The following is a 72,089-nucleotide window of genomic DNA, read 5'->3' on the forward strand; positions in this document are numbered from 1 at the left end:
TCTCGAGCTGTGTGGAGAACAAGTAGGGAAATTATTTTGATCTGGCAGCAGTTTCACAAATTTTATCAACATTGGGATGTGTAAATGAAAAATTACTATAATGTCATTTTTATCCCATAGCTTTCATTTTCACAAGGTATTAAAGGAGAAAACACATGCCAGAGTTTGTTAAACAGTTGCTTCTGAACACGGCAATACCCCATATGGGGTTGTAATATGCTGTATGGGTACATGGTAAGGCTCAGGATGGAAAGAGCGCTATTTGGTGTTTAGAGGGAAGATTTTGCTGGAATAGTCTTCAGGTGCCATGTCACATTTGCAGGGCCTCTAGAGTACCATCACAATGGAAACCCCCAAACAGTGAGCACATTTTGGAAACTACACCCCTTATATAATTTATCAAGGGGTATAGTGAGCATTTTCATGCCACAGCTGTTTCACAGGTTTTATTAAAAATTGAGGCGTAAAAAAATGAAAAATTATTTTTTCCAATAGAACATCCATTTAGTTCCAATTTTTTCATTTTTACAAAGGGTTAATGAAGAAAAAACACACCACAGTTTATTAAACAATTTCTCCTGAACGCGGTAAAACCCCCATATATTTGCTCGTAAGCTGCTGTATGGGTACCTGGTGGATCTCAGAATGGAAAAAGCCCTATTTGGCTTTTGATAGGCAGATTTTGCTGGAATAATTTTCAGGTACCATGTCACCTTTACAGAGCCCCTCACGTACCATCACAATAGAACCTCTCCAAAAGTGATCCAGTTTTAGAAACTACACCACTCAAGGAATTTCTCAAAAGGTATTATCATTTTGAGCCCAAGAGTGCTTCCCAAAAATTATTGTACAAAATGAAAATTTAAATTTTTATAGAAAAATTTGTTGTGCCCACTTTGTGCTATCAGTGACACGCACTCCTAAAACTATGCCGTGTACAAAAAAGTTGTATATAAGGATATAAACTGCTAAGCACACAGAAGACAATGAGCAGTGCACTTTTTACATCAAAAAGTTTTATTACAGGTTTTCAAAAAAAAAAAAACTAAACAACCAAAACATAAAGGTATAAACATGGAAAAGAGGGGAGAACCCCCAAATAACAACTGTTAACAGAGGATAGTGGTTAAGGGAGAAGCTCCTGATACAGAAGGATGATATACACCAAAAGTTTGGACACTCCTAGGTTCTTCAAAGTAGCCCCCTTTTGCTTTGATTACTGCTTTGCATACTATTGGCATTCTCTTGATGAGCTTCAAGAGGTAGTCACCGGAAATGGCCTTCCAACAGTCTTGAAGAAGTTTCCAGAGATGCTTAGCACTTGTTGGCCCTTTTGCCTTCACTCTGCGGTCCAGCTCTCCTCAAACCATCTAGATTGGGTTCAGGTTAGTGACTTTGGAGGCCAGGCCATCTGGCGTAGCACCCCATCACTCTCCTTCTTGGTCAAATAGCCCTTACACAGCCTAGAGGTGTGTTTGGGGTGATTGTCCTGTTGAAAAATAAATGATGGTCCAACTAAATGCAAACCGGATGGAATAGCATGCCGCTGCAAGATGCTGTGGTAGCCATGCTAATTCAGTATGCCTTCAATTTTGAATGAATCCCCAACAGTGTCACCAGCAAAGCACCCCACACCTCCTCCTCCATGCTTCACGGTGGGAACCAGGCATGTAGAGTCCATCCGTTCACCTTTTCTGCGTGACACAAAGACATAGTGGTTGGAACCAAAGATCTCAAATTTAGACTCGTCAGACCAAAGCACAGATTTCCACTGGTCTAATGTCCATTCCTTGTGTTCTTTAGCCCAAACAAGTCTCTTTTGCTTGTGTCTGTCCTTAGCAGTGGTTTTCTAGCAGCTATTTTACCATTAAGGCCTGCTGCTCAAAGTCTCCTCTTAACATTTGTTATAGAGATGTGTCTGCTGCTAGAACTCTGTGTGGCATTGACCTGGTCTCTAATCTGAGCTGCTGTTAACCTGCGATTTCTAAGGCTGGTGACTTGGATGAACTTATCCTCCGCCGCAGAGGTGACTCTTGGTCTTCCTTTCCTGGGTTGGTCCTCATGTGAGCCAGTTTCTTTGTAGCGCTTGATGGTTTTTGCAACTGCACTTGGGGACACTTTCAAAGTTTTCCCAATTTTTCGGACTGACTGACCTTCATTTCTTAAAGTAATGATGGCCACTAATTTTTCTTTACTTAGCTGCTTTTTTCTTGCCATAATACAAATTCTAACAGTCTATTCAGTAGGACTATCAGCTGTGTATCCACCTGACTTCTGCACAACACAACTGATGGTCCCAACCCCATTTATAAGGCAAGAAATCCCACTTATTAAACCTGACAGGGCACACCTGTGAAGTGAAGACCATTTCCAGTGACTACCTCTTGAAGCTCATCAAGAGAATACCAAGAGTGTGCAAAGCAGGAATCAAAGCAAAAGGTGGCTACTCTGAAGAACCTAGAATATAAGACATATTTTCTGTTGTTTCACACTTTTTTGTTAAGTATATAATTCCATATGTGTTAATTCATAGTTTTGGTGCCTTCAGTGTGAATCTACAATTTTCATAGTCATGAAAATACAGAAAACTTTGAATGAGAAGGTGTGTCCAAACTTTTGGTCTGTACTGTAAATGCATGGAAGGGTAAGCATATCATTGCTCAGGATAATAAATGCAGTAAAGATGAACAACATACTCCCTCGTCTACTACATTTATTTCAGATAATTCTTTGTACCCCCCCCCCTCCCCCCAAGTGCTTCCTTACCTAGCTCTCTACACTACTAACTAAATTTGTTTGGCCAAGAATTGCTGAGCATGTCTTCTGTATTACATGGCAACAGTAGCTGCACAGCTTCTTGACTGCTTCCTGGATTACACACCATCACCTGAACACTGGGACAGACAGATTATTTACAGAAGACGCTCACTTTACAAATCCATTCAAGTGAATGGGTTTGAAAACTGACCGCCGGGTTTCCGTCTCCGGTCCAGTTTCTCTTGACAGAAGTAAACCCGAAAGCGGAGACTAGGCGCAAGTGTGCCCTTCACCCTTTTCATATACATAGATATATGATTACCCGGACAATGCCTTTAAAGGTATCCTATCATTAAAATGCATTTTTTTCTGACTAACATGTAGAAACAGCCTTCAACGGAGTAAAGGAGCATACTGCGCATGCTCGCGTAAGTGGCCACAAAAAAATGGCTGTCCACACGTGCAGTCGACTCTGTCCGAGGCCCGACGACAGAGCCGACTTGCGCATACGTAGAAGTTTGACCCCCAGCTCTGAAAGAATATGCGTGAAGACATCGTTCCACAAGAAGATAGAGGCGTCGCTGGAGAGTTCTCTCGCAGCATTGGAGACGCCCCCAGTGCTGTTTGAGAGCTGGGGACCGCCTCCAGTGCTGCGAGAGAACTAATTTGCATATTGAAGAAAACCTGGATTTCTTCTGAACGGCGGTGTGGAGAAGACATCTAAAGGTAGAAGAATAGCCTTTCTTAACTCTATACCTAAAAATTGCATTTTAGTCATAGGATCCCTTTAAGGCTGAGGCCCCATGTTGTGGAAATGCAGCTGTTCTTGCTGAAGATTTTGATGCCGTTTTTTGAGTCAAAGCCAAGAGTGTCTTGAGCAGAAGTGTAAGTACTTACTGTATATTTCCCATTCCTTTTGTAGGCAATCTTGGCTATGGCCCAAAACACCGACCACCCCACTCTCTCCCCTCCCCCCATACTTATTATAAAGTTTCAGAACACTGAAAATCAGTAAACTCTGTCCATGTTATAGCATACGCATATATGGCGCCAATAGGTGGTGAGTAGTGATGGACCCAGGCAGATGCCAGTGCCCGCACCTCGCAGAGCAGCTGTACGAGCACCGGCCACAGAACACAAGCTGCTGAGGTAAATGACCGCAGCACTACTTCCAATGGCTGCTGCACAACTTTTCCTTCCATCCAGCTGTGCCTTCACTTTCTTTTACCGAGGAGCCAATGGCGAGGTGGCGGGCGTGGTAAGCGGCGGGCCGTCCCTCAGTGCAGCTGCTGACAGGGAGCGCTCATCCTCCAGCCCCATACACGGCTATTATTAACAATGGATGTGTACGGTGCGCGGCGATCAGCAGTAGGCATATGATGCAGCAGCACGGTACCGTAAAGCGAGGAAGGGGATGCGGCGGCGACTACTACAGTGCTCCGGTGTTATCAGCCGGGATGCTAAATGGAGAGTGAATGGAGCCTGGCAGCATGAAGCGGCAGCTGCTGTAGGGAGGACGCTGGAGACAGCACCCTAGATCCCGCTGCCTGAGGGAGAGGGGATCGCAGGTCAGTACCTTCCCTTCCCGCACAATAGCTGCATTCCTATTCCAGCTTTGCCATTGACACCCCCTCTTTTAACCCTTCATGTGCGCGCCTCTCCCGCAGCTAGTCATTCATTCTGTATCTGTAGCACTGGTGATCTATGTGCTCAGCTGCAGGAGATACAGGGTTAATATTCTGCTCCCACTGCCTATGTACAGATGACAGGATTCCTCCCCTGTTCTGTGCCATAGACCTGAGGATCCTATCATAAGATAATAGCAATTGATGGGCATCTTCATCCCTAACCCTGGTGCTGTCAGTATACCAAGGTGGTCCCTACTGTTTATATCACAATACGCTTGTTGCGATGTATCCGATAAAGAGAACAATTGGAACTGTGTATTTTTCCAAAAGGGTCCATTGACTAATTTGGGTCATCTTTATGTGTATTATGTTTAATGTATAGTTGGAACACTCTGTATTTATCCCGTATAAAATAAAAATATATTATAATGGCAAAATTGTGTTCAGAAACATGGTCTTGTTACATAGAATGGTGAGATATGGCCTCATGTCTTGCAGAATTGTCTTTAGTTACCAGATATTCCATGCAAGTTTGTGCTGCCATCTGGTATAAGATCACATTGAGTGGACAGCATTGCTGTTGAGCCTCAAGGCTCTATCTAAGGCTAGGTTCACATTTGTAGGAGAATTCGTCTAAAATTGGTGGAGAGAAAAGTCCTGCATGAAGGACTCTCCTCTCCACTGGTTTCAGTATAAAACCTGAAGAAATCTGGTGGACCATTACAGTTTATGGGGTTCTCCGTGTTTCAGGTCCCCATGTGGATCCAAACGATGGAGAGGCTGAACTCTTGTGTGAACCTAGCATAAGATCTTCAATGAGACTGTACGGTGGAAGAACTTGAACCCTTACTCACCGAGAAGGCTCCGACTCTTTAGGTTACATATTGTTCATTGAAAGTCTTTTGATTGTATGACCGAGAGACTCCTAAGTGGGTTCCTATGTGCCATCTATATTACTGTTTCCTAGGGCATTCTGGACAACAGATATATCAGTACATTGAAGTCTGGTTATTGGCTATCCAGCTGCTGTGACCAGAGCTGTGAAGTCAGTAGGCCAAACCACGGTACCAACTCTTTTATTTTTTCACAAGTCCTACTTTGACCGCAATTTTAACTTTTTTCCAACTTCAACCAAAACTGGCCCTGACTCCGACTCCAAAGCCCTGGCTGTAATTTCCATCAGTGATGGATCTGTGGTTTAGGATTCAGATCCTGCACCTCCGTTGCTGTATCAACTTCCACATTCTCACAAGGCTTTGCTATTTCCTAATATGGCGGCATCTTTAGAGGAGTGGCTGTCAGTGTTGACAGGATCCATGGAGACTATAAAGACGAGGGGTACCCTGATATCATAGTGTCCCTATGAACACCCATTTTATTTAACCCAATATTATAGTCACCAATATACTGCTCTATGTACCATATACCACTATGTACATTTATTTATTTTATAGGGTTCACAATCTACATTCCCTATCAGTATGACTTTGGAGTCCCCATATTATTATGCTCCAGTGTACAACCCAATATCATAGTGATTCAATATACAGGATCCTGCTAAGTTTTACACTGAGTACGATAAGGACAAAAAAAATCGTCATTGAGATAAAATTGTGACTCTGGTTTAGGTTAGAATTGCTCCGCCTTAGTTGGAATTTCACTATAAGGGTAAGTTCACACAGGGTTTTTTAGACGGGAACTTGAGGTGGAGGCCGCCTCAGGTTCTGGTCCCAAATATGGGTAGTTGCGACTGAATGCTGATGCACTGCATCAGCATCTAGTCGCGCACTCCGCTCCGGATTAGGCCCAATGAATGGGCCTAGTCTGGAGGAGGGAGTGTCTTCAGGCCAAATCACAAGGCGAATCGGGCCGGAAGAATGAGCATCTGGCTTCTTTTTCCAGGAGCCATAACAAGCAGGCTCCCGGAAAAAACACCTAACCGGCTCCCATTGAAATCAAGTCTTTTTGGTCAGATTTTTGAGGCAGATATTGTGTTCATAACACAAGTGCAGAAATGGATCTATAAAACTGGACTTTTTTGTTGCAAACAGTTCTGAGAATTTTTCATACCCAGAGACAATGCCCCAGAACCAGTTTAATTCAGATGCTCCTTCTGAATACACAGCCATTATTACTATTTTTTTTTTTTGCTTTATAGAAGAGGTCCCCAACCTCTGCTGACATCAGGGACTGGCATCTTCCAAATTGTGGGGCACATGTGCTGAATGCCAGCATCGCGATTAAAGAAACAGAAAATTAAATTATACACTTGATAAAGAAGTGTTGTACCTTGAAACACGTAGTGTATTTGACCGCAATAAAAAAGTTGATTTTCCATATTCTGTTGGCAAACACCAATCTTCTTTCCAAATATTTGGATTGGTCCTTCCTTGGAGCATCGTGATTAAGTAACTTCTGGCTGCACCAATATCATGCACTGTAGGTCATTTTTGGACACTGGCACAGGAGAGGGGGCCATTAAAGGCCCTGCAAATAAAACCTAGCAAAGACAGACAACATGTAAGATTGCAAGAATCAGGTTGACTTTCTCTACAGAACAGCTCTGAAACTCCATCTATTCCAGCATTCAAATGGGCTCTTCACACCTTCGACCTCTATAGAGTGCCATCCTAGCCTTTTGGGACAACTGCCAACTATCGTTGTACAAGAAGATGCATATTTCATTTGAAACAAAAATTTATTTTCTCTGGTGGCTGGATACAGAGAATCTATCTGCAGGAGTTCTTTGGACAGTAAAATATCATGTTCTCCTAACCACAGATACAAGCTTGTGAGCTTGGGGAGCCCTGTTGAGGGAAAATTTCTGGCAAGGGAGAAAAGCCACATCAAACTACAAGTAATTGATGACTATCAGATTAGCCTTTCTAAATGCTTAAAACTTATTTCAGAAAGAGGACTGCTGTGAGAAAGTGAAGGGTGTGGTGTGGGAGGACAGGTATGTTCCAGCCAGGCAGCTAAAGGGTGTTTGGTAAAGACCCACACCAGGGAGGTCAGCTGACTAATTAAGGCTTAATATTAGGTTGTGTGTCAGAACTAGGAAGTGTGCCACCACACTAACAAAGCTGAGGGTTCCTGTGTGAACTGAACCTACAAACCAGGTACTGTGCCTTCGTTTGATGTACCAAGAGCGAGAGTCTGGCAGCCAGGCTCCTCTATAGTCAGGGAACAATTTCTGTTATAGTTAGTTCTCAGCCGAGAAGGCTTTTGTTTTGTTTGCTTATGCCTTTACAAAGGCAGTTTATGCACTACAAGTGAAATAAACGCTGAACTTGTGTGCAAGCCAGTCTCTGTGTCCCCGTTTCTTGCAGTGCTACCAAGCATCTACCTGAGCGGTTCCCCACAGTGCGTACAACAGACCTCTTTGCATCAAGACAGAACAGCCAATGCATTCATTTCTTTTCTCTGAACTACCAGAATCATTGGGCCTGGTACTTCTATCTCCAATCAATGTTCATATCTCCTCCTTGGACTCTCCCTCTCAAAAGCAATCTTCTACATCATCTTCTGTACATCACAGATCTAGAGGCTCCGACTTCCAGAATGGAATTTCAGAGGGGGATTCTTAGTAGGAGAGGGCTCTCAGAGGAAGTGGTTTCCACCCTGTTGTCAAGTAGAAAGGAGGTGACCTCAAAAATCTACTTTCATATCTGGCAGACTTTTCCAACATCTACAGGTCTCAATTTAGAACTTTTAAGGAACCCAAATATTTCCTGGATCTTAAATCTTCTTCAGGCAGGCCTAGAAAAGAATCTCTGAACCAGTACCTTTAAGCTAAGGCCCCACATGGCATCCTGCAGGAAAAAAAGCGCTGTGGGAAAAGCTGTGGCAGCAATGCATTGCGGTTCTTCCCGCAGAGTTTTCCTCTGCAAATTTTCTGCTTCAATTATACCTATAGGGAAACTAGCGGTGTTTCTGTATAGGTATAATTGAAATGCTACGATTTCTAAAACCGCAATGATTTTGGAAATCGTCATTTGTCCACAGTGAATATTTTATCGCAAAGTAGAAATGGATTCGCCATGTTTACACCACGTGGGGCCTGGCCTTAAGGTACAGGTAGCGGCCCTTAACTCCTTTTATGTTGTCAGACGAACCAAACATCCCTGGATTAAGGCGTTTTTCATAGCCTCCTCTCATATCTCTCCTAAATTAAGGTAAACTCTACCTCCATGACATCTGAATAAGGTGTTAAGAACTCTCATTGGTCCTAGGAGATACAAAAGTGAGACGCTACATCTAATATTTGGATAAAAATATATACATAAATCTTTATTAGTGACTTGGATACATGGGTATTAAAAAGAAGTTTCAAGTTATAATGTCAAAAATTCATCATAATATGAGGCAATATTAATATCAAATAAGTTGTTGATGATTAAAAGTAGCCAGGTTGAGAGCAATTTCGTTAATCAAGTAACGTGAGTGTATCACTTGGTAAGTGTCCCATATAAGGCCGGGGCCCCATGTGGCGGAAAATAGGAAATCCCTTCCAAACATTGTGGAAAAATACCATGGCGGTTTTGGAAATTGCAGCATGAATATAATTGAAGCAGAAAGTCTTTCTATGAAAAGCTCTGTGGATAAAACCGTGATGCGTTGTCACCGCAGTTTTTCCCGCAGCACTTTTTTGCTGCGATCCTCTACATGGGGCCTTATAAGTGTATAAGGCACATGGATTGAGCAAACAGACATGTGCTCACTAATTATCCCTAATTCTGTCCTTATATGGAAATATGACATAAACAAATATAATAACAAATAGGAAAAATGCAAGAGAAGCCAGTGATGAGTTGTACCAATAAACTGCCAATGGGGTAAAGAAAGGACCATGTGCCAAGAAGTACTTAGCTTAACATTATGCCGACAGAATTACTAACTGCTCTCAACCTGGCTACTTTTATTCATCAACAATTTATTTAGGCTTTAATCTGGCCTCTTATTATGATGAATTTTTGTCATTATAACTTTAGAATTCTCCCAGGGTTTTTGGCAAATTGGCCTCGCTTGGATCTGGTCAGTGGGACAAGAAAGGTTGGGGACCGCCGCTTTACAGGACAGAGATAGTATAGTAGGCAAGATGAAACTCTTTAGTTTGAAATTATTTCATAGGATTATACTGAAATCCTAACACATTGCATTTTGGGACCTTAAGGGTGAATTCACACTGAGTAAACGCTAGCTTATTCTGAACGTAAAACACGTTCAGAATAAGCGGCGTCTAAAGCAGCTCCATTCATTTCTATGGGAGCGGGGATACGAGCGCTCCCCATAGAAATGAATGGGCTGCTTCTTTCACTCCGTGCAGTCCCATTGAAGTGAATGGGGAGTGCCGGCGTGTACGCTCCGGCATGAGCAGAGCTTGCCGTATACGCCGGCACTCCCCATTCACTTCAATGGGACTGCACGGAGTGAAAGAAGCAGACCATTCATTTCTATGGGGAGCGCTCGTATCCCCGCTCCCATAGAAATGAATGGAGCTGCTTTAGACGCCGCTTATTCTGAACGTGTTTTACGTTCAGAATAAGCTAGCGTTTACTCAGTGTGAATTCACCCTAAGGGAGCCTGCACACGGAGTTACGCTCCGCTCATTCTTAACGTAAAACTCATTCAGAATGAGCACGTAAAAACAAGATCCCATTGATTTCTATGGGTGCTGGCATACGTGCGTTAGCCATTCAAATCAATGGGAGGCTTTTTTCCCCTATTGCTTTCAATGTGATACGCGTGTATGCTGGCACCCATAGAAATCAATGGGATCTGGTCTTTACGCACTCAATCTGAACGAGTTTTAAGTTCAGAATGAGCAGAGTGTAACTCCGTGTGCAGGCTCCCTAATACTCATAACCAATTTAGACAATGTTCACATCACCTTTGTGATGTATGTTTAGCATATATGCCAAGAAAGCTTCTTACGTACATCCTCCTTGAGTCGTTATGTTACCATGAGGGAGACTAAAATTGTCCCTTAACCCTCTTTACATAAGTATAACTTACACTAAAAGAAGGTAAGTTATAGCATAGTATAGTATTCTATTCCATACCGTGGGAAAAGAAAAAATGAACCAGTAAAAACATGTAACTATAACTATAAACTTTTTTGTTTTTTTACCGTAAGACACGTTTGGTAAAAGATGTCAATGTGTGGCATCTGTGTAAGTTATCCTTTAAAGACATACATCTGGACGTTTATGTTAGAGACATAAACATGATCCTTAAGGCATATATCTCATGGCTTATTTTCATCCTGGATTGCTTGAGCCAAAATATTTGCGAAATCCTCATGGATTCTGCCTTCCTTTGTTTTTACTGATAAATTGCCCCTCAGTTCATATCTGCATCAGGGAAAGAGTTGATAGGTGATAAGTATTTGACTTGGAATATCTCCTGTAAGGTTTCAATCACACATAGTTTTATCATGGTGTCCATGCTGTTTATCTCGAACAATAGTTCTTATCCCTATCCCTGATAAGGAGGAGAAGTGCACAGAGCAGTGAGGTGCTTACCTAATTGCTTTTCCCCCACTGCTTGGAATCTTTATTAGGATGTCTACCCTTTAAGCTAAGGCCCTATTGTTCTCTGTTATCAGCCATCATCAAAAGACAGAGCACACATGACCCATATTGACTAATAGAACCTCGCAGGTCCTTCATTCTTAATAGCCTAACTGGCCGCATTATCAGAGGATTGCATTCAGCATACATCCCAACTTTCAAAGGATAGAAAGAGGGACAAAATATTTGTCACTCTGTGCGCAGGGTGGCAAATTTAGCCCCGCCACTTTGATTCCTCCCATTCTTTGTGTCCTCCTTTCGCCACAGTCACCCTAACATGAAATGTCCCCATACTATAATGTCCAATTTCTCCCAAAGTTTAATGTCTCTCTTCAGGTGCACCCACAGTATAATGTCCCTCTCCAGTTGACCTCACCTTATTATGTCACTCTCCTGATACTAAACACACATACCCCCCCCCCCCACACACACACACAAATTCACACTTTATTCCATTCCCTGCTGTTGTGTTCTGCGGTTTCTGGTTCCAGAGGCTTCAGGACTGGTGTAAGAGATGTCGCCACATCGTATGTAATACTCATGGACCTGAGAGAGGTGCAGAATAGTGAAGTAGAGAGCGGAAGACTCTCTGCTTCACCATTGTATGCAACTCATCTGTGTCCTCCCAGGAGCAGATGAGTTAAAACAGCATACCACCCAGTGACTGAGCCAGCGGGACAGCACCTGGAATCTTGGACAGTCTCACTGAATCTGGGGTAGTTGGGAAGTATTCACGTACTATTGTTCTCTGTTATCAACCATAATCACAAGACAGCAATCAAATAACCCGTACACACACGCTGCTAGACTTTATCAGAAGATTATATCCAGAGGAGAGATTTATTAATTTATAGTCAATATTGCAACAAGCATTTCCTATATTATACCAGTAGAAAATCGGCCTTCATCTGATGCAGCCTCTAGAATTTACTAGTTTTTACTTTTTACCTCGTTTTCTCACAATAACAAGTTGTGTACTTTACTACATAATGCTACGTGGGAAGATACAGGGGAGTGGTTGTCTATTCCAGCCAGTCAGATTAATACTTTAATTTACAAAGGGGCTTTAGACAGATGGCAGCTGTCACCAGACTGCCTACCATTGATTTCAAAGGGTTTTTCAAGGCGGAATCCACCTGAAGATAGGTCACGTCACTTTTTTTTTCCTCTAGTTGAAAAAATCGGGAAAAAAACAGCTTCTAACTCCTGTTGAAATTAATGGGAGGCGTTTTTTGAGGTGGATTTTGCCTTAACGAGGTATTCCCAACTCGCCTGTTCACCAACCTCTAGGCTTTGTGCTCTGTTCACTTCCTGGTTTGCTCGGTGAATTGGTGGGTGGGGTTTCACTTGCTCTGCTTAACTGTCTTTATAGCGGTACATGTTCGCAGTCAGTAATGAGGGATGGTTGTAAATAAATTAGCATAGTATCACTGGAAGATGTACAATATGAAGCTGATGTAGCAGAGCTGTATTTGATAGGTGATGAGAATTCCAAAATGACATGCTACAGGAACAAGAGTCAGCTTGCAATAAACTCAGTTTTAGGTCTCCCTTTCTCAGCCCTTATCAGCAAAATTCAATTAGCCGACCTGATAACTGGAAGAGCAGGAGATAAACAGCTCAGAAATACAAGTTGCTCAGAGAACTCCGCTCCCCCTCTACTCCTGAGGCGGAGGGGAACGGAGTGCTCCCCCTGTCCTGGGCGGAGAGAGTGTGCAGCGCACACTCAGCTCTGCTACATCTCCGGTGTAGCAGAGCTCAGCACACGGCCAGCTCTGCTTCATTTTCGGTGTAGCAGTGCTGGCTATGCGCTCAGCTCGGCTGCATCTCTGGTGTAGTAGTACTGGCCATGCGCTCAGCTTAGCTGCATCTCCGGTGTAGCAGTGCTGAGCACACGGCCAACACTGCTACATCTCGGCATAGGAATGCATTGACCAGCGTTGATTGGCCGAATGCCATACAGAGTACAGCATTCGGCCAATCAACGCTGGTTCTGCCGGAGGAGGCGGAGTCTAAGATCAGTCCACAGCAGTCTCCATTCTGGTCTGATATTAGACTCCGCCTCCTCACAGACGAACCTCCTGCAGAACCAGCGTTGATTGGCTGAATGCTGTACTCTGTATGGCATTCGGCCAATCAACGCTGGTCAATGCATTCCTATGGGAAAAAGTCAGCTCATGCATATCGCAAGCTGACAGGGATCCCGACCAGATAGAGCCCCAAAGAGCTGTGTGAGTGACATTCCCACCTAAATAAAGGTAATTCCTAGCTAACCCTGCCTGTACATCTATCTCTGTCTCACAGTCACATAGTTCACAGTCTCATATGAACCGGATATTAAATCCACTATTCGTATATATTGGAGGTCACCTGATTTAGCCAGCCAATTACTTTTTCCGATTTTTTTTTTTGATGCCTCCATTGTCGTAGTTCCTGTCCCACCTCCCCTGTGCAGTTATTGGTGCAAAAAAAGCGCCAGGGAAGGTGGGAGGGGAATCGAATTTTTGAGTTTGTGAGTTGTGAGTTTGTCAACTGGTGTTCGACTCGAATCGAACATCTCGAACAGCCTGATATCCGATCGAACATGTACTCGATCGAATGCTATTCGCTTATCTCTAGTAAAGTCCTATCAGTAGGATATATTTAGGTCACTGCTCAGACCCAACTGATCCTTGGAACGCAAGAAGCATCAAAGAGATCTGAGCCTTTCTTTCCCTTTTTATTGGCAAGGCACACAGATATCAGATGTCCACCAATCATAATATTGTACTATGGAAATGTGTCTTTAATCCTTTGTATATTGCGATCAGTGATGGACCACTGATACAATTTCATTTTGTTTCTGACCCTGCTGAGCTTGTTGGTATGTGTTTGGTGCTCCCTTAGCAGCTGTTTCCTTTACCTCATCAATAGATGATCCAAAGGGGTTAGAGACTTGTCCCTAGATTTATTGATTGAGCAACTTTTTTTACTATGTTTTTAACGTTAAAGTCTGCATCAAATTATGAAGAAGTATAAATACATAGAGTTCTTGTTCTTTTGTTGTTTTTCCTATAGCCCTCCCTATAGGACTTCTAAAACATTTCACATTTTCAAGTTGTTAGAAGCTTGAGATAGGCAGTCTGAAAATGTGCCAGGTTTATCACAGTTGTTTTTCTTGGAAGACAAATCTGACCATCCCATCTGGGAAAAATGATGTGTCTGCGGACCGTGTTTTCTGGTCTGAACTCGGCTGTATGAATTGAACTGACTGCCTCATAGTGAGTTCGATGCCGTAATCTTCCGAACACCAAAGCACTACTGTAATACTTCAAGCTTTGTCAGTTGGGTACAGCAGTGATCCAGCCATTTGGGAACTCGCTGCGTCTTAACTCACTGTGATGCAATAAGTTCCTTTCACACACCAAGTTCTTTTTTTTTTTTTTTTTTTTTGTTTAATCATATTCACACACCAAGTTCAAGCTTGCAAATGACCTACATGTGAATCCGGCCTTAGAAAGAATATTGCCCCTCTTCCCATATACGTCATAATGTCAAATAAAAAAAGAAAATAAGAAAGCTAGGCTGCACTCACCACTATGTGAAGTATTCCCTATTGGCAGAACTTAGGAGGGCACAACTGGGAGGTCAGTACACTAGACAATGGACTGTTTCATGGAGATGCGTTTTCTTGGATCTGAAGCTCATCTTCACGAAACAATCCATTGTTTAGTGCATTGGCCTCCCTGTTGTCCTGCCAGCAAAGAATACTTCACAGATTGAAGAGTGCCACCTGGCTTTTTTTTCTTCTCAGATTGGAATAGTTAACAACTGAGGTCATCTGAACATCTCAAGTGTTGCAGTAAAGTTACAGTGCTCAACTTTCACCCCCTCTTCTGTGTGCCGAGGACTTGCGTTGAGATGTCACATATTTACTCATGAGCAGTGCCTGGGATGTTTCCCTTTTCTTCTATAATTTTATATCATGGTGGCGGAAAAGAGATATTGATAGGGCTCAGGAGCTGAAGATTCTCATATATGGCAGGTGCCGGCTATATTATGTCAGTATTGATATAAACTGTTAACCACTTAGATGCCACTGTCATTTTTAACTGCACCATCTAAGCCGTTCTTGCGAATGGATGCCGACATATTGGATTTGAGCAGCACCTCCTTCATGGTTGTAAGGCAGCACCAAATGCTTGCCATGGAAGCCAGAAACTTATCAAAGACTCAGGTCTGTTATCATAGAACTTTTATTACACCCTGCCGCATTACCAAACCTGTTGCCAATTTTATGATTAGTTTGGGAATTGTCTCTTAAGATTTTGATCTATGGTGACAGAGTACCAGCACATGGCTGCTATCAAATTTATCTGCTGTTCTACGACATCAAGGGGGTCTGCTGAATTTAAATTTGTTCACTAAGGAGGACCTTACAGTTCATTTATTTTATTGTGGTGTTTATGAAACCAGCAGTAATGAGAATAGCAAGACCCAGGGAGGCAAGGGGGTTCAGGACTTTAACACTTGCAGCATTATAGTCCTGCGTCTAAATCCAACCAATCAGGATCTCAGGTCTCCTCCTACACTCCAAAACCCAATGATGGGTTGAAAGGCTTGAAACTGGCCCTACTATGTGTGTTTTTGCAATGAAAGTGACTGATGCAAGGGAAAGGGACTGATGTGAGGGATGACAATCTCTGTAGAGTGCTGCTCAATATGTTGGTTTTCTATAAGCTACTGAGAATAAATAAAACAGGCTGAGTGTCTGGTATTGATAGACCTAATATGTGCTATAATTATATCACACTCTCTAAACACTTGTCACTGTGTCGCTCAGATCATAATTCTTCTCCATTCTGACTTCACCGAAAAAAGATGAATTCCTCTGTTCAAAAAAAACAAACAAAAAACAAATCACTGAATAAAAAGGAATAGATAAAACTTAATTGTAGTAAAAATTTAGAAAAATATGCTAAATCTACGCACTGTCTGAATTTCCAAATAACAGTATACCACAATAAGCTGGGTATAAACAGAGAAATCAATGTGTTTATTTCTCTTATAATAGCCCTAGTAAGATATGGACATAAGTAGCATCTTTTTGACTCTGTAATTGATGAAAACAGGGTCTCAAGAACCACAGGTTAGCTTACTGCATTGATCTAGGTGCTAAGAATAACTCGCTGAACGCTGATGTGGTGAATCAAAATATCCTGATTATCCAGTATGTACTGCAGAGAGGGACCAGTCTGCTGGTCGTAGTAAAGTGGATAAAGTACGGTATACCAACAGCGTGGAACTAAATGATGGAGATAAAAATTTCTAGGCTACGGGCCTAAAGCCACACCAGTAGATTCAACCTCCTAACTACTTAGGGTAAGGCCCCACATTGCGGAAAGGAAGTTTTGGGGGTTTTTTGTTGCAGATTTTGCAGGTGCTTTTTGGGGACCAAAGCCAAGATTGGCTACAAAATATAAAATATAATGTTGAAATAAACTAGAAATGTTCACTGAATGGGAAAGTGTAAACTAGCAAGAAGGATGGAAGTTATCAGACACTAGTAATGAATAAAGGTACATGGGAAAAAACGCTCACGGAAAAAGGAAACAAACGGCTCCCACTGATTTCAATGAGAGGCAGCAGCAAACACAGGGAGAACATACAAACTCCTTGCAGATGTTGTTCCTGGCGGGATTCAAACCCAGGACTATAGTGCTGCAAGGCTGCAGTGCTAACCACTGGGCCACTGTGTTGCCGGGAGGAGGCAGGATTTTGACACGACCTCCGCATCAAAATTCTGACCATTTTGCACCGTGTGAACTAGCCCTCACAATTTGAAGAGCATTTTTAGCCAAGAAAGGGTGCAATATTCGTAGTAATGTAAATAAATAACATGTAGGCATACGTAATGTTAAAATGTCATGTGGGCAATGCATATCAAGTTCTAAGCCTCAGAACAGAAGATTGACACTGACACTGTTTCACAATTCTTAACTTTTGTGGGGGAGGAAGCTCAGTAGCAGCAAAGGTGTGGACTCAAACAGTCAGAGACAGGGACACGAAATATGCAGAAAACAGGTTTATTTAGAAAAAAAAATGAAAATAAATAAACCTTCACTTCAGGCACAAAATGAGCAAAATAAAATACAGCCTTAACTTCAGGCAAAAACAAAATAAATACCTGCTCATCTGAGTGATTAGCTAAACAGAAAAGATGACCTAACTATACGCGTAGCTTGCTACCAGCCACACAAACAAAACAGGAGCAAAATATTGTCTCACCGGACTCATGGTTACAGGACAGACCCAGACACTTCCTTTCACTCCCTGGATCTGCACTGAATTGCGAATCTGCAGCTTTTTTTCTGGCACAGAAATGAGCCAAGGACTCGCACCTGGAGTTGAGGCCTACTCCAGACCCGCACTGGACCACAGATAAGTTAAAAACCTGGGGGAGATATAGCGAGATTCCAACACTCTGCCTTATAGAGAGCAGTAGGAGTCAGGTGCTCAGCCTACTCTACTGCTTCTGCTCTCTGTGACTCCCACTGACTTCACTCTACTCCAGTTACTTTTACATAGAGCAGCACTAAGTTGGTCATGTGATGGAGGGTCAGAACATCAGCAGGGGAGGCAGAAAAACAAGATGTCCACCTCCTTTTTCTGTCTCCAATTAGCCCCTTTTATCCAATAGGAAAGTTCAGCCATTAGTTAATAAAATTGAGGCGAGGATGTGCAATAGGGAATTGCATTCTGAAGTGGGTGTGCAGAGTTACAGAGCAGGACATAGGAAGCCGCAGCAGTCATACTATACAGTCCCAGCTGCATGCCAGCATTTACAGTGACATGTATTGATTACAGCTACTGTTAACCTGTTCCCTGCCATTGGTAGGGAACAGGTTAATAGAAGCTGTATCAACTAATGTAACTGAAAACAATGGTGTGCGGCTGCAGTAGCATCCTGAGCCATGCTCTCCCTCACCTTATCTCTCCTGAGACCTGGAGTCTACCTGGTGCTGTGTTATATCTGACTGAACCTCGATATGCGCCAAATAGATGAATGGGTCTCTGCCCAGTCTCTGGTGTTTCAGACTACTGTGATTGGGATGGTCACAGGTGTCCTCTCTAAGCAGAGGCACCATCTAGTGAGTGCTGAATGCACTTTGAGGGGGAAAAGCGATACTTGTATTTCAGCATGGTGGCACCATTGGATAGCCAAGCCTTCTAAGTACAGGAAAAAGTCTTATGTATTAAGACAACGTGACTTGCTTTTACTCCTAAACTTGCTTTTATGGGTGTTATTACGACCTCTTTTTTCAGCTGTATGACTCTTTTCAGTAATTGTATGTATATTAAGAGATTCTAGAGCATTTCATATACCTATCGTCTTGTACGTTACTTGCTTAATTGTCAGAACCTATAGAATACGCAGGTTCCTAATACTATTCCTTTCAGTAGCATACTTGTCAGTGTGATTAGATGGAGCTGACCTTTCACAGAAGTCAAAGGAACTTCTATTAGGCTGTCATTGCCAAGAAGACTGTGACCGATACGGCCAATTATCACTTTAGATGACAAGTTTTCAGAACATATTGCAAAACCAATTAACACATTCCAAGATATACAATCTATCTTAGACTTTCAGCGCTTTGGAAATAGAAGGAGATACGGGCTTTGAGCTTTATCTTTCATGATCTTTCAGTGAATATGTGTATTAGTATGGTAGCACACGAAGCATGGGCCATGTTACCTAGAAATAAATCATTGAGAGTCGGACAGGCAGTATGACAGGGAAGTTATGTTTCAGCATTGGTGTACATTTCTAAAGCAGCTGTATATTTCACAACATGGGGTGCTAGTGAAAAAATGCCACTTTTTATAAATGTGTTCCACTGTGTCCAAATTTACACTAGCATTAGAAATCTGTATTAGCAATGGGCTGCACAAAATCACAGGCTTGCATGGTAGATCCAGAAACCAGTGCATAAGCAGTATGGGCATAGTAATATTTCATTCATTCATTCATTTATTTATTTTACCACTAGCCTCTGCCCCCGACTTCGTCTGCGTGTTGTTGGTGTCGATGATCCACCTATATTCAGGAAATTGCTGTCGTCGATGGTTTGCCTGCTCCGGCATTTCGGCAGCTCTCAAGCTATCCTGCTGCTGAACTGGCTCCTCACGCTGTGCCTGTGATTGTTCTGGCATCTCAGCAGCTCGCTACGACGCCATATAGTGAGCGTGTTGTTGGCGGTGATGATTCACCTGCTTCGGCATTTCGGCAGCTGTCAAGCTGACCTGCCGCTGAACTCGTTCCTCATGCTGTGCCTGTGATTGTTCTGGCATCTCAGCAGCTCGCTGGGAAGCCAAATAATGAGCGTGTTGTTGGCTCTCAAGCTGGCCTGCTGCTGAACTTGTTCCATGCACCGTGTCTGTTATTGTTCCGGCATCTCAGCAGCCCGCTGGGACGCCATATAATGAGTGTGCTATTGTTGTCGATGATCCCCCCTGAGTTCCGCTTGAGGAGAAATCTGTTGACTTCTGGCTACCTTCATAGCTCTCGTTATTTTAGAATTTTGCAACAAATTATATTTTCTGTTTCTCGAAATGTTTAGATTGAAATTGTTTTCCCATCCAGTGTGTCAGCACTGCTTAGAGCAGATCAGATAATATGCAGATGCATGTACACAATGGACTCAGTGTTAGCTGTGTGTTTACATAGAGAGATAACAGACGTGGCTTTATCAGCCTGCTGCCAAAAGCAGTTTAATATGGTATGTGAACATAAATTCATAACAGTCATGAAGCCATGTAGTTTACTGGGATAAAAAGTAGCCTATGTGTTACTTGAGGTAACAATCTATCCATGTATTTCATCTAAATCCGTTCAGCCATTTTTGCGTTAAAGAGTAACAAACATCAAAACCAAAAAAAACACAAAAAGTTTCATATTTATAATATTAGTAGGATATCTGTGAGAATAAATGGGGAAAGCCAATGACCCAAAAGTGAGCACAAAACCGACGCATACTCAAAACAAAATTGTGTCATGATTGTCCGGTCAGACATTGCTTCAGAATGATAAACCGAGCAGCTTTGTTTCCTGTTTACTTTTATCATTCATTTCTAGGTTTAGTGTCCCTTTAAAAAAACAAAACAAAACCCTGCACTTGATAGTGGGGGGTCCTTGAGATCAGGAAGCGCTCTATCAGGCAAAGCAGTGAATCACTTCAAAGTGCAGTTTTCCCCATGTAGGGACCATTGCTTCAGGTAGCTCCAGGAACAGGTGCAGATTTTAATTTTTTTTAATTAAATTTACAACAATCCTTCAACCTCTCCCCCACCCAACTCTCCAAATCATCCCTGTTGATTGCTTCTGATCCTGGACCACCACTCTAAATGTTTGTTTCAATGGTCACTGGAAGCAAAGGATATTTCGAATGGAGTATATTGGAATATTATTGACTGCTGAGAATGTCTGATCACTTTTACTTGCACTCATTTTAATAACTATCCTTGCTTGTTTAAAAGTATGTAAGAAATTATGTAAACTAATTCAGGAAATGTGTGGGCGAATCTGCAAGCAGTTTGTGTGTCTACACTTTTGCGAAAATTCCTACAGTTAAAGTGCAACTACAGTTATAAACTCCTCCTATTATAAATTAATACCGTATTTTCCGGACTATACGGCACACATAAAAACCTACGATTTCCTCAGAAATCGTAAGTGCGGCTTATAGTCCGGTGCGCCTTATATATGGATGGAAGCGGCGGCAAAGTCTGCGTGCCGCTTCCATACATACATAGAAGGCACCGTAAGGTTGCATTCACACTATGGAACGCCGGCGTGTATCACAGCCGTACACGCCGGCGTTACAGCAGGGCTGCCGGACACTTCCTATTCATTTCTATGGGAGCCGGCATGCGAGCGCTCCCCATAGAAATGAATGGAAAAAAGCAGTCCATTCATTTGTATGGGGAGCGCTCGCATGCCGGCTCCCATAGAAATGAATGGGAAGTGTCCGGCAGCCCTGCTGTCACGCCGGCGTGAAACAGAATGTGAAACTTACCGAGCGGTGCAGGGCGGGCGAGCGGTGCAGGGCGAGCGGTGCAGGGCGGGCATGCAGGCCTCCTCTTCCTCCGATGTCCTGACCACTTCCTCCGGCGCTCGCGAACTGATAATGGCCTGGGCGCATGCGCAATATCATAATGCTTCTACTACGGCTACTGCGCATGCGCCCAGGCCATTATCAGTTAGCGAGCGCCGGAGGAAGAGGAGGCCTGAATGCCCGCCCGCCCTGCACCGCTTGGGAAGTTTCACATTCTGTTTCAGGGTTTTATTTTAAAACGGGGGGGGGGCTGTAGTTTAATATAAGTTTTATGGTTGGGCTCTATCAGCATGATTTTGCTGATAGAGCCCCTCCTCGCCTGCCGAGCGCTTCCAATAGAAGCGGCTGGCACGCGGGGGGTTAAGCGGCCGCTGGCAAAGTCTGCCTGCCGCCGCTTTCAATAACATATAATGCGCACCGGACTGCGGCTTATAGTCCGGTGCGCCTTATATATGAACCGAGACGGACTATAAGGCGCTCATGGGCAATGCGCCTTATAGTCCAGTGCGCCTTATAGTCCGTAAAATACGGTAGTACATGTGAAAATAAGAAACTTTGTAATATATCTTAAGGATATCTGTTTACTTCAGTTCTCTGTATCTTCAATTTGACTACTTGTTTACATTAATATCACATGTAGAGCTCTATGAAGAAGGAGGGGTAGAGTAGAATTCTCCTGCTGACTAATTAATTGATTTATGGCCTCATTCTGTGCACTAGAAGCCTCTTATCTACAAACTAGCAGTGTTATAAAAAAAAAAAGACAAGGAGTGTAACAGCAGCAGTTATTGGAGTGTCTTTTCTAATCTCCCTTCCTTTCTTCATAGACTAATGTGGAGAATTTAACTTCTTTCTTTAATAAGATATATTACAAAGTTTCTTATATTAACCTGTACTATTCATTTATGAAAAGGTGCTTTTAACTGGAGTTATGCTTTAATGTTTATTGCTGTTTGTGCAGAGAAATAGTCACAATAAGAGTCATCAAGAATGAGGGCATGCAGGGACATTAACCTGGGACAGCCCTTCACGGAATGGCTTTTTCAAGGGTTGTTACATTTGTACCCAATATAAATCCGTTACATACTGTTTTGTGGCAGTCATGTAATAAAATGTTTTAATATGTTTTAGTCATTTCCAATGAAGTACCGTATGTATGTGTATATATTTTAGAAACACATTTTTTGTTACCCATCACCTTTTCATGATCTTTGAGCTAACATATCAGATATGAGCTAGTTATGGGGTTAACCAGGTTTTTAAATTGATGGCCTATCCTTAGCATAGTCCATCAACATAAGGTAGGTAACAGTTCAACTCCAGGCACCTCTGCCAATTAGCTACTTGGAAAGGCTACAGGGCTTGTGCCAGCACTCACATTGGTCTGTACATTACTACATTGGTCTGGACCTAAGGCTACGTCATCTTGCAATAACTCATTTAAAGTCGGAATAGCCTTAAGGAACGCTATTCTTCCCCTACCTTTAGATGTCTTCTCCGTGCCGCCGTTACTTAGATATCCCAGTTTTTGTCAATATGCTAATTCGTTTTTTCACAACACTGGGGGCGGTCCCCAGTACTCAAACAGCACTGGGGGAGCCCCAGTGCTGCGAGAAAACTATCCTGCGCCGCCTACTTCTTATTCACCGCCTCCCCCACTTCTTCCTTTTCCCATCACGCCTTTTTCAAAAAGCGCCGACTGTGCATGTCCGTCGCCATTTTCCTATGGCTGAATGGGTGAGGCCACAGGAAAATGGACGACGAACATGCACAGTGGGTGCAGTCAGCCATTTTCCTGTGGCTGAACAGGAAAGAAGAGGCGGAGGTGACAAACAGAAGAAGGCGGCGCTGAATAGTTTTCTCACAGCACTGGGGGCACCTCCAGTGCTATTTGCGCACTGGAGACTGCCCCCAGTGCTCCGAGAAAACTAATTAGCATGTGGATGAAAACCAGGGAATCTAAGGAACGGCGGCACAGAGAAGACATCTAAAGGTATGGGAAGAATAGCCTTTCTTAAGGCTATTCCTACGTGGGTTTAGCTGAAAACGGGATTCTAATGATAGAATCCCTTTGATTAATTTTTCGGTTTACTGCAGAAAAACTCAATACAAAGTATACATGATGCAGCAGCTGTATAGTTACAGTATGTTTATAGAAAGCCATGCAGAAGCTGCAGAGACAGCCAATTCAGATGTATGTAATTAATTCTTCAGTAGAGAAGAATACTAAAACCTTAGGCCTTAATCACACGTCCACATTCACATGCTTATGGTGTCTGCATTTTTCGCAGACACCATACGTACCCATTTATGACACAGATTTTTGTGGATTGTAGGTCTGAAAGAAAACAACAGAAGCACATCCTTTTTTCCCTCTCTGATGCTGATTCATTACATCAATTAAAATATAGAGGTCCGTGAAAAATAATTAATGACATCCGTGAAAAGCGTATTAACCGTGGATAGCACACCATCTACAAATCAGCAGGATAGGGTGATGTGAATATGGCCTCATACTAGCACATTAGATCTATATCTACCATACGTGTGAATTTCAATGGGACCACTTAATGTGTATGAGGGCCTTCCTGACTCTTCCCTTGTGGCAGATGTTTTAGCCATGTATGAAAAAAATGGAAAATGTTTCCGGTCCTGAATCACGGAAAGTAGCCTGGCACTGAAGTGGTTAAAGAGGGCCTCCTCCTCCTCCAACACCAGCTCTTTTCATCATTTAATAAGACCTGATCCACTGATTCTGGTGCAGTTAGAATTTTTTTCTATAGACCACACTAGTCCCAAGCCGTAAGTGCTGTAAGTTTTTAAGTTTTTTTGCGTGATGTTATTTAGTCCCTGTGTTGTCATGTTGGTGTTATCAGACAGGAACAGTGAAGGAGTGTGATTATTAGCACTGACACTGTCCACCTCTGATCAGAGCTCCATGCGCCTCTCCCTCTACACAGATAATGTTGTTGATAGGTCATTGGTACCCAACATGTGACTTCTGAGGCCATTGATTGGCAGAAGTGGTCACCTGACACTTTAGGGGGTATTCACATGGAGGAAGTTGGCGCTGATTCTGGCATGATAACTCACGTAAGAGACAGCGGCGGAAAAAAAAGACTCCCATTGACTTCAATGGGTTCTGTTTTCCGTGCGGAACCATTGAAATGAATGGGAAAAAACGCCTCCCATTGATTTCAATGGGTTCTGCGCGGAAATCGTAACCCATTGAAGTCAATGGGAGTCTTTTTTTCAGCACTGATTTTTACGCAAGTTATCGTGCCAGTATCAGTGCTAACTTCCTCCATGTGAATGCCCTCTTACAGGGGATGTGCCGTCTGTCCTGAGGACCAAGGTGGGTGAGTATAATTTATTTTCTTGTTTTCCATTACACAAAAATAGAAGGTTTCTTCTATCTGGTTTCTTTTGATAGGAGAAATAAGTGGTAGACTGCAGACGTTGTGTTTTTTTCTTTTGAAGACTTGAACCAGATGAGAGGGAACCTTCCGACCCAAATATAAGCCGAGGCCCCTAATTTTACCACAAAAAACTCGGAAAACTTATTGACTCGAGTATAAGCCGAGGGGAGGGGGGAATGCAGCAGCTACTGGAAAATGTAAAAAATTAAAGTGGTCGGAGTTTTTGGGTGCAGTAGATGCTGGGGAAGGGGAGGGGGTGTTTTGGTTGTCTGTCTTCCCCTTCCCTGAGCTTGAGGACTGTTTTTTTTTTTTCCCACTTGGAATTCAGCCTGGCTGAATATAGGGTATCTGCAGTGCTCCTATTAACCCCTTCCCGACGGAACAGACTGCAGATCCCCTATATTCAGTAGACCGGGCACTTTCAGACACAGGGATACCTAGTGTGTATGTGTTTCAGTCATTTTCTACTTTTACATTTTATATGTATTCTAGGGAAAGGAGTGATTTAGAATTTTTATTTATTTTATTTTTTATCATATTTTTTTAAAGCTTCTTTTTTTTTCACTATTTTATGACAAATTCTATACATTACTATTGCGCCTGGTCATACACCCCTCCCCCCCAATAAAAAAAAATTGCTGAAAAACTCGGCTTATAATCGAGTATATACGGTAAAAGTCTGTTTTTAGCATTTTTATAAGGGTGTTAGCTGCATATGTTTGTAAAATATTGAATTGCAGCATTAGACTCCTACTGAGTTTTTTGCAAGCTGAAAAAATCTGCTTCTGGAATTAGGAAACAGTTTTTTGACGTATTTTTTTTACATGATGCTTTTTTGTTGCATTTTTGACTTATTTTTCATCACTTTTTTTTCTTTTTGCTTCAGAACATTGTATGTACCTGGAAACTGCATAAAACTGTGCCAAAAGACTCTAGCGGTTTTTCCACCTCCCATTGATCTCAATGGATATTTCAAGGCGGAAACCGCCTGAAGATAGGTCATGAAAAAAACTGCTACTGATTCCCATTGTAATGAGTGGGAGGTGGATTTGGAGGCAGATTCCGCCTTAAAATCAGCCTGCAAAAACTCCATGTGAATATACCCTTATAGTCTATGGGGTTAGTGGATTTCCGCGGGTAACCGCATTTTTAAGTGGATTAGGTTTCCATTCTTGGGGTTCCCAAGTGAACACCCGAGCGGAAATCCAAACACAGGTGTGAACCTAGCGTTAGTAAGGTTTACACACACAGATCTCTGCTTCTTGTCACTATGTTTTATAAAATTGTACCCTTTGCTTATTTGGATGCCTTGTAAGCAAAACTATTAAGCTGCGCTATTTGTGTTGACATTATCTATGACATCCAGATTTTACAAAATGTAATGAAATGGTGATAAAAGCAGCGACTGTGCGATTATACCTGTAGAGCTGGAAATGCGTGCAGTCAATATCTTTCTCACCATTGGTAAAATAGTTGATTTAGTCTGTAAGATTCCATTTAAATACAAGCCGGGTGTTTAGAAACTGAAGTGATTATGTAGACGTGATGCACAAATGCGTGTGGGCTTTATCTAGTTTGTCTTGGCTCATTTTTACAGGAATCTGTGAATATACAGACAACCTTATCAGTGCTTTTTATTTATGAGTCCTGTAGTTATTTTCAGTGTGAAAAGAGGATTTTAAAAGCCTGTCTATTCTGTTCAGGATGCTGGAAATGGTTTAAAACTATACTTAGCTAAATCTCTTTTCTTGAACCAGGGCTTTTTCTTTGTATCCCCATCAAATAACACACTGTCAGGAATAGTGTGGGAAGGTGATAACAGCTTTAAGGTATATACTACTATATTATCTGTACAGACCATACAGACGACTGAGAGCCGGACTGTTAAAACACCAGATAACTGTGGACCCCATAGCAGAACGTTTTTCTCCGCCAATCTTTGGCGGTTTCTCTAGTGGAGTCTCCAATGGAGACGCAGATGTGAACTTAGCCTTATCTGTTCTTTGCAGTATCACTGGTTACTGACTTTGGCTTGTAATCCTGGTTGTTATTTCTTCCTGATTTGGCTTTATCTGTGAACTCTTGGACTTGACTGTTTGATACAATTATTCTTCAACTATCTATTTGGATCGGCTGTTCTGTGTCCTACTCCTGTCTATGAGAGTACAGTAAGGTGTGACCAGGGCATATGTTACCTAGGTTATAAACTATTTACAAACACTGTGATTTTATTACATCGTACTTTGTATGTTATGACACTTTGTTATGCTAATGACGTTGACTACTGTGAGGCATCTGTTTTTTCCTGCTTTGTAAATGTATGGGTGAGTTCACACTACTGTTGCCGCGGAGGAAACCTCCATGAACTTTCTGTTCCAAGCGCTGCAGGAAGAGCCCCGATGCGTTCCCGCCTTTGCTTTAGCACGGCGTTTCCGGCCCTTGGGGTCTTAGCATAAAGAAAGCTGTCAGGCCTGTCATAGGAATAAAGCCATTGAAGCTGGTCTATGACCAGCATCACCAGCTATGTAGCTATTTAGACTGTCTATGGGACAATCAAGTTCAACCCCCTAGAGAGCCAATAAAATGGTTAAAAAAAAAGTGTTTACATTTTATGATATGTCATGTGGGTTTCACAATGAACATAGTAAAACACGAAGTCCGAAAGAAAGTCATACAAATAGTTTTTCTCCAGTTCCAGCCCATTCAGACTTTTTTCAGGCTGTCAAGTACATTGAGTGGAGAATAAAATTGCACCACTACAAAGTAGAATTTTTCCAGCAAAATTTAAGTTCTCATATGGCTTTGCGAACAATAAATAGGGTATGGCCCATAAAAGACAGGGAGTCCAAAACAAAAATTGAAAAATGGCTATGGCGTGAAGAGGTTAAAGATGGCAAACTGTAACAGAAGTGAATGGGTGTCTCAATATACTGCAATAAATTAGTACTGTAGTATATTGTAGTTGTAATTAGACTCCCTAGTGTTCAAGTCCCAATGGGGGGCTAAAAGAAAATATATTTAAAAAATTACAAAAAAGATTTACCGTAATATAAAATTTTACTTTTATATCACCCTTCTTTACCTAGATCTCAAATAAAAGTACAAACATAAACATACCCCTTGGTCTTAAAATGCTCAAACTACAAGCATAAATGATACTTCCATTACAGTGAACACTGAAGCTGGATAAAAAAAAAATCAAAATGGCAGAACTGCTGTTTAGTCACTGTTTCGATAACTCAAAAAAAGAAAAAAAAAAAGCAAGCAAATATCAGGTATTCCTCAAAATGTTATCAATAAATAATACAACTGCAAAAAATACACCTTCTGTAACCTCATGTACAGAAATATAAAAAGGTTATGGGTGTCAGAATTTGGCTACTTCAATAATTTTTTTGGATGTTTGTTAAATGGTACCTGACTTTTCATGAAAAGTTGAAATATCTTGTATGGATGAATAAGCCTTCAGGGTCTTCTATAACTGTAAAAGCCTTTATACATGATGTCCTAACAGGTTTTTTGTGATGCAGACATCCCGATTATGGCTTATAGCAGATTTTACATTTGTCCCTGAGGTTATGGCACTGTACAGTAAGAAGCAGTCCTATCCAATATATCCAATATAACTAATTTGGTTTGTGTACTTGTAATTCTAATTGTGCTAGGAGTGACTGTTGAATAGCAAACAAATAGATGAAGAGCTAAGAGTCCAAGTGAACATGTTATAGGAGATCTGGGAACATTGAGCTGCAAATACAGGGAAAATACATGCAGGCATGATACAAGATCCCTGACATAGGAAAGAGCAATCTATGAGCACTGTTTTCTGTCTATGACTAACATCCCACAAGCAACCAGAATAGATACAACTACATAGAAAACTTTTCTCAGATTGTAAGTTGTGAGAAGTACAGAATGGTCAGTCCGGTGCGCAGAAAAAGCGATTTACAGATGTGTACGACGCCTGTGAGGAGAATTAGCCCCTCCCCTCTTCATTCACTCTGTGAAGAGAGAACAGTTACTACTCCTTCCACTCACTGTGAATCTGTGGATGGGATTTCCCTGGTAACAAGGAGTAAACAGCAAATAAACTAGAATAACCTCATTTAAGTGGTTAAAACATAACAACTATATAAATTTTGCTGTAACCACAATGACTCACAAAATATAGATAAAATGTAAATTAGAGAAAAAAATTTAAAACAGAGTTCTAGTCTCCCTCTCCGTTACAGCCATTTTTACGGGTTAACACTTATTGTTGTGGGGCTAGAACCTGTGACATGGAAATTTTTCTTTCTTTTTGTTTCCTGTCATTTTATTTTATTTTTCTATACATTGTGACCCCACCCCCATAAGGTCATAATAGTCTTGTGGGGAGACATTTTATTTTTGATTTATTTTTTTAACCTGATTTCTCCTGTAACTGGGGCTGATACTTTGGCACCAGTTACAGGAGTTGCAGTCTACTATACTACAGAGCTGTGTACACGGTGCAACTGTACTGTGCTGGGAAGGCAGGGACGGTAATGAACCATGTCTGCCTTCCCTACAGGAGTTCCACTTTAGTAACAGCTGACTCCCTGCTTCTGCAGCTGCAGGCAACTGCTTCAAGAGTGGACCGCTTGAACATATATAGTCTACAGGTGGTCCGAAGCGGTGAAGGGAGTCTGTCAGTAGGAAAATTGGTATTAAACTGATGTCAGTAGCTTGTAGGGCTGCTTCTTTACTTTCCAAATATGCCTTTCTTATTTTACATTGCAGGAACATTTTCATTAAAATTAAGTTGATATTATTGGCTACATACCAATTTTTCCTGCTGACAGACTCCCTTTACCTACAAAAACCATAGTTCTTCATCTCATTAAGAAATGTTGAATTGTTCAGGAGTTTGGTTAATATCTGAAGTGAACATGGCACATGAATATTATGCTGTAAGGGTGCATGCACACTACGTAACGCCGGGCGTGTATGAGAGCCGTACACGCCGGCGTTACAGCAGACTGCCGAACACTTCCCATTCACTTCAATGGGAGCGCTCGTAAACGCCGCTGTTACGAGCGCTCCCATTGAAGTGAATGGGAAGTGTTCGGCAGCCCTGCTGTAACGCCGGCGTGTACGGCTCTCATACACGCCCGGCGTTACTCAGTGTGCATGCACCCTAAGGGTGCGTTCACATGATGTAAAATAGAGCGCAAGCTGGCACGTATACGCGTGTCAGCATTTTGCGCGCTCAAAAAGATCCCATTGATTTCTACGGGAGTTACGAGCGTATACGCCACAAAATTACGGAGGCAAAATGACGCGGCGTATATGCTCGTAACTCCCATTGAAATCAATGGGATCTTTTTGAGAGCGTAAAATGCTGACACGCGTATACGTGCGCTCCATTTTACATCATGTGAACGCACCTTAAGGGCCCCTTCACATGTCGTAAGCGCTTGACTCATTCCGAGCAGTACACGCGAGCGCTTCTAAACACTTCCCATTCACTTTAATGGGAGCGCTCGTAAAGCCAGCTTTACGCGCGCTCCCATTGAAGTGAATGGGAAGTGTTTCGAAGCGCTCGCGTGTACCGCTCGGAATGAGCCGAGCGCTTATGCCATGTGAAGGGGCCCTCAAATGTACTTTAGTTTGCCATTCATCAGACTACTTTATCCAAACATACCAATAGTGAACAATAAAGCAGGAGCAGTAATACTTATACCCCGCGAGAGTAATACACTAGAGGAAATCGCGTTGTCAACAAATTAGACCGGTGTTTACCCCCCTGTGAGGCTAGAGCGGCCAAAGGAGACCAACTGTTCTCCTCCACAAGTCCAGCAAACTTCTTATTGTGCGTCCTGCCTCAGCCATGCTTGTGCCCACATTTTGCTTGGTTTATTCTGCTGGTGCCCCGGTTATCTTGATTAATTGTCCTTATTGCAGTGTTCTCTGTTGGCTTTCTACTCTGTTTATCTCTCTTGCCCTTAGTGTTCAATTATCTATGGGGATTGCATTCATCGGCAGAATGTTTGCAACAGCTTTCGACTTGAAAAAAATGTACAAATGCCTTTTCTCTTAATCTTTGATATATTTTTTCTGTTGGGCATCTATTACAGCTAGAAATGACTGGAATTTAGGATACTTCTGCCAGATGGATTATATGGTTGCCATGGAGACGGTGGGGCCATAAATGAGGCCCCAGCTGAGGTGTCTCTATCATTTCCAAGAGCTCTTTGAAGCTTAACCCTTTGCAGAAAATTCTGATGTACATAACATTATAAGGTTGGGTGCAATTTATTTGATTATATAGACAGGATTTGCTAGTCACTAATACAATTGCAATTGATACTGACGTTAAACCACTTCCCGTCGCAGCCATTTTTCATTATTACATTTTCTGCCTACTAAAAGTGATGACTTTTTTATGTTTCTAGTTATGAAATTTTATAAGGCACTGGTAAGGTAGAAAAATATCAGAATGTGTGGACTTAGAAAAAAAAAATACACTTGAGCCATTTTCTTTTTCACAGCAAAAATGGCATGTTACCTAGATTTTGCAGGTCGGTATGGTGATACCAGATTTCTGTAATTTTTTTAATGTTCTAATACTTTTAAAAAAATCTAAATTTGGGGGAAAAAACAATATGCAGAGCAGTGTATGAGTATTTCTGTATTTTTGCAGGGCAAAATTGTAGTTTCTATATACAGTATATCATTTTGGGGATTGTGTGACATTTTGATTGCTTTTTATTCCTTTTGTATTGGGAGGTGAAATGTCAGTTTGATTATTTTGTATTCACTGCATGGGTAAATCTTTTTACAGTTCTCGCATGTGTTTATACTTGTTTTCATTTAATTTTGTATGTAAGCAGTTGATCTGAAATATTATATTTTTTTAGCTTTTATTTTTAAAGCCCCTAGGGGAATTGAACGTCAGGGGGTCTGATCACTAACACAATATACCGCAATACCAATATCTTGCAGTATATTGCAAAATCTAGGGACTTCTGTTACAGGCTGTCTATTGCAGCCTGTAATAGAAGCTCATTAATGACAACCTAGGAGCATTCGGTAGGCTTCCAGCTGTCAGAGCAATAGATTGCCCCCCACTGACTACACCCTGGGGATTCTGAGGCAACGTGGCAGTCCTCACATGCTTCTTCCACACATACAGATGTGTGAGTAACATTTGACCAAGGCATCGGAAAAGTTAATGCCTAACTCAGATAGGATCCTAAGGTACCAACATCCGTCTTACATAGGTTAATCTAAATAAGTTATCTGTTCATATTTAGAGTTATGTAAGTAGACTTTCATGTCTGCAACGGAAGCAGGATTCTTACGCCTGGCAAAATAACGGTCACTATAGCTTTCTTTATGTTCCTCTATTCCTGAGATGGACTAGAAGAACGAAAAGACCAATGCATATGTGAATGTGGCCATTCCCTAACCTGTATGGATACAAAAGGAATGGGAAATGTATAGGAAACTCTCTTATTTCTCCCTTCTGCTCAATCCACTCCTGACTTTGGCTCAAAAAACCAAAGCAAAATCTGCAATCAAAATCTGAAAAAAGCTGCATTTCTGCAACGTGGGCCTTAGCCTAAAGAGGACTTTTCATGTCCTTGCAGGTCAGCAGTATTATATGCCTCATTTATGTTGAATATAGCGCACACTAAGATCCATCCACTGTCAGAAAAGCGGTCCTTACTGTTCAGCGTCTTCACTGGACTTTGAGGAACGCACCCTCTAACAGTGAGAGGCTATGGAAGAGTACTGTGGGGGGCCATTCCTCACAGCCTAGTGATGACGCTGAGCAGTTAGGACCGCCCTTCTGACAACAACGAACGACTCTGATATTTCCAGCACCCAGGCGCACACCGGCAAAGGCCCTACATTGTAGGAAAGAATTTTGTTGTTGTTGCAAATTTTGCTGCATATTTTTTCATGTTTTTTAGCCTATCGATGAATTAGAGGATCTTTACTGGTTCTGAATGACCATGGCTGTCATTTTATGATGGAGTTGGAGTCAAGATGTGGAAAAAAGAGTTGGAATCTGTGGTTTGGCACATGTGACAAATGTCAACAAATTTTTATATTGATGTTTCTAACTGGTTCCGATGCCATAAGCTGTGAAAATCATTATAGATAGCCAGCTTACACATTATATGTGTGCTGTAAGGACTCAAGCTTAACTGAATGTGCCATTAAAATGTGTGCTTTTCTGTTTCTTTTCAGCTTGCAGAAGATACGTTGTGAATTGACAATGGATCTATTTTTACTTCACGGTTTCCCATGGAATAAGACTCATGGAAGGCGACAATTCTCCAGAACTGACATACATTGATTCATCTGGACCGAAGAATTATGGTTTTCTCAGCAATGCTTACACCTGCTCATCCCGTGACATCGTATAGTACACACATCATATATGTAAATGGATATACAAACTTAACAACCCCTCAGCCTTCATTTCGCGGCAACTTGGATCTTCCACCAAAATATAGTCCAGTTGCCATGACCACAGCTGGTACCTTACCGGTGAACACAACTGTCTCTACCACACAAGCAACAAAAGATCTTTCCGAGACCTTGAATTTACCCCTTCAAATAATACTTTCTGCCATAATGATTATTATTCTTTTGCTATCATTCCTTGGAAATTTTGTGGTTTGTCTCATGGTCTACCAAAAAGCTGCCATGCGATCTGCGATTAACATTCTTTTAGCAAGCCTGGCATTTGCTGACCTACTGCTTTCCATGCTCAACATGCCCTTTGCTTTGATAACTATCATTATAACGGAGTGGATTTTTGGAGAAGTGTTCTGTAGAGTATCTGCCATGTTTTTTTGGCTGTTTGTAATAGAAGGTGTTGCTATCCTGCTTATAATAAGCATAGACAGATTTCTCATTATTGTACAGAAGCAAGACAAACTAAATCCCTACCGGGCAAAGATTCTTATTGTGATTTCATGGGCAACTTCTTTTTGCATAGCTTTTCCTCTGGCTGTTGGAAACCCACACTTACAAGTACCATCTAGAGCTCCTCAGTGTGTGTTTGGCTACACTACAAATGCTGGTTATAAAGCATATGTGATTCTTGTGGTACTGATTTTCTTTTTTATTCCTTTTCTGGTGATGCTTTATGCGTTTATGGGCATATTGAACACTGTGCGGCACAATGCGGTCCGTATACACAGCCACCCGGACAGCATATGCCTTAGCCAGGCAAGCAAACTAGGCCTCATGAGCCTTCAAAGGCCTTTCCAAATGAATATAGACATCAGCTTTAAAACTCGTGCCTTCACTACCATATTGATTTTATTCATTGTCTTTGTAGTTTGCTGGTCACCATTCGCTACTTATAGCCTTGTTGCCACATTTAACAGTGACTTTTACAACAAAAGCAACTTTTTTGAGATAAGCACGTGGCTTCTTTGGCTATGCTACCTCAAATCTGCACTAAACCCCATAATCTACTACTGGAGGATTAAAAAATTCCGTGATGCTTGTTTAGATCTAATGCCCAAGTACTTCAAATTTTTACCCCAGTTACCTGGACACACAAGAAGAAGAATTCGGCCTAGCGCCATATATGTGTGCGGGGAACACAGATCTGTAGTGTGACTTTTTCTTAGAGTGACTGCCATAAAATATTTTGTTATTTTGTTTTCCCTCGTGCAAAAAGTGATGCATTTTGTTCTCTGCCAGGAAGCAATGTACATGAAAAAACATGTTACCTCTAAGATTTATGGTAAATCCATATGTGAGAAGTACTCTGTCAGGTTAATGCTTACCAGGCCTGCAGTCGGTGTTATTGCGGGCACCTTGTATGCTGCTACAATCAGTGGATGTGTCATTTTCCTGAAACAATTGTTGCTGCTTTTGCTATTAGATTTGAGCCAAAAATGTTCTGTAGCTGAACTTTGCAGGATCTCTTTAGTTCTTGGAAAATCAGTTTTTCCAATATCAGTTGTGTATATGAATATCTTCACCCATTTCCTTTAAAGATATTGCTGTATGAGGGGCAGACTGAGTCGTACCCTTACAGAGTGATGAAAACGTTTGTGCACTTTATCAGACTTTCTCTCACCCCTCTGTCCTTTTGGTGTTTAGCAGTGGAAATATTCAGACAGTAAATATTTTTTTGTAACAGAATATACGAACTTTTAATGTACAGTGCCTGAACAACTAGGTAGGTCTTCAGTCATAATGGTAAACTTAATATTATAATCAGGGCTGAAATATTGTAATGTGGAATAACATATGGACAGCTACGTGTAGAAATGATGACTTGAACAGAATATGTTTTTTCCCATATATAATGAATGTTATGATAACAGAGACCCAATTCCACATAAGTAGAGCTCTTACCCTGGACATACTGTACATGTACATGCTAAGTACATTTAGCCAATCCCATAGACTATGAATGGTGGAAGTGACAGTACACATTGTCAATCACTACTCCATTCAAACGGGGAAGCCTGTGACTCTCGTTGTGGGAATTAGTGGGGGTCCCAGCAGTCAAGCCTTTACCATTCTTGCATTTGTCTGTGATCTAGTGGAGAAGAGATTACTTGTTATTGCCTGAATACTCCTTTAATTTTGATCTATGAAAATATATACATAGATAAAATGAGAACTCATCAAAATAACTTTATACTGGACTTTCATATGTAAACATACACATTCCTCCACCCCTACAGCCACAGCACCAAGATCAGCACTTGGGCACTACATTTTAAGGGGCCGTTCAAACTTGTGCCCCTGTGCACTTTTGTCAGTCCACCAGGTTTCTGTCCTAAATCCCGGACATGTAGGACTTTGTGCCTGGCCCCAAAAAAATAATGGTTTCCCTGCAAAGAGGCTGAATATGGACACCGGCAGTTTGCTTTTAAGACCTATTCAAATGAATGGGTTTTAAAACTGACCGCCAGTTAGCCGTCCCCTATGCAGTTTGTCCGGGGCTTAGGACGGAAATCTGGCGCACTCACACAGGGCGCACAGGGACATAAGTGTGAACTCACCCTTAGGCAGCCTGTATATATATTTCTGCAGGCATTTTTTTTTTATTGCTGTAACGCATCAAAAAAAACCAAACCCCGAAACAAGACTGTGCAAATAGTCTTTGTTAATAAAAAAAAATGCAAACCTCTTACCTCCATGCTTACAAACTACCAACAAACCCCAGTAATCTGAGCCCTTTCTGTCTGCATCTTATTGCAAATTTACAGACAGTATAAGAGCAAGCAAACAAATGACTGCTTAATAAGGCCCGGTTCACATCAGAGTTGGGGTTTCTACTCGGGAAGTCCTCTTGGGGACCCTCTGAACAGAAATCTATATGCATTAAAAAGCAGTTACCTAAGGAAACCCGTGGACCTTGTGGTTTCTGCACAAAACATGCGGAGAGAAAAGTGCTGCTTGCAGGACTTCTCTGTCAGTATGTTTCGTGCGGAAACCACATGGAACTCATTATAGTCTATGGAGTCCGCAGGTTTCCTTAGGTAACCGCTTTTTAATAAGTGTAGGTTCCCATTAGGAGGCAATGGAAATCCAAACGTAGATGCAGACCAGGCCTACGACTGTACACATGGGTTGTTTATGCTGTGGTCTCTAACCATGGAGACTCATAAGTCTGCATAGATGCTGATGCAAAAAGAGGCTTATTACTATTTCTAATATTGCATTATTTATGTTAATGTAGATGCATTAGAGCAATAAAAATGTGGGTGCAAAGTGTACATACCCTTATAGACTCACCTGTACTGCATAATATTTAAGACAAGGTAAAAGTGATCAGGTATCTCTTCTAAATACCACTCAAAAAATACATATATCAAAGAGATACAGACAGAATGATCAGTATAAAACTACAAAGGAGTGATTATGCAACTCATTGGAATAGAACGAAAACCATAACAAATGTTCTAAAATAACAAAAAAAAAAAAAAACCAGTTGCTACTTCATTCCCATACCAGTTCTGTACAGACCCTCTCATGGTCCCTGACGGTCTATGTTTACAAGCTGCCATCATTTTTTCTGATGGGTGGCTTGCCATATTACTGGCATTAGGGTCCATTCACATGGATGAAACTGGTGAGGATTTTGGTGTGGAATTTTCCACGCTGAAAATAAAGCCTCCCATTGACTTCAATGGGTTCTGCTTGCTTTTTTTTTCCGCTAGTGGGAAAAAAAGCTTGCAGCACCCATTGAAGTCAATGAGAGGCTTTATTTTCAGCGTGGAAATTTCCACACCAAATTCCTCACCAGTTTCCTCCGTGTGAATGGACCCTTACAGTTCGGTGATGCCACTGAGTGACTGCAGGGTCACATAGCACAATCACTGGCAGCTCCTAAACAAAGACTGGAGATTAAAAAAAAAGCGGTGTCTGCACTGGATCGACAGGGGATTGAAAGGTAAGGGCTAGTTCACACAGGGATTCCGCGTGTGCACATTCCATTGCGGCTGTCGCAACAGGATGCGGGTGCAGTGCACGGCATCCCGTCACGGCTTTACATTCTGGATTAGGCTCAAATGAATGGGCCTAGTCCGGAGGGTACTGTCGCGACACAGACACCACAGCTGAATCAGCCGTGGAATCCGCCTGAAGAAAGGGCAGCTCACTTTCTTTTTTCGGCTGGCGGGAACAAACCGCTAGCGGAAAAAAGAACGCTAGCGGTCTACATAGACCTCTATTCTGAGGGGGCAGATTTTTAGGAGGATTCCACGCCAAAATCCTCCCCCTCTTGCCCCGTGTGAATTAGCGCTAAGTGTAGGTTTTTTAGTTATGAAGCATTTTTAAAGCAAACAGTCTAGAAAATGGGAGAAATATATGAGCTATTTTATTGGCGTTCTCAGGAACAAGATAGGTTGGATTATGGGATTTTGTGCCCTGATTATAATCTTATCTTTTAACAAATACATAGTATGTTGGACAAAGTATATCTGGTGGTTTTCATACCATATATGATACAAACCACAAGTGTGATGTATTAGTATTTGCCGTTTGATTTCTAGTGAAGTAATGCCACTTTTACTTCTGGATTATGACTAACCGCTTGTATTGGCCAAGCATGAGGCTCTTCTAGCGCCATGGACATTGCGACAATAGATTTATAGATCTTGGTTGGTGCTGAGCTTTGGATTTGTAAGCAGAACCACTGTTATTACAAATCTGTTATTTCTTGTTAAAGCACAACTCTTTCCTGACATATGTTGGCTTGTACTTTGAAGCCAGTACTGGCCACATCTGTATATTCTGCATATTTTCTGTATGACGTGTGGATGATTGTCTTCGCACATACACTATAGATTACTTGATTGCACTGTTCACTTTGTCAGACCAGTGTGCATTGGAATTGACTTGCAAAAACTCAAGCCAGTTATCTCAGGATATCTCATTTTCCATTAGGGGACATTTTACAATTGAAAATGAAGTCATTAAATCTGTGTACGGCTTTAAGTGCAGTAGCTTCAGTATAAATTCAGGAAGACCTAATATGTTCTTTTACAATCTAAAGTGGGTGATAAGCCATTGATGACTGAAGTACAATGCATATTGTATGTCAAAAGCCTTATGCATTAAGAACTAATATGGTGGGTTCTCTATTATGGAATAATTTTAGAACTTTGCGGTCCCCTATAGATGTTAGCTTTTAAAACAGAATGTTTCTCTTGTTGGATATGAAAACTGGTAATACATGAGGTTGACTGTATTTAATACTTTGTCCCAAGCCTGTCAATCACTCACAGAAGACAAGGAACCCATACCTGCAGCAAGTCCAATGCAATTTGACATTAGTATTGTTTTTCCTGGAGGATAAAGTGTATGCTCACCTTTCAGATGCAATTTTAAATGATATAAAGCATTACTACATACATGTAAGGAGGAGCTTCCATCAACTCCAGTTCTTGCCATTTGTTAATAGGCTCTTTTCCACTGATTCTAGGACTGTTGGACTTTTGTTCCTGAGCAGTCAGTGCAGTTGGTTTTGGTGCCTGGAACAGAGGCAGGCGTTGCCAGAGGTCAAAATCACACTCCTTGTTGGGGCAACATGGTGGCTCAGTGGTTAGCACTGTAGCCTTGCAGCGCTGGAGTCCTGGGTTCCAATTCCGCCAGGAACAACATCTGCAAGGGGTTTGTATGTTCTACCTGTGTTTGTGTGCATTTCCTCTCATTCTATAAAGACATACTGATAGGAAAAATTGTACATTGTGATCCCTATATGGGGCTCACAATCTACATTAAAAAAAAATCACACTCCTTAACACTGCCACTTTACAGGACAGAGACTAAATAACATATTGGGCACCAAACCTAATGGAACTTATGGCTTGAGAACAGTAGGGTCTAACGAAAAAATTCCAGCTGTGCCAGAATCAGTGGAGCAGTGCCTATTAAGTGCTGTGAAAACTGGACTTGGCGGAGGTGGTGAAAGGTCCTCTTTAAGTAAACTTAGCAAATGCATTACCTATCTTTTATGCATCCTAAGCTATAGAGTGCCAGAGTCCAGAGCTGTGTTTATAGTTCTAGTTCTCAGAGCTGAAATCTCCCAGCAATTCTTGCAAGTTCTGATGCTTCACCTTTCATGCCCTTATCAATGTGCAGTTTTATATACTGCTAGAAAGCTGACTGTGCACTGAATTCAACTGGCTTTCCCAGTATGTGCCCCGTTGTTAGAGATATCAGTGAACCAGCACACATATATCGAGCAGCGGTGTGATTCTTAGAATGCCAGGATACACTGATATGCAGCAGATAATACAAAATCTTACTAAAGGAACTGTTGCAACATATAAAACTTAACATTTAATAAATATTTTTTTTAAAAAGCAGATCCCTACAGAGATACCTTCAATAATAATTGTCACCACAGCCGGTATAGAAATAGGTAGTATAGTAAGTAGAAAATGGAACGATCTCACCAATATCTGTAGGCGGGATTCCCACAGTGAGTGTGCATCATAAAGGAGAACAGAGGTCCCTATATTCACCCTCCAATGCTCACCCTCAAACCCCAAAAGTGCTCCCGCCCTTACGAGGGCAGTACCAAATTGACCCTCCAAAGTGACCCTAAGGCTGCTTTCACATGGAGTAAACACTCCGCTCATTCTGACACGTAAACACGTGTCAGAGTGCGCGATGTAAAACAGAATCCCATTGAGTTCAATGGGTTCGGTCTTACGCGTGCTACCCTTTGAACTCAATGGGAGGCTTTTTTAACTATTGCTTTCAATGTGATACATGCTTCACGTCACTTTGGAGGGTCAGTTTGGTACTTCCCTTGTAACGTTGCAACAGTGCCTTTAGTTGGAGATATCAGTGACATTATTGTACTGTCAGCGGGGGAGGAACGCACCACCGCTGATAGTACAAGGCTATGTTAGAATACAGTTGGAGGTGGACGGCTGCATACCTCATAGCCTAGCAATGATGCTAGCCGCCCTTCTGACAGTAGAGATATCGAGGCTGAAATGAACAGTACCGATATCGCGAGCAGCGGCGCACATGCCATGATTTCAGCACACTATCTGCTTTCTAGAGGTATATAAAACCACATATTGATGAGGATATGAACAGTCCTGTTTAAACCAGACCCTATACAGAAGTGTGAAGGACTAGAAGCTAACCATCTCACTAAATATTAGTGTTGTGTCTGGAAGGAGATTGATGAACGCTTCCAGTGAATTGTACAAGACATGTACTGCATTGTGTTTACAAATTTACTGTATCTGTAGGTGACTTCTATGTATAAACTATAAAATAGTGTTTAAAAGTCCATATAGCGTTTAACCAAGGTAGACGTTACTTCTTATAGATCCCACATAACTGTTCATAGCACTATTGAACTTTTATCATTAAGAAAAATTCAGGCTATCTTGTAATTTTATTAAATGCATAACCTGAGAAAGACCCTACAAAATGCTCCTTCCTATGGTAGAGGTTTTGTCAGAGTGGGCATCATTTTTGATGCTTGATATGCAGTCATCAACCATACCTTTTAAAACCACCTACTTGATCTATTGTAAGTCCCTCTTGTAAGTCCCTCATGCTATGAACTCAAGAAAACCTCTGAACTTATTTTATGGTGCCTGGCATCAATACATTAGCAGCAGATGATGCCTCTAAGGGTCTGACTAGTTCTCAAAAACACTTAAAAGATATACAAAAAGAAAGCAAGCACCGAACAGTGCAGAGTATATTACTGTTGATATAGTAAAGATATATAGTATATAGGTAGTGTCTCACCTTGGCAGGTTGTGTTATGGAACAAGATCAATCCACATCATTGGGTATGTAACAGCAGCAGGATCCTCATCACCTCGTGAGGGACGTCAGAAGAATTGCCATAAGTGGACCAAAGTTTTCAAGTAGCTCCAATAGATGATCTATCAAATTGAGATCTTGGGTATTTTAATACATTGAACATCTTGTCATGCTCCTTGAACTATTATAGAATATGTTTTTTTCCTGTCACAGGGTGTTTTTTCTGCCTCCACTGACTTTCCTTCTTTACATACAGTAATGATATTGGGTGAAATATTTCCTCTGGTAAGTGATTCACATGCAGCCAGCCATCGACATATAAAAGAGAATGTGATTCATCAGACCAGGCCACGGTCCTCAATTTCTCCTCCACTTCTAAGGGTCCATTCACACAGAGTTTTTGGGCGCTGATTTTGACACCTCCCCATAGAGTTCTTTGGGTTCCGTTTGCTTTATTTTTCCACTCGCGGAATTTTTTCGCTAGCGGAAAAAAAGCTTCCTTCAGGCAGATTCTGCCTGAAAAAACCAACGCAGTCAATGGGAGGCAGAAAATCCACATCGTGGATTTGGGTGCGGAATTGGCAAAAACTGCTAGCGGTTTTTTCAAGGTCCATGCACTGTGCTGGAGTAAAAAAACTAAAAAAGCCTAAAAAAAAATTCTCCAAAAACCACTTCAGAAAACCATTTCCTAATTCCTGAAGCTGGTTTTTTGTTCACCAAAAAACTCTGTGAATGGACCCTAATGCTCACATGCCAATTTTGGACATGGGCAACATGAGAGATGTTCTGGCATAATTTTTATTGTGGTTAACAGTAACTTTTTCAGCTATATGCCAGTTGACTAAACGTTCTTCACTGGAACATTTGATAGGTACTAAACACTGCATAGAAATAGACTTGGAATTTTAAGGATGCTCTGACGTAAGCTGGCCATACACATTAGATTTTAGATTGCTTAAATGGCAGGTTAAGGGCTAGTTCACACGTGAACTGCCCACGCGGGTTTTGACACAGAGAGAGACGCGGCGAGCCGCTTCTCTCTCTTGTCAAAACGCGGTCGCGGCTTTCACCTCCGCTGTCGGCTCAAATGAATGAGCCAACATGGAGGGTGCAGCAGCCGGGCGGAAGCCGTGCGGCGCAGCCCGCGCGGCTTCCGCCTGAAGAAAGAGCATGTCGCTTCTTTTCTCCGCTAGCAGCAGCCCGCCGCTATAGACCACCATTATAAGGGGAGGTTTTGGACGCGAAATCCGCTGTCAAAAACCTTCCCTTATACTCATGTGTGAACTAGCCCTTAGACTGTTTGCTGGTGGTTGGTTGTACATAAACCTATGACAGTCTGTCCCATACAGTCAACCATCAACTAAAGTTGGTCAGAACCAAAATCTGTTTTCAGCACTTCATTAATATTGAATGACTTCCATCCTTTAATGGGATAGTCATGCGCTCTTTGAAAGGTTGCTGTTTGTTATGGGGAGGTTGGACGCATGACCAAACTAACCACAGTTCATCCAGCGCACAAATTTTAGAAACTGACTGTTCTTTTGCTGCCTAATAAATGGTGTCATTGTCACATGAGAATCAACGTCATGGTAGCACATCGTATACCTACCCATACATTTAGTGCTACTGAGTGTAAATTATGCAGTAGCCACAACTAACAAGGAGAATAGCAACTTTACAGGCCTATAGCCACTTTATGTCCCCAGCCTTATCTGCACAGTTAAGCCAATGCAGAGGTTTTTATTTTTAGATGATATCAGTGTTCTTAGAAAAGCAATGGCTTTTATGCTAAACATGCAAACTTGAATAACTGCTTAAGGCCGGAGCCCCATGTCTAGTCCCTGCGAACCCCATCCACAAATTGCAGAAAAATACGCACAGCAGAAATGCTGCGATTCCAAAACTTGCATTTTACGAAATCGCAGCATATCAATTATACCTATGAAAACACCAACGGTTTTCTTATAGATATAATAGAAGCAGAACATACGCAGAGGAAACACAGTTTTTCCCACAGCACTTTTTCGAAGCGGCCCGCTACATGTGGCTTTAGCCTAAAGAACTAAATGAGTTAAACTGTTGTATGGCCACATAAATCTAAGATTCCTTTCATATCTCATATAGTAGATCTATAAACCTGTTTGTGTTTTCACAATGGAAACTGGCACAGGGGAGAAGAGCAATGCTCCCTCATGTTTCTTTAGGGACTATTGCCACTATACCTTGTGCCATACTACTTTTTGTTGTTTTATAGTTGTTGTTTTCAATCTAAACAGACTTAGTAGGAAAACAAACAGTCTCCTTAATGTGGTGGACAAGGATTCTAACCTCTAATCTGATCCACTGAAATAAAACAGGCTGTAAAACATAAAGATCCTTGCTGTCTGCAACAAACTTTCATTACTGTCCAACCATGTTAAAATTCATTATCCTATAACCAGCGTTGATACTGCCATACATACCCAAAAACCTACTGCCCATTGTAATCTATCCTGGCCACCAGTGTGTGTAAGAGTTACTGTAGGCTTCGTTCACAACTGTCTCACAGGCTCTGTTGCATACAATAAAAGTTTGTTCTTTTTTTTTAGGTAGATTGTGAGCCATAAGGATCACAATGTACATTTTTTCCCTATCAGTATGTCTTTGTAGAATGGGAGGAAATTCACGCAAACACGGGGAGTACATACAAACTCCTTACAGATGTTGTTCCTGGCAGGATTCAAACCCAGGACTCCAGTGCTGCAAGGTTTCAGTGCTAACCACTGAGCCACCGCGTTGCCCCTACAGTAAAAGTTCTTTAGTCAAAACAACTAAATCTTCATCAAATCCTTGCCAGTGATCAGTGGTGTTTGCATGCATTTGGCTGAGTACAAATGTGAACTTGGCCTAAACAATGACATACTCATTAAACTTTCACCTGGCCGAAAATAAGTGTTTGACATGATCGGCCATTTATGACTGACTATCGACCAATTTGCACAGGCTCACTGCATTTTATTAACAATAAAAATAAATAAACTACTCTCTCAATTGGGCAGTTGTATCACTACGTGTTGGTGGTGGGATCATTCACACAAACAATCCCACCATCAATTAAAAAGCCACTTCATGACAATCGAAATTATGTACATGGATGTACAGTTTTACATTGTGTCCTATTATTTTGTGGAGCCACTATATAAAAACTATCATTCCTGGGGTCATCAGTTTCATGTCTATTAAGACTCTGAAGTCCCACTTGGTACCTTCTTTTCTTTAGAGAGGACCTTTCTATATACTGCTGGAAAGCCGACAGTGCACTGAATTCACACTCTAATGAGAGAGCGGGGAGGGGGCATTCCTCCCCGCTCACACAGCACAGTGCTATAGGCGCTGCTGTGGAGAAGGACGTTCCTGACAGACTTAGGAACGCCCTTCTGACTGTAAAGAGCTACAGTACTGGCACCGATAGCTCTTTACCCGGGCACAAATCGGGAAAGCCGACAGTGCGCTGAATTCAGCGCACTGTCGGCTTTCCAGCAGTATATAGAACTGCCTGTGCCCAAACCCATGAAAGGTCCTGTTTAAACTTGTTGACACCCCTTCCACCATTTTGTTAATGTTTGGGCAACCTTAAAGTTTTAGTGCTGAGAGTGTGTCTAATATTTTCCTTGCCAGAACAGTTGTTTATTTCAGCCTGCAATGTAATATGTACCCATTTAAAATATGATACAATGGCAAACGTCACTTTATGTTGGTTATGGTTGTGTTTTCTTTGAATTATATAATGTAGGAATGATACTTTTCTTATAACAATGTTGTTTACAGCCTATATTTTATTGTACAGAGTAAAAATGATTCACCATGTTACCTTATTTTATTAATTTTCATTTTGAGTGTATGGAATGAATGTGTTATTTCTATTTGTTATACTTTAAATGCTCATATGTAAGATGAGCAAAAATTGCGCTGCTGTCATGAATTCAGTTTCTGTTGATTTTCATGTGAATATTGCATGTATAGGTCTTTTCTGACACTCCTGTAAAATATTAATTCCTGAACCAGTCTTGTATTGATTCTTTTTTTGTGCTGCTATACAAATTTAAGCAAGGTTTTCTAGATTACAAAACCCAGTGTGTGTGTGTGTGTGTGTGTGTGTGTGTGTGTGTGTGTGTGTGTGTGTACCACTCTCCTCAGTCTGTGCAACGTTGAAATATATTCCACCAATACTATCACATGTATCCACAAGAGCAAGGTTCTAAGGTACCACAAGTCTTCTTTAGAAGATAGCTTTTATTATTTTCCCCAACACTAAAGCAAATAAACAGAATTTCACCCTCCAAAGGTCTATTTGAAGTCAATATGCAGTGGAATTGAACATTTTCTGCTTTGTTCTACTGCAGATTACAGTTGACTGTAAGAGATTTAGACCCGAAGTTGTGGAAAGACAGCGTTTTTTGTTGCATATTTTGTTGTGGTTTTTTGAGCCAAAGCCAAGAATGGCTTCAAACACAATGGGAAATATACAGGAACTATTTATATTTCAACCTCTGCTTAATCTACTCCTGGCTTTGTCTTAACCCCTTCCCGACATGCGCCGTAATAGTACGGCGCGTGTCGGGTCTGCAACTATGGCGACCGCCCGGGAGCCGGGCGGCCGTCATAGCCGCCGGGTGTCTACTGCTTCAAGGAGTAGACAACCGGCTCTAATGCCTCCGATCGGTCCCCGGACCGATCGGAGGCATTAACCCCTCCAGCGCTGCTGTCAAAGGCGCCGGAGGCGCCATCTTCCCGGCGGCGCATGGGCGCCGCCATTTTGGCAGGGATCGCCGGCTCCTGGAGCATGCTCCAGGGCCGACCCCCCCGTTGCCATGACAGCCGGGAGCCTTGTTAAGGGCTCCCAGCCAGTCTGCAAATTCTCTCTTTTGCAGGCTGGTGTATACAGCCTGCAAAAGAGATGATGCTTTTTTGCAATGCATTGCAATGCATTAGCATTGTAATGCATTGCATTAGTGATCAGACCCCCTCGGGTTCAACACCCCTAGGGGGTCTAATAAATGCAAAAAAAAAATAAAAAAAAAATAAAAAAAAATATAAAAAAATATAAAAAGTATTAAAAGTTCAAATCACCCCCCTTTCCCTAGAACAGATATAAAAGTAGTTAAAAACTGTGAAACATATACATGTTAGGTATCCCCGCGTCCGAAATCACCCGCTCTACAAATCTATACAAATATTTTTCCTGTTCGGTAAACGCCGTAGCAGGAAAAATAGTCAAAAGTGGCAATCCGCCGTTTTTTCACTGTTTTAATTCTGCTAAAAATTTGAATAAAAAGTGATCAAAGCAATAACATTTCCCGAAAATGGTAGAACTAAAAAGTACACCCGGCCCCGCAAAAAAAGACGCCCTATGCATCCCCGTACACCTATGTATAAAAAAGTTACGGCCGTTTTGGAATTTTTTTTAGGGGTCAAAATGTAACTAAAACCATATAAATTTGGTATCCCTGGAACCGTACCGAAACACAGAATATAGGGGACATGTCATTTTGGCTGCACAGTGAACGCCGTAAACCCAAAGCCCGTAAGAATGTCGCAGAAATGCATTTTTTCTTCAAATCCACCCCATTCTGAATTTTTTTCCTGCTTCCCAGTACATTATATAGAATAATTAATGGTGGCATCATGAAGAAAAAATTGTCCCGCAAAAATTAAGACCTCATATGACTCTGGGAGCGGAAAAATAAAAAAGCTATGGGGTTTAGAAGGAGGGGAGTCAAAAACGAAAAACGAAAATCAAAAAATGCCATCGGCGGGAAGGGGTTAAAGAACCTGCAGCAAAATCTGCAACAAATAGAGCAGCGTTTCTGCAACCTGAGGCCTCAGCATTACCCCTCGTTCACATCTGCGTTTGGTAATCTGTTCGAGTGGTCCGCATGGGGACTCCCCCGATTGGACTACCAAACAGTATGCTCAGTTCCCCTGCTACTGTTCCCCTGCTACTGCGCCGACGCGGGATTACAAGCAATGAAGCCCGAAGAAGAAGACAAGGAAGACGGGACCCGAGGACATCGCTGCAAGAAAAAAGATGTAGGCGTGGCTAAAGATGATGTCGGACTGTGCATGCCCGCCCAGCGTGCACAATATGTTATGATTATCATATTCTTTTTTAGGAGGTTAAAAGGCATTACATTTTGGTCCAAAATTACATGATCTATGAAATGAGACTTATCTCAAAAGTTAATACCATTTAAGTGGTTGTATGAGAATTTTTAAAAAAAGTCACACTGCATTTTGTTATATCAGAAATAGAGCCACATTTGTGCATGTTCTATGTCTGATATCGCAACTACTTGTCTCATCATTAGTTTGGAGATGTCTGGCACACCGCACCCAAATCACATCTATACTATACAAGTCTTTCCCCTACAGTGTCTGCTGTAGTACGTTGCAGAAGTATTACAGAATAGGGGCACTGTTACGCAGCAGCTATTGTTATTTGCTGGTTGGCTGATAGCGGGGTGTTCTAATAGGAGAACCCCCTTTATGACACTCATATGCCACTCATCAGTGTCACATTATGGTGTTACCCTTTCCTGGTAAATATTGGTAGCTAGCTTACTTTGAGCATATAAAAAAGCAAACTGAAACGGCCAATGCTGTAAATGTCTTGCCAGCTATCTGGGTATATTTCTGCTACAGTTAAAGTTTCTTAGTAAAGTGCTAGCGCTTGATTCCTCTCCTCTAATCAGCATTCCCAGAGGACGTCATTATCTTGAAGGGAGCTATTAAATGAGATCTGTTTGTGCTTTTGAAGCTGTGTTTAATCTTGGCAAAACCGATTACTAAGCAACAGATTCTGTTTCTACCCTGTGCAACAGCAGCCTGACAAGTGCAAGTTCTCTCTGAATATGGGCACGGAATTTGGATGAATGGAATATTTATTAACATTGTTATTAGTAGTAGCTGGTTTCACAGTATAAAATGTCCACAATTTTAACATTGGAGAATGATTTGCGTATTTCAAGAGCATTGCCTACAATAGTATTTATTGCGTAATAATTACCTTCTACCATATTAGCAATAAAAAAATACATGGTTAAGTAAGCTGTACATCCATGTATGGTATGTATTATTAGTCCAGCAATGAAGAAGAGTGTCTCAGTTTGTAATGAGATGTACATTCAGATATATACTTAGTAGCAATGCATGACAAACTTACATCCCAAATGTAATGTATGCATTGCCTTAGCAAAGAACTGTTGATCCTTTAAAATGGCTTAAAGGGATCCTATCATTGGGAAAAGTCATTCTTAACGAATCACATACTTGCATTGCCTTTAGAAAGGCTATTCCGCACATACCTTTTGTATGCTAATCACCTCAGTAGTTCTTGAATGAGCCCGTTTTTAGTCATATGCCTATTAGGTTCCAGCAAGCACCGGAAGTCTCATCGAGCACTGTCTGCTGTGTGTGTGAGAGTAGGGAGATGAGCCATCATCAGCAGCCTGTGCTGTACAAATAGCAGAGAGAGTCCTCACTGAGACTTCCTGTGCTTGCTGGAAGCTAATTAGCATATGAGTAAAAAGGGGCTCATTCAAAAACTACTGAGGCAATTTACATACAAAAGGTATGTGTGGAATAGTCTTTCTAAAGGCTCTGCAAGTATATGTTTAGTTAAAAATGACTTTTCCCAATAATAGACCCCCATTTAAAGGGGTTTTCTAAGGTCTTAATATTGACAACTCATTCTTAGGTTACTTTTACATCTTTAGAATTAGATCAATTACAATCTGATACCTGCCAACCCTGCTGATCTGCTGTGTTTGAACGAGTGCTGTGACCTCTTCATTGCTTAGCAGGCACAGTGCCATGCATTGTATAGTGACTGTGCTTGGTACTGCAGCTCAGTCCCTTTCGTCTGACCTGCAGCATGGCCATGTGACCAATAAACATGATGTTACTAACCTGACTATCCACCAATCTGACAGTGATCACTGCTGCTATGGATAGCTCATCGGTATCATAGTCACAGAAAGTAATATATCTAGTCTTCTTATATTGTTCACTAAAGGGACATTGATCTTTTATGCGTGATAATTTTAATGATATGTGCATTTCTGCACTGCATTTTATTCTCTAGAAAATGAATAAACCATACAGTCCTAGAATTTAATCAGCGGCATCTGGGAAGAATTTCAGCAATCGCTATTAGACTATTGAAACAAATTCCCAGTGTTCAGAGGCAATCGTTTTAACACTATAGATACTATAATTACAGTCCTATGAAACAGTTTGGGCACCCCTATTAATCTTAATCATTTTTAGTTCTAAATATTTTGGTGTTTGCAGCAGCCATTTCAGTTTGATATATCTAATAACTGATGGACACAGTAATATTTCAGGATTGAAATGAGGTTTTTTGTACTAACAGAAAATGTGCAATATGCATTAAACCAAAATTTGACCGGTGCAAAAGTATGGGCACTTCAACAGAAAAGTGACATTAATATTTAGTAGATCCTCCTTTTGCAAAGATAACAGCCTCTAGTCACTTCCTGTAGCTTTTAATCAGTTCCTGGATCCTGGATTAAGGGATTTTGGACCATTCCTCTTTACAAAACAATTCAAGTTCAGTTAAGTTTGAGGGTCGCTGAGCATGGACAGTCCGCTTCAAATCATCCCACAGATGTTCAATGATATTCAGGTCTGGGCACTGGAATGGCCATTCCAGAACATTGTAATTGTTCCTCTGCATGAATGCCTGAGTCAATTTGGAGCAGTGTTTTGGATCATTGTCTTGCTGAAATATCCATCCCCGGCGTAACTTCAACTTTGTCACTGATTCTTGAACATTATTCTCAAAAATCTGCTGATATTGAGTGGAATCCATGCGACCCTCAACTTTAACAAGATTCCCGGTGCCGACATTGGCCACACAGCCACAAAGCATGAAGGAACCTCCACCAAATTTTACAGTGGGTAGCAAGTGTTTTTCTTGGAATGCAGTTTTTTTTGGACGCCATGCATAACACCTTTTTGTATGACCAAACAACTCAATCTTTCTTTCATCAGTCCACAGGACCTTCTTCCAAAAGGAAGCTGGCTTGTCCAAATGTGCTTTTGCATACCTCAGGCGACTCTGATTGTGGCGTACTTGCAGAAACAGCTTCTTTCTCATCACTCTCCCATACAGCTTCTCCTTGTGCAAAGTGTGCTGTATTGTTGACCGATGCACAGTGACACCATCTGCAGCAAGATGATGCTGCAGCTCTTTGGAGGTGGTCTGTGGATTGTCCTTGACTGTTCTCACCATTCTTCTTCTCTGCCTTTCTGATATTTTTCTTGGCCTGCCACTTCTGGGCTTAACAAGAACTGTCCCTGTGGTCTTCCATTTCCTTATTATGTTCCTCACAGTGGAAACTGACAGGTTAAATCTCTGAGACAACTTTTTGTATCCTTCCCCTGAACAACTATGTTGAACAATCTTTGTTTTCAGATCATTTGAGAGCGGGCTGTCCATTCTCGGCGACCATCAAACTTAACTGAACTTGAATTGTTTTGTAAAGAGGAATGGTCCAAAATACCTTCATCCAGGATCCAGGAACTGATTAAAAGCTACAGGAAGCGACTAGAGGCTGTTATCTTTGCAAAAGGAGGATCTGCTAAATATTAATGTCACTTTTCTGTTGAGGTGCCCATACTTTTGCACCGGTCAAATTTTGGTTTAATGCATATTGCACATTTTCTGTTAGTACAATAAACCTCATTTCAATCCTGAAATATTACTGTGTCCATCAGTTATTAGATATATCAAACTGAAATGGCTGTTACAAACACCAAAATCTTTAGAACTAAAAATGATTAAGATTAATAGGGGTGCCCAAACTTTTTCATAGGACTGTATTGTTATTGAAGATAGTCTTCACTGTTGCATCATTTATATTGCTGTGCCTACAACCAGCTTTGGCTTCATCAAAGGTATAAGATTTACTTATGAAATTGCATAAAAAAATGTAATCTTGTAATTTTCCGAAGATGATGACTTTATAGCATACTGCAAGTCCAACCAGATTGAAATATGCTGCAGTATGATACATATAAACTCTATGCTCTTATTGTATTTGGCCTTATTCAGACCCAAGACCCTTAGCACTGCACAGTTAACTACTGTTGCCCCATAAATCCAGGAACACCCTATAGGATCACATTTGTGGTTGACTATAATCTGTAGTACACTTTAGGCTACTAGTTCTAAACATGTCTATAGATCTATAGTTTATTTAAGTGTTTTTAGGGCATCCATCCATCAAAGTTGACCCATCCATCAAAGTTAATGGAACCACAATTACCCCTGTCCCACAGGCCCGATGCCCTGGGGTAATCCTGGACTCTGAACTATCCTTCAAGCCACATATTCAAGCCCTCAACACCTCCTGCCGCCTCCAGCTCAAGAACATCCACCGAATTCGCCCCTTCCTCACCCAGGAAACTACCAAGATGCTCATCCAGGCCCTCATAATCTCCCGCCTAGACTACTGCAACACCCTTCTCCATGGGTTCCCAGCTAACACCCTCGCCCCCCTCCAGTCCATCCTAAACTGCGCTGCTCGCTTAATCCACCTCACCCCCCGATCTTCATCAGCTGCTCCCCTCTGCCAGTCCCTCCACTGGTTACCCATAGCCCAGCGAATTGAGTTCAAGCTACTAATGCTAACATACAAAGCCATCCACAACCTGTCCCCTCCGTATATCTCTGAACTAATCTCACGCTACCTGCCCACACGTAACCTTAGATCCTCCAATGACCTCCTACTCCACTCTTCTCTCATCCACTCCTCACACAACCGTCTCCAAGATTTCTCTCGTGCATCCCCCATACTCTGGAACTCTTTACCACGACACATAAGACTGACCCCCACAATCACAGGCTTCAAGACGGCGCTGAAGACTCATCTATTCAGGAAGGCCTACAACATCCAATAACAGTACTGTCACCACACCGCCATCTGTACAGTCTCCCCCTCTCCTTCTGTCTCTACCCCCTTCCCTCATAAATTGTAAGCCCTCGTGGGCAGGGCCCTCTACCCCACTGTGCCAGTCGGTCATTGTTAGTATTATATCTACCTGTATATTCTGTGTATTGTATGTAACCCCCAAATGTAAAGCACCATGGAATTAATGGTGCTATATAAATAAATAATAATAATAATACTTGAAATTGTGGATATTCGGAAGTGTTGGGGTAGGATATTGGTGCAGCTGAAAAAAACTTTTGAAGACAGGATTGTGAGATTTCAATGGAGGATATAAGTCTTACATCATAGGTAAAAAGAAAGCTCGGTGCCGAGCAACCAGAGAGACTCCGGCAATCAAACCTGAGGAGTACCTGCTTCTCAGGGGGATACTTCTCTCAGGGTTAACGGATATAATGACAGCAGCATCTACCTCCACTATCCTCTGTAGGGAAAGTGTGGAAAAATGTCCCAAATGACCACTGCACTAACTTCTCCAATGCTGGAGTGCATAACTGTTTGTATAACCAATCCAGCATTGGAGAAGTTATTGCAGTGGTCATTTGGGACATTAGTTCATAGGTAGACCGAAGAGCATGAGTTGGGTGGTAAGGAGGGATGATGGAGGAGATATAGCAAGGTGCTTTGCCGTGTAGACCTCTGTGGAAGAGTAATAACATTTGTTAAACTGACAGTTGCTATCAGGATGCTAAACCTTAATTTCAAGAGCTTTAGGGTAAGTATACATGGTGCCATTTTGTTGGCACTAGCCGTGACAGGATGTGGCTTTGGGTCTGATCAGCAGGGAGTCTCGAGCTGCAGCAAGATCGAGCAGAACGCTTATTTTTTCAGCAAATCTGGACAGGATCTGACAAAGATTTCTTCTTGGGAATCTGTGAGGGTGATTTGGGACATTAGACCACTCACAGGTAATTACAGACCGGGGATTTAGTATTCCAAATATCCATCTTTTAATCCTATCGGTGTCCCCATTGTAAAAATAAAAAACATTTATATTTACCAAGCTCTTGTATGCCCAGTGTCTGTGCCATTCTTCAGTGAAGACAGAAGACTATACCTTGGCTTCAGTCCGTGTGTGCCAGGCGTTATCTCTATCCCTTTAAGGGCTTTCCTCTACCCTCAGTTATTAGTCATTAATTGAGATGAGCAAACACTGTTCGGATCAGCCATTCCGAACAGCACGCTCCCATAGAAATGAATGGAAGCACCTGGCACGTACACTTTGCCGGCAGCCGGTCGCCGTGCCAGGTGCTTCCATTCATTTCTATGGGAGCGTGCTGTTCGGAACGGCTGATCCGAACAGTGTTCGCTCATCTCTAGTCATTAATAGCAGTGAATACTGAATATACCTTCCTACTGTACATTGTCAATCGGTTTTGGTTCCTGAAGGGTCCATATGGCTGTTTATGTAAAAAAAAAAAAAACTGTCCCAAGTAGAGTTCACAAACTAAATTCCCTATCAGTACGTCTTTGGAGTATGGGAGGAAACTGAAGAACATTATAGAAACCCACACAAACACAATGAAACATATATACTCTATGCTCTTACTGTATTTGGCCTTATTCAGGCCCAAGACCCTTTGCACTGCACTGTTAACTACTGTTACCCCATAAATCCACCAACACGCTATAGGATCACATTTGTGGTTGACTATAGTCTGTAGTACACTTTAGGCTACCAGCTCTAAACATGTCTATAATCTGCTACTGAATATCCAAGTCAATAGGGAACTGTAAATCCCACAGCTCAAGGAGTTATTATTTGATCTCTTCTGTTCTTAGTTATGAAATTAATGTACAGCAGCCATTTTTAACTCCACTTTAAAGATTTTGCATTGATTTCCTATAACATTATATGTTTTATATTGTGCCACTATTAGCTATACTATTGTTTGATTTAATAATAGGTAAGCACCTCATTATCTCCCTTCTCTATTCCAAAGCTGCCTCCTTGTCTCATTATATCTTCCTCTGCTGTTGTTGAATACCTTATTATATTAAATTGCATTGTAGGGTGTGAAATGTTTGTTGTCTTAACATGAGAATTAAGTATAAGGTCCCTAATGAGCAAAACTCTAACTTCCCCTGTTATCTTCATTGCTCACTACCCTATTATAGCAATAAAATCATTCATCTTTCATAAATTCTTAACACATCTGTCAAAATAAAAAGCTCTAAGGGGTAAACAGGACACAAAGGCTGCAACATCTCCCATGATGTGTTAAAGGATGCATAACACTCTTATACATAATGTATACAGACTCACATATATAGTCATGAGGATAACAAGGTAAAGTACATCCTCTTAGAATTTTATGGTTTTATATATCAGGGAATAATAATAATAATAATAATAATAATAATAATAATTAATAATACATCTAGAGCAACAGCAAGAAGGAGTATACCCCAGTGTATGCTCGCACAGCTTATACATTCCCTTCCTGCCGCAGCCAGTTGTGTTTGGAAATTTGTTTGGTGATTTTTGTGTTTGTTGTCTTCACATTGTACGAGCTATATATATATTTTTTTTTTCCGGTGATATGGCCATATGAGGACTTGGTTTTTTGCAGGATGAGATGTATTTTGTAATGACAACATTTCTGGGTCCCTATAACTTAGAGAATTCATTTTATTATTTCATTAACTCTTTCTTGGTGGATTAAACCCCCCCGCCCCCCGCAATTCTGGTATTGATGTTTACTTTTTAATTTTTTCTCCATGCGTATAGTGTAAGTAACATGTGACCTTTATTCGGCAGTTCGGTACAATTACAGCGATACCTCATTTATATATTTTTTTTATGCGTTACTAGTAGAGATGAGCGAACAGTGTTCTATCGAACACATGTTCGATCGGATATCAGGCTGTTTGATGTGTTTGATTCGAATCGAACATCACGTGGCAAACTCCAAAAAGATTTGATTCCCTTCCCACCTTCCCTGGTGCTTTTTTTGCACCAATAACAGCGCAGGGGAGGTGGGACAGGAACTACGACAACGGGGGCATTGAAAAAAATCGGAAAAAGTCATTGGCTGCCGAAATCAGGTGACCTCCATTTTAGATGAATAGTGGATTTCAAATCCGGGTCATATGAGAATGTGAACTTTGTGACAGTGTGCACAAGGGTTCTAGTGCACCCTCGGCTCTGCTACATCTGATGGGCTGACCGGCACACGGTGTAGTTGAGCAGAACTGGCTCAACACTGCTGAGTCTCTGCATACCCATAGGAATGCATTGGCCAGCCTTCGGCCAATCAGCGCTGGCTCTGCCGGAGGAGGTGGAGTCTAAGGTCGGACCTGAATGGAGACTGGTGTGGAGCGATCTTAGACTCCGCCTCCTCCAGCAGAGCCAGCGCTGATTGGTCGAATTCCGTACTCTGGCCAATCAGCGCTGGCCAATGCATTCCTATGGGAAAAAGTTAGCTTGCGAAAATCGCAAGCTGACAGGGATTTCCATGAAATAAAGTGACTTTTATGCCCCCAGACATGCTTCCCCTGCTGTCCCAGTGTCATTTCAGGGTGTTGGTATCATTTCCTGGGGTGTCATAGTGGACTTGGTGACCCTCCTGAGACAGATTTGGGTTTCCCCCTTAACGAGTATATGTTCCCCATAGACTATAATGGGGTTCAAACACTCGAACAGTGAGCGGCTGTTCGAATCGGATTTCGAACCTCGAACATTTTAGTGTTCGCTCATCTCTATTTACTAGTTCTACAGACCAAAAAACCTTTTATGGAAAGAAATCAATTATTTTTGCATCGCCATCTTCTGAGATGTGTAGCATTTTTTTTTTTCTGTTGACAGAGTTGGTTGAGGGCTTATTTTGTGTGGGATGATCTGTGCTTTTTATTGACACTGTTTTGGGGTACATGTGACTTTTTGATCACTTTTATAGCATTCTTTTAAGGTGAAAAATCATTATTTCTTTGTGTGATTAATTAATCTAATTAATTAATTAATTAATGTATTTATTTTTTCATACAGTTCATTTCTTTTTTTTTTCAGCTTTTCCCCATAGGGGAGCTGAACTAGCAATGCACTAGATCCACTTAATCTCACCGCATTGGGTCTCGGGGGTCATTTAGAATAGCGGAACCCCTTGGATGCCGCAGCCATGTTTGACGGCAAAGTATTGACAAAGTATTGACAAAAGTGAGGCCATTTATCCAACAGCTAAAGCTTGACTGAAACTTGGTCATGCAACAGGACAAAGATCACAAGCAATTCTACAAGAGAATGGCTGAAAAAGAAAATAAGTTATTCCAATAGCCCATTCAAAGGCCCGATCTCAATCTAATCAATATGCTGTGGTAGGACCTTAAGAAACCTGTACTTAACCTGTACATAACCAAATGACCCCAAACTTTAGTGAACTAAAGCAATATTGTAAAGAAGAATGAGCTAAACCAAAGATTAACAAAGGAATACATAAAATGATTACTTTAAGTTACTGTCATTGCTGCTAAAGCTATTGATACATGGGGTGTGCTTAGGCTTTCACATATGGTATTTCCATATAGGATTCTTTTTTATTAAATAAAAAATTAAAAGGTGGAATTCATTATTTGTTGTTCTTAATCGGAGGTTGTATCTTCCAATCTCCTATGGACCAGATGTTTTTGACTGTGTCTTGATACAATTAGAATCATAAAGAAACACCAAGCAAAATATAATAAAACTATTAATTTATTAGTATAATTTAAAAATGGAAAAAGATATTACCAACAAAGTAACAAATGACAAAAAGTACAGTTATATGAGGGAGCAAACAAACCCATGACCAGGTAAAAGGAGTTACTGGACAGCTTATTACAGGAGCAAAGGGTCCAAAAACCAAGTAAGGGTAAGTATGGCTTTATGTTATAAAGTGGGTCTTAGTGCAATAAATAAATGGATACCCTATAGTTTCATACACGTACACCCACAAATAAAGTATATGCACAAATGAAAGGGACCCCCTAGGAGCATATTACCCAAACTTTCATGATCACTCGGACGCAAGCGGATCAAGCGGAGCTGAGGAGGATTGAGCAAGCTAAGCATCAAGCCGCTCTTAGAGTAGTTGAAACCCTGGAACAGGCGGATCACCGACGCCAACAACATACTCATTATATGGCGTCCCAGCGAGCTGCTGAGATCCCGGAACAATCCCAGACATGGTCCGAGGAACAAATTCAGTGACATGCCAGCTTGAGAGCTGCCGAAACGCTGGAACAGGCGGATCATCAACGTCAACAACACGTTAATTATATTGCGTCCCACTGAGATGCCGCAGGACTAAGCTCAGCAGCAGGGCAGCAGGACAGCTTGAGAGCTGCCGAAATGTCAGAGCAGGTGAATTGTCGATGGCAGCAATTTGCTGATTATAGTTGGATCATCGATGCCAACAACACGCAGATGAAGGCACAGGCAGAGGCTAGTATTGTATATTAAAGAGGACCTTTCATCAGATCGGGCACATGCAGTTCTATATACTGCTGGAAAGCTGACAGTGCGCTGAATTCAGCGCACTATCGGCTTTCCTGATCTGTGCCCGGTGTAAAGCGCTATCGGTCCCGGTACCGTAGCGCTTTAGTGTCAGAAGGGCATTTCTGACAGTTAGCCAGGAACGTCCTTCTTCCCAGCAGCGCCTATCGCGCTGTAGAGTGTGAGCGGGGAGGAACGCCTCCTCCCTCTGCTCACACAGCTCGTCCATAGACGAGTATTATCAGGAGAGGGAGGGGGTGTTCCTCCCCGCTCCACAGCACAGTGTGATAGGCGCTGCTGGGCAGAAGGGCGTCCCTGGCTAAGTGTCAGAAACGCCCTTCTGACACTAAAGCGCTACGGTCCCGGGACCGATAGCGCTTTACACCGGGCACAGATCAGGAAAGCCGATAGTGCGCTGAATTCAGCGCACTGTCAGCTTTCCAGCAGTATATAGAACTGCATGTGCCCGATCTGATGAAAGGTCCTCTTTAATATACAATACTAGCCTCTGCCTGTGCCTTCATCTGCGTGTTGTTGGCATCGATGATCCAACTATAATCAGCAAATTGCTGCCATCGACAATTCACCTGCTCTGACATTTCGGCAGCTCTCAAGCTGTCCTGCTGCCCTGCTGCTGAGCTTAGTCCTGCGGCATCTCAGTGGGACGCAATATAATTAACGTGTTGTTGACGTTGATGATCCGCCTGTTCCAGCGTTTCGGCAGCTCTCAAGCTGGCATGTCACTGAATTTGTTCCTCGGACCATGTCTGGGATTGTTCCGGGATCTCAGCAGCTCGCTGGGACGCCATATAATGAGTATGTTGTTGGCGTCGGTGATCCGCCTGTTCCAGGGTTTCAACTACTCTAAGAGCGGCTTGATGCTTAGCTTGCTCAATCCTCCTCAGCTCCGCTTGATCCGCTTGCGTCCGAGTGATCATGAAAGTTTGGGTAATATGCTCCTAGGGGGTCCCTTTCATTTGTGCATATACTTTATTTGTGGGTGTACGTGTATGAAACTATAGGGTATCCATTTATTTATTGCACTGAGACCCACTTTATAACATAAAGCCATACTTACCCTTACTTGGTTTTTGGACCCTTTGCTCCTGTAATAAGCTGTCCAGTAACTCCTTTTACCTGGTCATGGGTTTGTTTGCTCCCTCATATAACTGTACTTTTTGTCATTTGTTACTTTGTTGGTAATATCTTTTTCCATTTTTAAATTATACTAATAAATTAATAGTTTTATTATATTTTGCTTGGTGTTTCTTTATGATTCTAATTGTATCAAGACACAGTCAAAAACATCTGGTCCATAGGAGATTGGAAGATACAACCTCCGATTAAGAACAACAAATAATGAATTCCACCTTTTAATTTTTTATTTAATAAAAAAGAATCCTATAGGGACGCCCTTCTGCCCAGCAGCGCCTATCACACTGTGCTGTGGAGCGGGGAGGAACACCCCCTCCCTCTCCTGATAATACTCGTCTATGGACGAGCTGTGTGAGCAGAGGGAGGAGGCGTTCCTCCCCGCTCACACTCTACAGCGCGATAGGCGCTGCTGGGAAGAAGGACGTTCCTGGCTAACTGTCAGAAATGCCCTTCTGACACTAAAGCGCTACGGTACCGGGACCGATAGCGCTTTACACCGGGCACAGATCAGGAAAGCCGATAGTGCGCTGAATTCAGCGCACTGTCAGCTTTCCAGCAGTATATAGAACTGCATGTGCCCGATCTGATGAAAGGTCCTCTTTAAGAAGATCTTGTTGTATCCCTTGTTTGCCACACTTGAATAAATCCTACCTGATCCCATCATATCAGTTTCAGGGTTATCAGCTGTATTCTAAGAGTTATAATTTTTTAAACTATTTTCTAGTTAATATTCAGGAGACAAATTGGTCTGCAATTTGATATTTTTGCCAGCTGATTATGTGACTTAGGAATCATTGCAATACTAGCTTCTAGCATCTCTCCAGGCCATACATTACCCTGAAGGATTATATTATATATCTGCACTAACATGGGTAAGAGGTGAGCTCCAAATATAATATCCACCAACCTATCCGGCAAGGTCTGGAGCTCTACCATCTTTTGTAACTGCATTATTTCTCTCTGTGTGATAGTTCTACTAAGATGCTCCAACTGTTCTGGATCCAGAGTTGGATGGTATAGGTCATACATAAAGGTCTCAGTTCTTCTTAGTGGTGATTATATCATATTTGGTGAGTCTTTGAGATTATACATTCTCTGATAAGTCTGGGCAAATCTTTCTTGTGGTTTACAGATTTCTTCACACTTGTCATTCACTAGTAATTAGATCTCCTATGTTCTCTTTTTCTTCCTTACCCTGCAATGGAGACAGATTGTTGGCATGTGGGAATCACCTGGATAAATGTAGGATTGTTGCAGGAGCTCTCATAGTATGCAATGGCTCACATTACTAGACAGACCAAGCCCCCCTTTTTTCTCCCTGCCTTCAAATAACCAAGTGCTGTGATTTCTCTGTACGACACTGACTCACATAATTTCCAGTGTTTTGGACTGAAAAATCGACTCACCAAAGCCTGTCTAGAAATCTTGAGTGTTTAAATGTACACTTCTGGATACTTCTAGAGTCTAGAGACTGTTTGATGAAATTTGATGGTTATATTCTATTCCATACTATTCTAAAACACATCTTCAGCCTGTGGCAAATAAGATGATGCATGTGCACTGATATTTCAAATCTGCTTTCAAATGGTTTAGCAAGTTATATATAACCTCTAGTGCAATGTGCACTTCATTTACTTCTGCATAACTGAATGACTGCTTGTGAACCTATGTCCTATGCTCGTATGGTGAAATTAATTTGTTTACTGCATTTCTATATTTCTCTGGACTTGAATCTGTTTTACATGAACCGCAAAAAGAGACTTTAAAACAGACTGTAAGTGGGACTAGTGAACCATTTACGGTGAGTCTGTCATCTGCAATATCACATTACAAGTAATTACACTAGTTAGTAGAGCACTTTATAACATACCTAACAACATAACAAATGTATGTTTATAAAGTACCTTACAAGACACTATGATTACCTGTAATGAGATTTGGATCTTGGCAGACTCCTTTTAAAGGGAGTCTGTCAGCACAATGTTGAGCTATATTAATCCCAGTATTTTGTAGGGCTGTCAGCACAGTTTACATTGATGTATTTCTTATTCAGGATAGCTGCTCCATGGTTGTAAAAATCATCTCAATTTTGTGCTGATAGACTCCCTACAATGTGTAAAGGGATGTATTGACTCTACCCTAACAGCAGATGTACTGAAAGTTTGTGTACGCTTAAGAATTTTCTATAATCCTGCATAAATTTAACCTAAAACCAATTGGATTTTCACACAAAGATAGATAAATAAACGGAATCAAATCAAAGAAATGAGTACAAAATATTAGACTTGGTCATTTATAGAAAAAAAATGATCCAATATCATACATCTGGGACTGAAAAATCATTTGTTTCATTTGGTTTTCTTGAACTACTTTTAGGACTTACATGAAAATCTGATGGTTGTACGTCAAATTTATGCAGAAATACAAAAAAAAAATTGAAGGCTTCACAAACTTTCAAGCACTACAAATAAAAATAGAAGAACAAACAGAGACCTCCATTTATAAGATACTGCAACATCCCATTAGGCACTGCTAGAATTGTTTTTTTTTTTTTTTTGTATATGTGCTAATATGTTTGTATACATGTATATAATGTATATAGATCTGAAGCTTCCCAACTTGTTTTTCCACCTTTTCAGGAACATTCCCTTGTGCAAGGTACACCCCTGCTATGTACAGGAATCTGGATCAGGCTGGCCAACCATTGGCTGCGGTATGGGGAAGAGACTTATTATTGAGGCCATTGATGTTTGTAGCCCCTGAGGGAAGTGTAGTGCGTTCTTATCAGAGTATAAGGAAATACTGAGACTATACTGAGACTACACACGGTTGCCCTTTATTAACTAATTAAGTAACTTCTAAAGGCAACTGATTGCACTGGATGTTATTTAGGGGTATCACAGTACAGGGGGCTGAATACTTTTGCACCTCACACTTATCAGATTTGTATTTGATTACAATTTTGAAAACCATGCATCATTTTCGTTCCACTTCACAATTACCTGCTACTTTGTGTTGGTCCATCACTTAAAATCTCAATACAGTACACTTAAAGAGGACCTTTCATCAGATTGGGCACAGGCAGTTCTATATACTGCTGGAAAGCTGACAGTGCGCTGAATTCAGCGCACTGTCAGCTTTCCCGATCTGTGCCCCGGGTAAAGCGCTATCGGTCCCGGTACCGTAGCGCTTTAGTGTCAGAAGGGCGTTTCTGACACTTAGCCAGGAACGTCCTTCTGCCCAGCAGCACCTATCGCGCTGTACAGTGTGAACGGGGAGGAACTCCCCCTTCCTCTCCTGATAATACTCGTCTATGGACGAGCTGTGTGAGCAGAGGGAGGGGGAGGGGGCGTTCCTCCCCGCTCACACAGCACAGTGCGATAGGCGCTGCTGGGCAGAAGGGCGTCCCTGGCCAACTGTCAGAAACACCCTTCTGACTGTAAAGAGCTACGGTACCTGGACCGATAGCGCTTTACCCAGGGCACAGATCGGGAAAGCCGACAGTGCGCTCAATTCAGCACACTGTCAGCTTTCCAGCAGTATATAGAACTGCCTGTGCCCAATCTGATGAAAGGTCCTCTTTAAGTTTCTGATTGTAAGGTGACAAAATGTAAAAAGTTCTAGGGGCATGAATACTTTTGCAAACTGCTGTAAATATTTTTTTGTTCTGGGCAGTGATGTGAACAACTGTTTACCACTGATGAAGCAAAGTACCTTACTTGTTTGTGAATCATAGTCTTTATATTTCAGACATAAATGTGGTCCTTCTCTTGTTATTGGTGCCATTGAGCAGAGTATAATACTGATACTGTGCTAGTGTTTGTTTTTTATGTTTTTCATTTCTACAGCCCCGATGCTTAATTGAATTATACCTCATATTTTTATTTCCCCATGCATTTATACACATTTGACATTTATCCCTTAATTTTAATGAAATCATTTCCCCTTTACTTGAAACTTATTCAGATATTCCCATTTTCACATTTAAAGCTTCATTCAGTCTAGACTTTTCATCATGCCCTTGATCTTTAGCGGAAACCTTTTAATTAGTTTTTCTTCAGTTACTCATACAGGATATGTTAAATGTCAGGATATAGCTCTTTTTATAGTCTTACTGCTACAGTATAAAGCCGCTTACTGTTTGCTAATGACGAAAGTCTTATACTGCACATTAGTAGGACAGTATTGATTACATACTATACTGTATAGCGCTCCCTATTGTGTGCAGGTAGTATCGTATTGTCTATGGATACAGGAACAGAAGAGATCTTCCAGCATGGTTTTGGTGCAAGAACCCCTTTTTTTGCACATATCCCCTGCCCCATTTGGAATAAAAGACAAAAGCTAATTTCTTGGGTGCAATAATCATCTGGTTTTCATTATTATCTGTATGACGTGTTTTAGGGCATGTGAACCTTTTTCTCAAATAGGTAAACAGGTAATACAATATAACAATGACACAGACAAATATTTAAAGGCAAAATGGCGCCACAAAACACTTAATGTCAGTGCCCCCTATTGTTTACATAATTGTACACACGAACATATTTGGTCCAATGTTGTTGGAGAATTAATAACTTTATTATAAAGAAATGAATATACTAGTGCATCTCAATACATTAGAATATCATCAAAAAGTATTTTTTTTTTTATTTAATTGAAAAGGTGAATCCCATATATTATATTGAGTCATTACAAACAGAGAGAACTTTTTCAAGTGTTTCTTTCTGTTAATGCTGACGATTATGGCTTACAGCCAAGGAAAACCCAAAAGTCATTATTTCAGAAAATTAGAATATTATATAAGACCAACCGTAATAAAATTATTTAACAGAGAAATGTTGGCCAAATGAGAAGGTTGTACAGTAAATGTCCTCAATACTTGGTGGAGGCTCCTTTTGCATGAATGACTGCAGCAATGTGGCAATGTGGCATGGAGAGATCAGCCTGTGGCACAGTAGGGGTTTTATGGAAGCCCAGGTTGTATGCAGCCTTCAGCTCGACTGCATTGTTGGGTCTGGTATCTCCCATCTTCCTCTTGACAATACCCCATAGATTCTCTATGGGGTTAAGGTCAGGTGAGTTTGCTGACCAATCAAGCACATTGATACTGTGGTTATTAAACCAGGTCTTGGTACTTTTGGCAGTGTGGACAGGTGCTAAGCCTTGTAGGAAAATGAAAATTCCATCTCCAAAAAGCTTGTCAGCAGTGGGAAGCATGAAGTGCTCTAGAATTTCCTAGTAGACGGGTGTTCTGACTTTGGTCTTGATAAAACACAGTGGACCTACACCAGCAGATGACAGGGCTCCCCAAACCATCACTGATTGTGGAAACTTCACACTAGACCTCAAGCAGCTTGGATTGTATACAGCGGCCTCTCCACTCTTCCTCCAGACTCTGGAGCCTTCCAAATGAAATGAAAAATGTACTTTCATCTGAAAACTCCTTTACCACTGAGCAATAGTCCAGAACTTTTTGATGATATTCTAATTTATTGAGATGCACTAGTATTATTATTATTATTATTGTTTATTTATTTATATAGCACCATTAATTCCATGGTGCTTTACATTTGGGGGTTACATACAATACACAAAATATACAGGTAGATATAATACTAACAATGACCGACTGGCACAGTGGGGGTAGAGCCCTGCCCGCGAGGGCTTACAATCTATGAATATACCACTTATCCTACATCTATACATGCAAAACCACTATTTATATGTATCCCTAATAACTGACCCACATCCACTGATCTTTTTTTTTTTACTATGTATGCAACACTTCTTTATGCATCATTTTACATGCATTATATTATTAATCTCTTATATTTATTTATAATTAGATTTATATTCGTTTGTTTTTATACATTATGCATCATGCTGTTTTACTATTACCACCTGTTATTTATATGTATATATATATTTATTTATTTACTCACACACTTAGATACTACCAGTTGTAATAATGTCTTTTTATATTGATATTTTCGTACTTTTGTGTTGACTCAGATGCCACTAGCCTTTTTATATATGTGTTCTTTTCATGTTTAGTTATATGCACAAGGTTTATATATGATGTTATTATGTTGTAACCTCAGTGAGCTTTGAACTTCATAGCCAGATGTATCCAATCATAAGAAAAGGTATTTAAGGTGGCCAATTGCAAGTTGATCTCCTATTTGAATCTCCTCTGAAGAGTGGCATCATGGGCTACTCAAAACAACTCTCAAATGATCTGAAAACAAAGATTGTTCAACATAGTTGTTCAGGGGAAGGATACAAAAAGCTGTCTCAGAGATTTAACCTGTCAGTTTCCACTGTGAGGAACATAGTAAGGAAATGGAAGACCACAGGGACAGTTCTTGTTAAGCCCAGAAGTGGCAGGCCAAGAAAAATATCAGAAAGGCAGAGAAGAAGAATGGTGAGAACAGTCAAGGACAATCCACAGACCACCTCCAAAGAGCTGCAGCATCATCTTGCTGCAGATGGTGTCACTGTGCATCGGTCAACTATACAGCGCACTTTGCACAAATAGAAGCTGTATGGGAGAGTGATGAGAAAGAAGCCGTTTCTGCACGTACGCCACAAATAGAGTTGCCTGAGGTATGAAAAAGCACATTTGGACAAGGCAGCTTCATTTTGGAAACAAAAATTGAGTTGTTTGGTTATAAAAAAAGGCGTTATGCATGGCGTCCAAAAAGAAACAGCATTCCAAGAAAAACACATGCTACCCACTGTAAAATTTGGTGGAGGTTCCATCATGCTTTGGGGCTGTGTGGCCAATGCCGGCATCGGGAATCTTGTTAAAGTTGAGAGTCGCATGGATTCCACTCAGTATCAGCAGATTCTTGAGAATAATGTTCAAGAATCAGTGACGAAGTTGAAGTTACGCCGGGGATGGATATTTCAGCAAGACAATGATCCAAAACACCGCTCCAAATCCTCAGGCATTCATGCAGAGGAACAATTACAATGTTCTGGAATGGCCATCCCAGTCCCCAGACCTGAATATCATTGAACATCTGTGGGATGATTTGAAGCGGGCTGTCCATGCTCGGCGACCATCTAACTTAACTGAACTTGAATTGTTTGTCCAAAATACCTTTATCCAGGATCCAGGAACTGATTAAAAGCTACAGGAAGCGACTAGAGGCTGTTATCTTTGCAAAAGGAGGATCTACTAAATATTAATGTCACTTTTCTGTTGAGGTGCCCATACTTTTGCACCGGTCAAATTTTGGTTTAATGCATATTGCACATTTTCTGTTAGTACAATAAACCTCATTTCAATCCTGAAATATTACTGTGTCCATCAGTTATTAGATATATCAAACTGAAATGGCTGTTATAAACACCAAAATATTTAGAACTAAAAATGATTAAGATTAATAGGGGTGCCCAAACTTTTTCATAGGACTGTATGTATAAAAGATAGATGATTATTACACTCAAGAAATTAGCTTTTCCCTCTTAATCCAAAAGGGGCTGTTGTTGTGTGCAAAAAAAAAAGGTTCTTGCTCCGGAGACATCTTGGAAGATCTCTTCCTTTCCTGTATCTAGAACCAAACCTCCTGGACCAGAAGGGCAAGGTATCTGATGAAACCTAGGTAAGGAAGCCTCCTGATAGAATGTGGGAAGCTATATGATTCAGTTTGCCTGACCCTACCTAAGAATAGGTGCGTACCCATCTATAAGACCCATGAGCTACCTGGTACTACTTCTGTAGACATTATTACCGTATGAGAGCTTTGTTTTTCTCTTTCACACCCTCATACTGCGATATTGTATGTGGGGTATGTACATCATTTAGTACATAAAAACATAACTACACAAGGTTGATGAACTTAAGCTCGAGTTATAGCTTGTCTCTTGCCTGGTATGGTGTGAGCCATTGTGGATTCACTACAACTAACATTGGTCCACATTACACCAATGGGGCTAGTGCATGGAACAGCAAGTGGACTGAGGCCTAATGCAAAATGACCATGATATAGCTGTAGGATAAAAACAAATCAACAGGTGCTTGTTCCAATGGGTGATAGTATTTCTTGTATCCACCTGGTCCTGAGTGTCAGTACATAGTAAGTTGGTGTGTAGCAGAGGCCTTATGGCAGTTTTATCTGTGATACTTAGGGGGCATTCACACAGAGTAAAGTGGCGCTGATTCTGGCACGATAACTCGTGGCAGAATCAGCGCTGATAAAAAAGACTCCCATTGAGTTCAATGGTTTCCGTCTTCTGCGCGGAACCATTGAAATCAATGGGAGGCGTTTTAATATATTGATTTCAATGTGTTCCGCGTGGAAGATGGAACCCATTTAACTCAATGGGAGTCGTTATATCAGTGCTGATTCTACCGTGAGTTATCGTGCCAGAATCAGCGCCACTATACTCCATGTGAATGCCCCCTGAGGCTTAGGAATGATTCCTTCAGTTTCCATAAATTATATGCATAAGTTAAGAGTCTATTCACATTTGCATATGACAGTATCTGGATACTATTTTCATAGCAAAAAAGGCATACAGATGGATGTCACTTTATTCATCCGTTTATGTTTATTAATGGTGGTGATAGGCGTTTATTGGTGTATCCATTTGTGTCCATTTTAACATGAAAAAATGTGTCCTTGTTTATGTACAAATATGAATATACATAAAGTTAGATGAAGAAAGCAAGTGGGGTAGGGTTTATACTGAGTTTTGGCATAAAAAGGATGAATAGAAATGAGTGCATAATCCATTTGCATCCATTAAACATTGATTCTAATGTTTATAAAAAGGTAAAACACCCATTGTGGATTTTAATTTGGAGAACAAAAACAGTGGTAAGATACTGTACATACATATGGATATATATGGACAAAGATGGGCAACTGCTGAAATGGAGGCAAAAGCTATTTGTACATTAGAGTCTGCCGATGTTTTACAAAGGCATAATTGTCAGATGGACTCCATTAACACAATATGAATACACCCTTCCATTTTTCTATGGAGTTACTCAGGCCAAGGTCTCTTTATCAATTCTAGTATAAACAAATGCTGCTGCACACCATAAATAGGTGAAAGGGTGAAACAAATTTTTATTTTTAGTACATTAATTTTTGGTACATAAACGCCATGGATTGATTTGACAAGCATAAAGAGAGTACTAGATCAATAAATGAACATAACGTTTCGGTCATTTTGGACCTTCATCAGATCGGATCTGCTGGGCGACATTGCTTGCAGTTCTCCCATATCTATCGTAGTTGTGATCGTCATGCTGGTTCTCTGTACTTAAAGGGGACCCCATCTTATAATCCTCTTCTGACACCTCACGGCGACTTCTCCTTGGTTTAGCTGCATATCGGCACCCCCCGCGGAGAGATCGGGGGGTGCCGATATACAAAACATGCAGTCTGGGGTCTGGCCAGTGACCCCAGACTGCCTGAGCCCCCCGTTACCTGGTTGATCCTGCCCCCGTTGTCAGGAAGCCAAGCGATGCGTCTGGCTTCCTGTTACAGACTGGAGACACGTGCAGCCTGTGTCTCCTGTGTCTCCAGCCTGTAATACTGATTCAGCAATGAAATCATTGCTGAATCAAGTGTCCTAAAAGAGACACATAAAAAAGTGAAATAAAAAGTGAAGAAAAGTGAAAAATAAATAAATAAAGCTTTTGAAAAAAATGAATAAAGTTAGAAAGCCCCAAAAATCTCCTTTTTTCTATAGAAAATGAGTTATGTAAAAAAAAACCTAAAAATTAATAAAAACAATACATATTTGGTATCGCCGCGTCCTTAACAATCTGTACAATAAAACTGAAATAATATTTAATGTATATGGTAAACGTCGGGGAAAAAAAATGGAAAAAACCCGCCGGAAGTAGTGATTTTTCACCATCTCACCTTAGAAAATATGCTATAAAAAGTGATCAAAAAGTCATATACACCCCACAATAGTACCAATAAAAAGCGCAGGTTGTCCCGCAAAAAATAAGCCCCCAACCAACACTGTCCACGGAAAAATAAAAATGTTACGCCTCTCAGAAGGTGGTGATGCAAAAATCACTGATTTATGTCCCCAAATGTGTTTTTGTTCTGCAGAATTAGTATCGCATAAAAAAATACTAAAAATGAGGTATCGCCGTAACCGTACCGACCTGCAGAATAAAGGTCACATGTTACTTATACTGTACGCTGCATGGTGCAAAATTTAAAAGGGAAAACTCAATGCCAGAATTGATTTTATTTTTTTAAATCCAGCAAAAAAAGAGTTAATAAAATGTACTCAATAGATTGTAAGCACCCAAAAATGGTGTCATTACAAAATACACCTCATACCGCAAACAACAAGCCCTTATATGGCCACGTCACCAGAAAAATAAAGAAAATATAGCATCTAGCAATGTGAAGACAAAAACCCGCAAAAATCGCCAAATCATTAGAATACAACTGGCTGCGGCTGGTAGGGAATATATAAGCTGTGCGAGCGGATATCAGGGGACACCCCAGATTTACACTTTATGAGGGAACGGACACCAGAAATGACCCCCAAAGTGACCCCCAGAGTGACTTCCCCAATCATAGGAGCTACTGGGACATAGTAGGGAATTTGCTGTTTGCAATGTTCTCCGCACTGCTTATATATTCCCTCTTCGCCATCCGCTGTGCAGTCACGTCTGGGATACTAATACTCACTACGCCCCCTGATAAATTCTATGAGGGGTGCAGTTTTCAAAATGGGGTCACTCCTTTGGGGAATCCACTTTTCTGGTACCTTTACAGGCTCTACAAACATGACATGGCGTCCAGATACCAAACATCAAAATCTGTACTCCAAAAGCCGCATCGCGCTCCTTCCCTTCTGCGCCCTGCTGTGCGCCAAAACTGCAGTTTATGCCACATGTATGACACTGGTGTACCCGGGATAATGGACGTAATGTCATATGTGAGTATTAACTGATATTAGGGCACAGCTGGACACAGAAGGGAAGAAGGATTATTGGGTTTTTGGAGCACAGACGGTTTTTGGATGCCATGACACTTTTGTAGAGCTGAAACGCCAGTAATGTGGAATCCCCTGATATGTGACCTTATTTTGGAAACTACACCCCTGAAGGATTTATCCAGGGGTACAAAGAGCATTTTTAACCCCCAAGCGTTGCTATAACTTATTATCCATAAATGAATACGAAGCTGATTGTGAGAGGTGAAAATACCAATTTTTCCAGGAATCTGTCATTTCAGTTCCTAATATGTTGTGTCCGACTTGTATCAGAGATGAGCGCTCTAAAAGCTGTTGTGCCCAGGATACCTGCTTACCAGTTTTTGGAGTGTATCTCTGCTGACATAAGTTGGGCACAACATATCGGGCACTAAAATGGCGAATCTCTGGAAAAATTTCATTTTTAACTTCTCATTGTCAGTTGCGATTTCATTTCTGGAAACTAAATAAATGCAACCCTCAAGGGTTAAAATCGCTCGCTACGCCACTTGATAAATCTCATCAGTGGGGTAGTGTCCAAAATGGGGTGACATGTCTGCAGATTCCACTTTATTGGCAATTCAGGGTCTTTGCAAAAGTGATGTCTAAAAACCAAACTGTGCGCCAAAAAACAAAATAGTGCTCCTTCCCTTCTGTGCCCGGCTGTGCCCAAACAGCCGATTCTACCCACATATGGCATTAAGTCCGTTATCCGGGGTACACCAGTGTCATACATGTGGGCATACACTGCCATTTGGGTACACAGCAGGGCGCAGATGTGAAGGAGCGCTATGTGCTTTTGGAGTGCAGATTTAGATTGTTGGTGTTTGGACACCATGTCACATTTGCAGAGACCCTAAAATTGCCCCTACAAAATGGGGTCACTTCTTAGGGAATTCCAGTTTACTGGAACCTCCAGGGCTCTGCAAAAACATCATGGCGCCCAGAGGGTCCCTCTAAATCTGTACCCCAAAAGCTAAAAAGCGCAGTGCTCCTTCCCTTCTGAGCCCTGCTGTGTGCCCAAGCAGCAGTTTTCTTTCAAAATTTCAATTTTCATTTTGTACATTAATTTTTGGGAAGCATTTTAAGGCTCAGAGTGATAATACCTTTGATACATTCTTTGATGGGTGTAGTTTTTAAAATGGGGTCACATTTGAGGGGTTTCCATTGTATTGATACTTTAGGGGCTCAGCAAATGCGACATGGCACCTGAAAACTATTCCAGGAAAATCTGCCCTCCAAAACCCAAATAGCGCTCTTTCCATTCTGAGCCCCACCATGTCCCCATACAGCAGACTATGGCCACATATGGGGTATTGCCCTGTTCAGGAGAAATTGTGTAACAAACTGTGGGGGGCTTTTTCTCTTTTAACCCCTTGTGAAAATGAAAACTTTGGAGATAAAGGGACATTTTAGTAATTTTTAACCTACACATCCCAAGGTTAGTAAAATCTGTGAAAAGGCTATAGGGTCAAAATACTCACTATACCCCTCAATGAATACCTTAAAGGGGTCTAGTTTATCAAATGGGGTCATTTATTGGGGTTTTCAATTGTTTTGGTAACTCAAATCTTGTTTGAATGTGCAATGGGCCTAAAATATCTGCAAGCCAAATTTGTGTCTTGAAATCCAGTTGGTGCTCCCATCTTTTTGGGCCCTACCGTGCATCCGTACATAGGATTAAGGCCACAAAGTGTACATTTTTGAACACGGGAGAAATGGGGCCATCTATTTTGGTGTGTTTTTCTTTATTTTCATGCCTTGTGTGCAAAAAAACTGCCTTTAAAATGACTCTTTTGTGTAAAGAATATGACAATTTTTTGTTTGACACAAATTCTTTTAAAACCTATGGGGTCAAAATACTCACTATACCCCTCAGTGAACACCTCAAGGGGTCTAGTTTATAAAATGGTGTCATTTATGGGGGGTTTCAATTGTTTTGGTAACTCAAATCTTGCTTGAATGCGCAATGGGCCTGAAACATTTCGAAGCAAAAATTGTGTCTTGAAATCCAGTTGGTGCTCCCTTCTTTTTGGGCTCTACCGTGCGTCCGTACATAGAATTAAGGCCACAAAGTGTACATTTTTGAACACAGGAGAAATGGAGTCATCTATTTTGGAGTGTTTTTTCTTCATTTTCATGTGTTATGTGCAAAAAAACTGCCTATAAAATGACACTTTTGTGTAACAAAATGACATTTTTTTGTTTGACGCAAAATTTCTAAAAACATATGGGGTCAAAGTACTCACTATACCCCTCAATGAATACCTTAAGGGGTCTAGTTTATAAAATGGGGTCATTTATGGGGGTTTTCAATTGCTTTGGTAACTCAAATCTTGTTCAAATGTGCAATGGGCCTAAAATATCTGAAAGCAAAATTTGTGCTTTGAAATCCATTTGGCCTTCCCTACCTCTTAGGCCCTACTGTACGTGCGTATATAGGACTAAGGCCACAAAGTGAACATTTTTTAACACGGGAGAAGTGGGGTGATATATTTTGGGGTGTGTTTCTTCTTTTTGATGTGTTGTGTGCAAAAAAAAAAATGGTTTTAAAATGACACATATTTGAAGAAAATGAAAATGTAATTTTTTTCATCATTTGTAATAATTCTTGCAAAACAATATTTGTTTGATCAAAATGCTCACTATACCCCTCAAAGAATACCTGAAGGGGTCTAGTTTTACAAATTGGGTCATTTAATGGGAGGTTCTGTCATTATGTCACCTATTCCTGTCTGCAAACATAGCTTGGTA

General features: G+C 41.3%; 1 protein-coding gene across 1 annotated transcript; it reads left to right on the forward strand.

The window, feature by feature from the left end:
* The first annotated feature begins 4,080 nt into the window (after positions 1-4,080).
* Positions 4,081-34,743, forward strand: GPR63 (G protein-coupled receptor 63). Its single transcript, XM_075268218.1, has 2 exons — positions 4,081-4,325; positions 32,691-34,743. The coding sequence occupies exon 2, from the start codon at positions 32,820-32,822 to the stop codon at positions 34,077-34,079; it is 1,260 nt and encodes a 419-aa protein (XP_075124319.1). The 5' UTR covers positions 4,081-4,325; positions 32,691-32,819; the 3' UTR covers positions 34,080-34,743.
* Positions 34,744-72,089: the final 37,346 nt, after the last annotated feature.

The sequence above is a fragment of the Leptodactylus fuscus genome, chromosome 3, assembly GCF_031893055.1.
Source record: "Leptodactylus fuscus isolate aLepFus1 chromosome 3, aLepFus1.hap2, whole genome shotgun sequence".
NCBI classification, from domain to species: domain Eukaryota; kingdom Metazoa; phylum Chordata; class Amphibia; order Anura; family Leptodactylidae; genus Leptodactylus; species Leptodactylus fuscus.

Bases quoted from the DNA above. Each gene is read 5' to 3' on its own strand.
- GPR63 (XM_075268218.1), top strand. From the start codon at position 32,820: ATGGTTTTCTCAGCAATGCTTACACCTGCTCATCCCGTGACATCGTAT.